Below are 68152 nucleotides of genomic sequence, written 5' to 3' on the forward strand. Positions count from 1 at the left end.
ATGAGCCACAAGCTTTGAAGTCACTCCGTAACTGTTCCCCAGCTGCCCCACAAAGCCCAAGGTCCCAGGCATCATGGCTTGTCACATGGAGGTAAGTCACCTGTCATGCTGTCCCTCCTCCCCTCCAGGGTCTCCAGCATGCAGTCTCTGAACTCTGGATGCCCGATGCTGCTGCGGGCTCTCGGAAGATGTCTGCTGCACAAATGAGTGTGGTCCTGGTGTTTCTCCCAGGGAGGTGGCCTTTCGTTAGTCCCCTTTGTCCCCCTCTGTTGACCGACTCCTCCTCACCCAGACCACACATCGTAACCTCTGTTCCTTCTCTCCGCGTCGTCCTCTCCTACCTACTTTCCTTGTGACCTTAAGGGTCATCTCTCCCCAGGAAAGGCAGAGTGATTAAGCCCTGGAGTGCTGCTCGCTGCTCCAGGGCTCAGCTTCTGCCTAAGTGTGACCATGTTAGGCAGTAATGTATATGAAGTGTGTGGTGCTTTGGAAGTGTGTGTGTGCGCACGTGGGGTATATGTGTATGTGTGTATATGTGGGGTGTGTGTGTATGAGTGTGTGTGTATGTGTGTGTAGTGTGGAGGGCATGGAGTGTGTGTCATCAATAATCACACTCTTCTCTCTGCTTCGTCCCCTTCCACTGCGTGGTCTGTACGGTGCCTGCTCTACCCACTTGGATGCAGTTGTTCCTGAAGCAGTCAGAGAGATATGCAAATCATCTCAGTGTGCCCCATATTGTGAAAAAGAAAATTACTAAAAAATTGTAATAAAATGTTCCCAAGGACATTTTCACTGCTGTTGTGCTCTTAAAAACAGAGAAAAGTGTAGTTTATCTTGTTCACCAGAGGTAGGAACATGGGGCTAAGGAGGACCGGGCAGGGAGGACCAGGCTGGGCGTGCTCCAACCTGGGATCTGGATACACTGTGATGGGACAAAATGAGAAACAGTGTAACCGCTGGCCACAGGGAGCTGGCCAGGAAGCAGTGGGATCCAGCTCGTGGGATCCAGCTCGCTGCAGTGGTCTACACAACAGCACTCTGTAGTGTGTTTAACTGCAGACTGTCTTTTTTTTTTTTTTTTTGCATGCTAAAGAATAACCAAACCTGGGACCAACACATCAGCTTGACAGGCTATCCCTCCACCTCCAAGTGCCAGGACCCCATATGGGTACTGGTTCATGTCCCATCCAGCGCCCTGCCTGTGGCCTGGGAAAGCAGTCGAGGCAGCCCAAAGCCTTGGGACCCTGCACCTGTGTGGGAGACCCAGAAAAGGCTCCTGGCTTCAGACTGGCTCAACTCTGGTCATTGTGGCCAGTTGTGGAATGTACTAGCAGATGGAAGATCTTTCTGTCTCTCCTTCTTTCTGTAAATCTGCCTTGCCAATAAAATCTTAAAGAAAAAGAATAACCAAACCCAAATCCACATAACACTGCTAGAAAACTGTGCATTTTAAATTGAATGTGTGTCTACTGACACACACTTTTATGACACACACTTCTACTTGCCAGCACACAGCCAAGCGCCTGGAACGTGACACACCTCACTGAAGGCAGCGGTCATCTGGGTGTCCCGGAGACAGAGTCTGAGTGGGGGGAGGGGGAGGGAATTAGAGCCTGAGCTATAACACGTTCACTTTTCTTCTTTAAATCAAAGAAAGTATATTCAGATATGACTTGTGTCACAAAGAAACAATTTGGCAACAATGCCACTGCTGTGTCCTCCCAATCAGCTCCTGATTGAGTGGCTGGCTGTGAATACACCAAGTGTCACCAGAGAAGGCTGATACAGCCGCCAAGGTCCTTTCCGGAACAGCGAGCTTGTCTGGGCTGGAGGGCCTGGGACGGGCAGAATAAGGTCTGCCCTTCTAGGCCACGTGTACCACCTCCCCATCAGACCCTGGCTCTCAGGCTGGCTTCCCCACCCCCTGCCGGCAGGTGGAAGTTGGGGGTTTTACAGTGGAGTCCCTTGCCCAGAGTCCTGGATGGAGGACAACAGATGGGGCCACCCAGCCCTGTGGCTCAGACCGAGGGGAACAGGTGGAGGCTCTGGGGTCAGAGTGTGAATGCTGGCAATTCATGAGCAGCCGAGGCAGCCCGGTGCCCAGCTCAGGGCAGCGACAGCTGGGCAGCATGTGGGCGGGGGAAGGGCAGCAGGGGGTGATACGCTAGAGGAAGGTGGGGCTGACCATAGGTCAGAAAGCCCTAGAGGGCAAAGGGCTGGGAGAAGGATAGGCAGAAGTGTTCCCCTCCCTGTCCTGGCTGGGTAGGAGCCAGAGCAGGGCTCCCAAGCCACCCCGACAGGCCTGGGGAACTGCAGGATGCACAAGCAGAGAGCAGGGTACCCCCTTCCTACAACCCCCTGGCCAGCTGTCCTCTACCCAGCCCTAAACCCCAAGCAGTTGGGCCCTCCCAGCAGCTGGGCCAGGGCACAGGCAGGGGAAGGAAGCAGCTGCCACTCTCCTCCCCCTGGCGCAGACAGAGTGGGAGCACAAGGAGCCAGGTGACCCCGGACACTGCGCACTGCTCTGTTCACCGCTCCTCCCGCACCGGCTCTCTTAGCTAAGTGTTAGGGAAAACACAGGGACACCTCCCTCTGCCTCCTCCTGGGGAATGACACGCCTTTCCTGGGAGCACTGCACTTCTCCCAGGGGAGCCACGGTGCACCCAGACACAGCGAAAAGGGACAGAGGTGAGGGCTGAGGCCCTGTCAGACGCTGGAGAAGTCATAACCTCAAGGCAGTACCCAGGCGGACCCGTCCGGGGCCAGCGCCTGGCTTCCGGGAAGGGCCCAAGGCGGTCAGAGGTTCCTGCAGGGGACACCGGTTCGCATGTTTGCCCGGGGTGGACAGCTCCCTTCTCTTTGGGCTGATGAGGGAGACTCCGCCTGGAGACCAGAGAAAAAGCAGTGCTGTAGGAACAACAACAAAAATCACGCTCGTTTGCTGGGCGTGGGGAGGTGCGAGTTGATCCGTGCCCGCTGCGCAGGTGTGCGGACACGCCCGGGCGGGGGCAGACGTAGGGAGGGGGGAAGCCGTGGTGCTGTCCTCTCTTCGCTGGACCAGGCGGGGCCTCGCCCAACCGGACCCGAGCGCACCCCTGGCCTCCCGGCACCTGTCGGAACGCAGCTGCGCTGCGGCAGTGGGTCCGGCCGGCAGGGGGACCCCGAGCCCCAGGCAAGGGCTGGAGCGGGCCGAGTGGCCGACGTTACCCCGTCGCGGAGCAGGTCCAGCCGAGCCTCTAGCCTGGGTTCCACCCTTAGGGAAATGAGGAAACGCTGTCCCCGCTCGCAGCGCTGTGGAAGTGACCCGCGCCCCCAACCATAGTTCGCGGTGGATCCTGTGGACCGTCAGCGCCCCGAGACGCTTCCACGGCTCCGGGTGAAGGCGCTCAGTCTTGGCCAGGCGGCGCTGGCAGTAGAAGACCTGGTAGCTCAAAGCTCTCCAGTCTTCCTATCCTCCTGGCCACACCCCCTTCACCAGGCCATGCCCCCTCTACCTGCCCTTGCCCGTTCACCTGGCCACACCCCTCCACCTGGCCAGCCAGACTCAGTGACTTTTAGGGACCTGAAGGACTCTGGCAGCTGCTGTCTGCTCTGGCCTGGAACTTAGGGCTGTGGGTGGGGCTGGCAGAGGAGCAGGGGAGTCAGGGCAGGCCCCTGCCCTGCCCCTTGACCTCAGACTCCTTTGGCAGACTCAGCACTCCCTGGACATAGGGCTCTGGGATCAGGGCCCAGGGCCCAGGTGGATGTGAAGGGTTTTGTCCTAAACTTGCATGTCCAGTTCTGTTTAAGGCCAGAGTCTCAGGGCCAGGATGACTGGTACCAAGGAAAGGGGCCGTTGACAAAGCCTGTGGGGGCAGTTCTGGGTCTGAGTGTGACAGGTAAGGACCAGTCACACGGTGACAGCACTGGGGCTGGTCAGGCTACTGCCATTGCAACCCAGTTAGTTTTCTACCTATTAGAGGGAGGCACACTCCTTCGAGAGGTCCTGACTTCAGTCTAGCTCTTCTTGCAGGTAACGAGAGCCCAGAGGGCAAAGGTGACTGTCCCATCGACTACACTCAGCCCTGTGGCAGAGCCCAGCTCCAGCCTGACCCAGCTCCAGCTGTTGAAGACATTTGGGAGTGAACCAACAGATGGAAGATCCATCTCTCCCTCTGTCACTCAGCCTTTCAAATAGGTAAGTATGAATTTCCCCTTCTTCAAGAGAAGAGATTATAATAGCTCCCCCTCCTGGCAGTGTGACCACACAGGAGTGGCTGGTAGAAAGGGCCAGGCACTGGCTCGGCTTGTCCTTCAGTTGAGCTCTAACTTCCTCGATCAAAGTAGACATGCACACAAAGTCTTGTGCATGAATGCTCAGGGTAGAGTTTTCCATCACAGCCTCACATCTCCACCAGCGCAAGGGTGGATGAGCCCTACGGCGCTCACAGCGGGTGGGAGCGGCTATTCCATCCTAAAAAGGAAGGCAGCATTGACCCAGAGCACAGGGTCGAGGGGCCTGGGAGAATTATGCCTAAGGGAAGAAAGCCAGGAGTGCGTAGCACAGGGTTCTGTTTATGCAAAATGCCCACCATGGACGAATCCATTGAGACAGGCAGTGGGGGAGTGGCTGCTGAGGGCTGGGGCAGGGGGAGGACAGGGCAATAACTCTGACACACGCAAGGCGTTTGGGGAACATGGATGGAAATATTCTAAACCTGAACAGTGGCAACGCTGTCACAGTGCTGGAAATGCTGTGTTCCAAATCATGGCAGGCTTTAAATGGGTGAACTTTCTGATATGCAAATTAAATCTCCAAAAAGCTGTTGCTTTTTTTTTTTTTTTTAGCAGAGTGTCTCAGATTTAATCTGGTGGCTGTAGCAGGTAATGTTGGGTGATTTCTGCTTCTTGGTTACTGTGAGTGTGGACTTCTGTCTCTCCCACGTCCTAACCCCTCTCTCCCTGTTGGGATGTTCAGAGGGCAGTGTGGGCCTCTTTCTGGAGGGCTGGAAAAATGGTCGATGGGTGGGAGGGAAGAGGGGAGGCACTGGGGAGCCTGGAGGCCAGCCTGACCAACCTTGGGAGGAGTCACAGCTTCTTCCAACCTCAATTTCCCCTTCTGTCCAGTGATGGGAGGGGAAGCGGAGGAGTGGAGGAGGGGCTCAGAAACGGGTGAGGGGAAGGCTGGGTGGAATGGAGTTGCCGGGACAGTCCAGCTCCTACAAGCCCATCCAGGTCTCCCACGGGGGGAAGTAGTGACAGGTGGATTGGCCAGAGTTGCTTCTTCAGCTGGCCAGGCCAGAGATGCTGAGAGACCCACTGTGGGAAGGTTGATCATTTAACTGATGTTCTGGATGGCCCCAGGTCCCCTGGGGGAGAGACCCCTTAGCTGGGGCTAAGGGCTGTGCGTGTGCTCAGGTCATTCCTGTAAAAACAACCTCTTTTTGAACCTCCTTCTGCAGCCAAGTACCCATCCTTGGTCTCTTCCCTTCTAGAAGCTTCTGAAGGCCAGTCTACAGCTGTAGCCTCTGAGCCTTTTTCCACCAGCTCCAGCACTGCCCCTGAGGCTGCTGTGAAGTCTCTATTTCCTGCCCTCCCTCCACCTCACCTGCGCCTCTAGCAGCCCACCCCCTGTCCTCCCTCCAGCCCGGCTTCCTTCTGGCTGCTTCACTCACCCTCTGCCTCAGTGGTCTCATCTCTCATTTCACAGACACATTATCAGGGAGCTAAATCAGAAGTGGAGTGGCCGGGACTCAAACTGATGCTTGTAGGGAATGCCAACATCACAGGTGGCTCAATCCACTGTGCCACAATCCAGGTCCCTCTACAATCCTTTTAAGACCCTGGCACTCCCAGTCTCAGTGGTGCTGTGTGACCTGACCTGCTCACGTGTTGGTTCCCTTTATCTGCCTCCACCCTACACCAGCTCTCTCTGAAACATCTAGTCTCTGTCCAGCATCAGCCTGAGGGTTGCTTTTTCCCAAAATGCACCCCGCCTGTGCCAACCCGCTGAATGAACTCCCATGTCTCCCACGCCTGGGGCACTGGCTGAGTCAGGGTGGGGTAGGCGTCCTGCCTCAATCTCTGGCACCTAAGCCGTGAGCTCCCAGAACAACGTCATCTTCCCAGCAGTTGAACAAGCGAGTGGGTGCACGGGGCTGCATGAGGCGTGCCTCCCCTCCAGGTAGCCTTCCAAGTGCACTGGGTCAGGAACTCCAAGTCTCACACATACCTGCGTGGGAGACTTGTGCCCCAGCTTGGTCAGGTGAAGCTGTGGCTGGAATCCCAGTGTCAGCTTCTGCCATGTGGCTTCCTGCCGCTTTCCCCTCCACTTTGTAAGGTTTTATTTGTTCATTTATTTGAAACAGAGAGATAGATAGAGAGAGAGAGAGAGAGAACTGCTTATTCACTCCCCAAATGTGCACAACAACTGGGACTCAGCCAGATTGAAACCAGGAACATGGAACTGCACCCGGTTCTCCCACATGGGTGCCAGGACCCAAGTACCTAGCCTATTGCCTGCTGCCTCCCAGGCTGTGCCTTAGCAGGAAGCTGTGCTAGAAATGCAGGCAGGATGTGAACCAGGCTGTGATATGGGACACATGTGTTGCAAGCCATGAGGAATCCTGTTGCACCACAGCACCCTCCATTTTCATTTGAAAGGCAGAATTATGGCAAAGGAGATGCAGAGAGAGACAGAAAGAGAGAGAGAGAGAGAACTCTTCTATTTACTGGGTCACTCCCCAAATGGCCACAGTAGTTAGGGTTGAGCTATGCTGAAGCTTATAGTCAGGGGCCAATGTGGTTGGCAGGGACATAGGTACTTGGGTCATCTTCCACTGCTTTCCCACGTGGATCAGCAGGGAACAAGATTGGAAGTGGAACAGCTGGCACATACAAATCAGCTCCCACCCGGGATGTTGGCATCACAGATGGTGGATTAATCTGTTATCTATGCATTACAATGCCAGACTCAGTTTTTCTTAAAAAGATAAATAACTTATTTCCTTCAGTTTTTGAAAAAATGCATTTAATTATATGTTATATTTATTTTAACAACACGGAGAGAGCCAAATTGCCCATCTGCTGATTGACTCTCCAAGTGTCAGCAACGGGCCGGGTCTGGGCCAGGTCAAAGCTGGCTGGGTACTGGGAGTCCAATCCAGGTCAGCCTGCATGAATGGCAGGGACCCAACCAGGTGTCATCACTGCTGCTTTCCAAGGTGTGCATTAGCAGGGAGCTGGAACCAGGAGCAGGGCTGGGACTGATATGGATGTGAGGGTCTCCATCACCAGGCTAAACACCTGCCCCTCATGGCTTCCCTTGAACTACCTTCAGCCTAAGCTACCTCGTCTGTGACCGGAGGCCCAGTAATACCTGTTTTGACCCTGTTAGGTGTGGATCGAGCATTCTGTGGGCTGCTCCCTGTGGGAATCCTCGGCAAGGTGGCAGCTATTGGGCTGTTATCAGTATGTAAAGATCTGTCTACTTGTGGCTGGCCCCACTCCTGTGAGCCAGGAACTCTCCAGGTTCTGAACTTAGCAGCTGGTCCTGAGGATTCCCAGTACAGGGCTGGAGGAGGGGTCAGCAGGTGGTCAGCAGGGTCGGGGCAGCTTCCAGGCTCCAGACCTGACTCAGGAGTGGGTTTGGATAAATTCCATCCCTCTTTGTGTGTCAGTTTCCCTGTGTGTACATGGAGAGGTTGAGCTGAAGCTCACATACTAAATTTTCTTTTAAACCATGGAGTTTCATAAAGTTTTACATTCAGGTAAAGTCTTACACCAGAAATGCATTAAGTGATATATATAAGCGAACACAGAGCTGCTCTGTTCAGAACAGGGGTGGCCCCAGCTCCTGCATCCCAGCCTGAGAGGCCCCAGACTCCCTGCTGAGTGTCCCCTGCAGGACAGGGGGACAGGTGGCCTGGCCGTGAAGCCACCGCTCAGGACAGAACCCCATGCATCCTCTGTCATGAAGCCAGGGTGCAAGTCCCAGTCCCATGCGCTGCTCCAGCTCTGTCAGTGCACACACTGGGAGGCAGCAGGTGACAGCCCAAGTACTGGGGTCCCCCTCATCCCCATGGGGGACCAGGACTGAGTTCCTGGCTTCTGGCTTCTGTGTGGCTCAGCCAAAGCTGTTGCAGGTCTCTTGGGAGTAAACCAGCACATGGGAGATCTCTCTCTCTCCAACAAACTAAGTAAATAAAGGAAAAAAAAAAAAAAAGCTTGGGACCTGGATCCCTAGCCTAGTGGCTAAAATCCTCGCCTTGAACGTTGTGGGATCCCATATGGGCCCCAGTTCTAATCCCAGCAGCCCTGCTTCCCATCCAGCTCCCTGCTTGTGGCCTGGAAAAGCAGTTGAGGATGGCCCAAAGCCTTGGGACCCTGCACCTGTGTGGGAGACCCGGAGAGCTCCTGGCTTCGGATCGGCACAGCACCGGCCTGTTGTGGTCACTTGGGGAGTGAATTATCAGATAGAAGATCTTCCTCTCTGTCTGTCCTCCTCTCTGTATATCTGACTTCCCAATAAAAATAAATCAATCTTTAAAAAAAAAAAAAAAGCATTGTTGAAGATGGGACCTTGGCTCTTTGCCATGCCTGCTAATGGTCAGCTTGGAGGAGGCACACGCAGGTGGCCAGGGGATGTCCTGCTCCTCGTGGGTAGTGGAGTCCTTTGCGCCTGTGGTCCCTACCTGGTGAGAGCCCTCCTTACTGGTGTGCCGCATGCTCAGGTCACTTACCTGACACACAGAAGGGGCTGTACAAACACGTGCTGAGTGGATTCATTGCACAGAGCAATGATTGCGCTTGCCGTGCCTCCACGGCTAGGAGCAACTCCTCTCTGTATGCAGGAATGTGGACTAAATGGCCTCAGGGATCCCATGTCCCTCTCACCTGTACAAGCGCCTCTGGGGGCCCTCCCAGTGGGTGCTGAGGCTCTTAGGAGGAAGGTGGAGAGTCCCTCACTGCAAACCTCAGGGCCCAGGATGAAGAGGACCCTGGAGGCAGGGCCAGACAGGCTGCTGGGGTGCAAGGGGGCCTTGGAGGAAGCGCCAGAGGCCTCTCCATTATTTAGAAAGCAGTGCTCCCTTCGTCAGCACATATACTAAAATTGGAAGGATACAGAGAAGATTAGCATGGCCCAAGTGCAAGGATGACGCACAGATTCATGAAGCATTCCATATTAAGAAAGAAAAAAAGAAAGAAAGAAAGAAAGAAAGAAAGAAAGAAAGAAAGAAAGAAAGAAAGAAAGAAAGAAAGAAAGAAAGAAAGCTGTGCTGTAACTGCTGCTCAGCTCCAGCCGTCCTGCCCCACACAGACCCCTGGGCAGTGCAGACAAAGCAAATCAGGGACCAAAGTGTCTTCGTACCTGCTGGAAACCCTAAAAGCCCCTTGACGCTCTGTTGCCCCTGCCCCTGGGGTCTGAGCCAAGCCATGACACCCCACGCTCCTGCCTTCCTTCCTAGAGCTCCAAGGACTGTACAGCCTTTCCTGTCCCGGGAGTCAAGTCCAATTCCCAGTGGGCAAAGCTCCTGGAAGAAGAGCAAGGCTGCTCGGCAGGGTACACCTCCCCCAGGAGCACCCCCAGGCTGTGAGACTGAAGGAAAGAAACAGCCAGAGGAGAAGCAGAGACGTGGGTGAAGGCTGAGCCCTGAAGGTCTTCATGCTGTTGTGGCCTGACCTTGTCCCTTGAGTCCTCTGCAGACTAGACTTTGGGTGGCTCCCGGAGAGCGGGTGACTCCTTGGGAGTCTGGGGTTTCCTGTGATTCTGGCCTGGCTGGCTGCACAGAGCAGATCCTTCTTTCCCATTCTCCTTCCCTTTCCACTCCTGGCCAGCTGGTGCTGCTGACTTGCCTTTGACAAAGCACTCCCGCCAGACACTGTCCACCCTGTGGCCAGGCAGCCCATGGCATTCTCTCAGCAGGCCATTCTGACTCCCTCACACAGACAAGGAGATGCAGGCAGTGGTGTGGGTGGAGGCTCCCGTAGCTGCAGAGTGGACAGGGTGTCCGAGGCCGGAGTCCTGGGCACCACTGCCATGAAGCCTGGGGTTTTTGGCTCCATGTAAATACCAGGTGCTCTGGCTCTGCCTGGATGACTGTCCACACAGCCCTGACCCATATTGACCCCAGACCTGCTTGTACTCTTGACTCGCTCCACTGACACATTCTCAGCCCTTCTGCCTGACCCTGGGTTGGGGGTGCTGGGAGGAGACACCAGGGAATCAGACAGTTTTCAGCAGAGAAGGCCCCACCCGCCCCTCCATCTCTGTTGGGGTCCGTGCAGTAGATGTGGGGGACATGAAGGGGTGAAGAGTGTTGTTCCATTGCAGGCAGGGCCGCAAGGACTTTCCCGCTGACCGGCAGGGAGCGCTCAGCAGATGTCACTACAACCACCTGAATGCATCGCCACCTTCTTTTGCGTGGACACCAGACTACACTGCAGAAGAATTCTAATCCATCCTGGCATTTGCTACTGCGAGGCTGGACTTTTGCTCAGCCTGAGCTTGGAGGTCAATGTCTTGCAGAAGGGCCCTTTATTATTCCTACTGTCTTGGCTGTCCCCATTGAACCTATGCTAATCAAGGGACCTGTGTTTAGGCTTTCATTCTTTCCTTGATCTTTAGGTTCCCCTTTTCTTTGTGATACAAGATTGAATTGTAGGATAAGAATTGTAGCAGGAACTTCTATGTAATACTATGGCAGAGTTGTCTTTAGAAACACCCACTTGACTGTGACGTAAAAAGTCTGAGCCAGAGTTTGACTGATTTTGTATAAATAAAGTGGACAGCTTTTGTGCGTAGTCCATTATGATCATGAAGTCCTAGTGGTCCGTCTCTTTCTTTCCTCTTTACGCCTCATCCACGCGCCCTTCTCGAGTTCCGAACTCAGCTGGAGCTGGACTCCGGCACATCTCAGCTTTCTGTCCCATCCCCAAGTGGGTGATGGACATTGCTGATGGCCACACTGAGGCCAGGAGAGAAGTGATGTGCCTGGAACCACAAGGCCAGGGAGTGGCGGTGTAGGAAGCTTTCAGCCCTTCTGAGTGTCTGACAGGTGCTTCTTGCACCACCATAGTACAAGACCCTGGCACCAGGTCAGACACCTCCTCCAGCCAGGGCTTATTCAGAGCAGCCTTTGGGAGGGACTCTGCCTAGCCAGGTCAGCTTCCAAACAGGCCTGGGCTGGGAACTGGCACCTAGGAAGGAGGGAAGCAGGGCTGGGGTGAGGTGGCTAACAAAGAGTTTTACTTGTTTTTCTCAGGATTAAGGAGCAGACAAATCACCTACAAGTGTTACACAAATGCATGCTGGCCGGGCAACAGCTTGTGGTGGGACAGCCTCTGTGTGTGTGTGTGTACGTGTGCATTTCTGCATGTGTATGTACTACATATATGTCTTTGCATGGGTGCATTGTACGTGCAAATGTGCACATATGCACAGATATGTGCATGTGTGTATTAGGGGGCTCAGGTATAAGATACCCGAGCCGAGGATGCAGCTGAGGCTGGAAAGGGGGACGCCCACCACTCATGCTGGCCCCCTGTGTGCTGACAGGGTGCCACAGGCTAGAGACTGAAGGGAAAAGGAAGAGATCAAGGCTTGGGTAGAAACGGGCTGGAGCTAAGAAAAGGGCCCTGAGTCGGGGGGTGGGTGATGGTGGTGTCGGTGCGACTGCGAAGTCTGCGTTTGTGCATTGGTGGGGGAGGGGGTAGGCAGAGGGCAGGGAAACTGCGGAGCCTTGAGGAAGTCGGTAGCAGCAGCTCGGAGCGGAAGGGGGGTGGAAAGCCCGCGCTGCCCAGTTTCCCTGGGCGCCTCCTGGCTCCCGCAGAAATGCCAAGCCTTTTCCTCCACCTCCGTGGGCGGAACACTCGGCCGCCCTCTCCCTCTTCCACCGCCCTGCTCCCCGCTGTGGTTGGACACAGATCCCCCTAGGGCCGAAGCCCTCGCCCAGCATCCTGAGGTTTAGCTAGGGGGCGGAGTCCCACGAGGCTGGGTGCCCCCCTACTGGACTCCCCCCAATCCTTTTCCAGTGCCCCCAGTCAGGGCTTTGGTAGCTTGGGGTCTGCAGGCCCCCTTGTTGAGCAAGAAGGTATTGGTCAGTGCCCCTGGACCGCCCAGAGGAGGCCCCGCAGCGGCAAGCCCCGTCGGTGGGTCCTTGCAGCCTTCAAGTTGGAAATCCCTTTCTCAGTTTGGTCTGCCTGTTCGTAATATGCAAGAGTCACAAGATACCCCACGGCTTAGGAGCTTGGCTGGGTGGGGGGCGCGGAGTAGGGGTGGGGATCTCGGTGACCTCAGGAAGTGGGTCACGGAAGGTCCTGAGTCTCCACGCCCTCACCTGCAGCTTGGAAGGGGCTGGTCGACTAAGAGGCGGGCAAGGAAGGATGGGATGACTCAGGACGGCGCCTGCAAAGGAACGCGCGCCCAAGGCTGTGAGTGCCCGGCAGTGTGCATGCATTGGGTCACTGGGGAGCGCGGGTCTCGGAAGAAGTCTGCGAGCCGGGCTCCGTGGGGCCCTGCAGAGGAACAGCTACCCCGAGGCCGCGGCCGGGGCTGGGGTCGGGGCTCCCAGCTGCGGCGCCGAAGTGCGAGGCGGGGAGTGGACACGCCGAGGCTGCGCCGCGGTGCAGTCGCGGGGCTGGATTCACACACCAGACTCTTGGAAAAGCTCACATTTTCCCAGCTTTTCGCACTCAGAATCACTTCCTTTGTTCGGAGGAGGGGGTGGGGGAGGAGACGGAGGGCGAGGAGGGAGGGGCCCGCGGGTGCCGCCGCCGCCGCCGCCGCCCCCGCCCCTCCCGGGGTGCGGAGCCCGATTGTCACTCAGCTCCCGCGCCGGGGGCGACCGAGGCGCCGGCGCCCGAATCCAGTCCCCGCCAGCCGCCACCACCTCCCTGGACGCCGGTGGTCCGGCTCTGGCTTCTCCCGGCCAGCACATAGCGGTAGGCTGCCGGAGGCGCGGGGGACTGTCAGGGCGTGGGGGCGCTGGGACAGACCAGCTCAGGTGGCCGACAGCTGCTCCGGCATTGGTGACCTTGGGTGAGTCTGTGCCTCAGCGCGCCCCGGCGCGTCCCAGCGGGATGCCAGAGAGGGCGCAACAAGGCGCTTGGAATGGCCCCCTTGGGGCAGGTGGTGGGCAGGGGTCCGAGGAGAACTGGAGCGGGTCCAGGGGACCGCTCAGAGCCGAGCGCCAGCCGTGTCTCAGGTGGGTGGGCGCAGGGCAGGTGTGCGGTGTGCGCAGCTGGTTGGGGAGCCCACTCACTGGCCTTGTCCGGGCCTCAGCTCCCCAGACTCACGCCTGCCGCTCTGGCCCCAGGTGCGAAACAGGAGCACTACCTCTTTAAAAGCGTCCGGGGCAGAGCCTCCGCCGCACCATGTGATTGCTTGAAAGGCCGGGCTGGGAGAGCTGCGGCGGGAGCCTGGAGGGCGGTGAGCTGCCTGTGCCCAGAGCCCATCCCTGCCCGGAGCAGCCCTGGAACACCGGGCTTCCAGAGCTTGCAAGTTTGGGCCCCTTGCAGAGGGCCCCTGGACCCTCTGCTGGCCAGCGGGCGGGATGGTGAGCTCCTTGCATGGTGCTCTGTGGGTATGGGGACCCTTGTGGAGTGAGTGTGAGTGTGTATGTGTGTGTGAGTGTGTGTGAGTGTGTTGTGTGTGAGAGTGTGTGTGTGCTGGGAGCTGCCTCACACCTGATAACAGCCCAGGCAGTGAGTGCTGCTATTTTAAGTTGCTGAATGGAACCTATGGGGATGAGTAGGGAGGGAAAGATTAGGAAGAGGGAGAGGAAGAGCTGGGTAACCCCACGGACCCAGGAAAGGCACTGGCAGTGCCCAGTGGGGCAGCCAGAGCGCAGTGCATGGTGTGGAGGGTTCCCCTCCTCTTCCCGGGCTGGCCCTCCACCCAGGCCTCCCTGACCACAGGTACCTGCTGCGTGCCCCCCCAGTGCCTGTCTGCTGATGTGCCCAGCCTGTGCCCAGCATGCCGCCCTCCATCTCGGCCTTCCAGGCCGCCTACATCGGCATCGAGGTGCTCATCGCCCTGGTCTCCGTGCCTGGCAATGTCCTGGTCATTTGGGCTGTGAAGGTGAACCAGGCATTGCGAGACGCCACCTTCTGCTTCATCGTGTCACTGGCCGTGGCTGACGTGGCTGTGGGAGCCCTGGTCATCCCACTGGCCATCCTCATCAACATTGGCCCTCAAACCTACTTCCACACCTGCCTCATGGTGGCCTGTCCTGTGCTCATCCTCACCCAGAGCTCCATCCTGGCCCTGCTGGCCATCGCCGTGGACCGCTACCTCCGCGTCAAGATTCCTCTCCGGTGAGTCCCTGGTGACTGCTCGAGGGACAAAAGGTGGTGAGCAAGACCTCAGGGCAGCACCCCCAGGCACTGTGGTGCCAGTCTGAGCTGAGGCTGGAGAAGCAGGCAGAGGGACCGGAGATCTGTGGGAATAGAGGCAGCTGGCCAGGCCTGCGGTAATGATGGGGGCATTCAGAGGGGCCGCCCAGCCAGGGTTACGCTGATGCTGCATGGGAGTCAGCTGAGTCTTGCCGGTCCCTGGGAAGGTATGGAAATGGAACAGAGAGCTGGGGTCTGAGTAAGCAGCCCCAGGGAGCTGGGGGAGCAGCCTCTCCAGGGAGATCCCCAGGCTGGCTTCCTGAACTGTCGTTGGCTCTCTCTTATCCAGTGTTTCTGTGCCAGCCAGACCCACCCCCGGGCACCGTCCTGCCCAAGTCAGTCAGTGGGCTGATGGCTGCTCCTCGGCTCACACTTAGGGGAATGCAGTGGCAGGAAGAAGTGGAAATGCTGGTGCTTGGTTTTAGCATTCCTGTTTGCTTGCAAAACCACGTGTGCCTGTCCTTGCCCGGCACGGCTGAGGTGCATGAGCCGCCTCCAGACAACATCGGGGCAGGTGGCCTGATGGTAGCAGAATTCAGCGTGGGTGTCCAGGCCATATGGGACTTGCCAGGCCATAATCTCATCACCAGGCAGTGCCTGGGCCACAAAGTGCCAGCGAGAATCTGGGCACACTGCCCAGGACTGGCCCTGCTGGGACACTCTTGGGAGGCATGCTGGCCCTTGCTTTAAATTCTTGTCACCAGCAGATTCGTTTTCTACTGGGGAGCTCTGGCCTTCGGCAGCATCTGCCATCCCTAGCGTGGCTTCCATATCTGGATGTAGGGCCTCTGGTCTTGCTTGGCTGTCTGCCCAGGGAAAGCACCACATCTCTCCCTTTACATGACTTCCTAAGACTTTTTTTCCACTCTGATTCCTCCCTGATTCTGGAAGGGGATTGATAGAGCAGGAGCTGACAGAGAAGGCTGGCCTCAGATGTCCTGTGCAGGAGGTTGGGAGCCAGCCGCCACCCAGTCACACACCTGCTGTCTTGAGGCCCCGTGCCCAGAAGCTAGGAGCATCCGGTTCTCAGGGGGAGGGGCACTAAAAGCTGCTGCTTGGGCCCTGTACACTTAGCTAGCCGGGGCTTTTGTGTTGCCATTAGCTCTGGGTCAGTGCCAGGCTGTGTGGAAGAAGCTGCTGGTCCCGGTGCCTTAGCAGCAGGGCTGGGCCTGGGAGCCTGGACCGTTCTGACCCAGAGTGGCCGCATTGGGAAAGTAGCTCAGATGAGCAGACCTAAGAGGGCTGCTGAGAAATCTGCATGCTGTGTGGATGCCAAGGCTGGCCAAAGGCCTGGCCCTGCTGGGACAGTGGGCATGGGCCCTGCGGGGCTGGTGCTGGCTGTACCAGGAGCTATGTTCTGTGGGCCGAGGCAGGAGCAGGCCCAGAGGCCGATTCAGGTCTCTGCGTGACTCCTGCTATAAATCTGTAACAGTGTGACTTTAGGAAAATCGCTTATTTAACTTCTTTAAACTTTAATTTCCTCACTTATGAAAGGAGGCATTATATCAAGCACTTAGTATTATGCATGGTGTATTATACACAAGCCACAAGTGTATAAATTTATGTTTGCAGATTTTTTATTGGATTTATTTATTATTTATTTGAAGGCAGAGTTACAGAGAGCATGGGAGAGAGAGAGCACGAACAAGTGCTAGTTCACTCTCCAAAAAGTTTGCAGTGACCAGAACGGGGCCTGGCCAAAGCTAGGAGCCTGGGACTCCATCTACATTTTCCCCATGGGTGGTGGCAGGGCCCCAAGTACTTGGGCCAGCTTCCGCTTTCTCAGGAACATAACAGGGAGGTGGATGAGAAGTGGAGCAGCTGGGAGTTGAACAGGTGTTCATATGGATGTTGGCTTCTCAGTGGAGAGCTTAATCCCTGCACCACAGTGCTAGCCCCCTTTATTTATTGCAATACTAGTATGTATTTGTAAGTATTTATTTATTTGAAAGGGAGAGTAACAGGGAGAGAGATTGAGAGAGAGAGGTTTTCCATCCACAGCTTCACTCCCAAACTGGCCGCAACACCTGGACAGACCAGTTGGAAGCCAAAGACCAGGACCCCTTTCTAGGTCTCTTTTACGAATGGCAGAAGCTCAAGTATGGGAGCCAGCACCCCACTGCTTCCGAGGCACATTGCAGGGAGCTGGAGCAGAAGTGGAGCAGGCTTCTACTCTGATGAGCTGGTGCTCTGAAACGAGATCCCGACTCCCAGAGCAGCAGTTTAGGGGGCTGCACCACAACAGCAGACCCTGTTGTCACAGCGAGGCCCCGTCCGCAAACCTTGCCACCCCCCACACTCATGCTCTTATATGGCAACATGAATGCATACACACAGAGCATGCTCTTATATGGCAATCACATGCATGCACACACATACACATGTGATCTTTTTTTTAAAGGCAGTTTTACAGAGAAGGAATACTATGATCTTATATGGCAATGTTGGTGCGTACATGCAGTATGCTCTTATATGGCAACACACATGTACGTGTACACACACCATGCTCTTATCTAAACATATACGTAACATGCTCTTATCATGCTGCACACTTCCAGGCTGCTCTCAGTCCCGTTGTGTTACACCTGGATATGTTTTCTAACCTTTAGGGGATCCTTGGTACCTCGAGGCCACTAGCTGGGCGGTGACTGCATTGTGTCTGTTTCAGCACATTCTTTAGGACAGCCAGCTCATGTCCTGCGTGTAGCAGACACTCCATAAATAGCTGACTTCCTAGAGTGTGCCTGGTTACTCCACAAGCTGGCCTCCCACCCGTCTAACCTCTGACCTTCTTGCTGTGGACCTGACCTTCTCGGACCCTGACCTTGGCTGCCCCTGTCAGCCCAATGTGCTCCGTGCTCTGGCTGCGCCTGCCAGGGGGCGTCCCTTGCCCCACTGACAGTCAGCTTCACTCTCCAGGCAGGGGTCCTTGCCAGCCACTTCCCAGACCACTGCAGGTGGAACTTATGCTGTGCTCCCAGCTGGGCCCCTGGAGACAGTAAGAGCCTTCTGGTCTGAGATCCCAGGCCCCAGCAGTGCTGGCAGGTGTAGCTCTGGCAGCGGGCCTTGGCGAGGCTCGTGAAGGGCATCTGGACACAGGTGTCAGCCTGCTGCTCACAAGCCACAGGACGCGGCATGGTTTGGCCAATTAACCACAAATTGTGTTTCCTTCCACTTGGCGGAAAGCAGGGAGAGAAGAGAGACTCATATGGAGTATGATCCACTTGCAATGTTGTGGAAGATTTATTTTATTTATTTGTAAGGCAGAGTAACAGGGTTGAGGGCAGTGGAGAGAGAGAGAGGTGGAGAGAACAAATCTGTTGCTCACTTGAACTCCTTAATGGCTGCAGACACTGGGGCTGGATCAGGCCAAAGCCAGGAGCCTGAACTCCATCCAGGTTTCCCACCTGGGTGGCAGGGGCCCAGCACTTGGGCCATTTTCCTCTCCTCTGCCAGGCATATTTGCAAGAGCACTGGATAGGAAGTGGAGCAGCTGGACTCAAATTGGTGCACTAGTATGGGATGCCAGTGTTGTACACGGAAACCTAACTGCTGTGTCAATGCCAGCCCAACAAAGTTTTAAGAAATTCAGATTGTTAATTCATCAGTGACCTGTGTGAGGTTATTTACATGTAGTTTGGCTGTTATGCGCATGACATACCCACAGGTGTTATTTATGTGAAGTTTATATGTTATACGCCCTTGTACCCTCTGCCCCCAGCTCAAGGGTGTCTCTGTCCCCTTCCCCAGGGCTTTCTTGGTGGCACTCTGGTGATCTGGTGCCTCTGCCGGGGGCTGGATGGGGGGATGATCTTGTAACAGGCTCCCTGCTCAAGCCTTCTGGGAAATGGTCTACAGCTGGACATGGCTAGGGGCATGGAGGGAAGTGAAGGACTGCTGTGTGTCTGAGCTTGACCCTTGCTATGTGGCTGGCCAGCCACGTACCCCCTCAGCCCTTGCCTCACCATCCAGCAAGTGAAGGGGTAGCATTGGAGGTCTCTGGGATCCCGTCCCCGCTGTGTGTAGTGTGTTGGCTCCCGAGGGTTCCGTGCTAGGCACAATGCTGTGGTTTTTGATCTGGACCTCATTTGTGGCCGTCCTCCCATAGAGGTTGTTGCTATCCCACTGCATAGACAGTTCCTTAGAGACACTGAGGTTTGAGGCTGGGCTGGGTGGGAGGGGCACTTGGCCCCCATAAGCAGCTTTTCGGGAGCCAAGGCAGCTCTGGCTCTGGGCCTGTCTACCAGATGCCTGCAGCCAGCAGCCTTGACACATCGTCCATCCTGAGATGCTGTGGGATGCAGCAGGCGTTTCCTCTGGCTGTCAGGAGTGTGATTTTTTCCTCTCCTGTAACCTTTGCCAGTGGCCTCTGTGTGCTCCACCCTGCCTCCGCCCTCCCACCTTCACCCAGTGGGCAGCGGAGCCCCTGGGAGTCCTGCCTCTGTCCACAGCTGGACGCCTGCCCACGCAGGCTGCTGAGCAGGGAGGCAGGGCAAAGGAACCTGGCAGAGGAGGGTGTGTTGGCATTCATGTGGCCAGTGCCTGCTGTGCCCTGACCGTGGCCAGTAGCTGTGGTTTCTGAATAGGTGTCTGCTTTCAGCAGAGGTAGGGGTCTCTCGACCCTCTGTGACAGGTCTGCAATGGGAGATGGGTGGAGGCAGAGGATTCCAGGCCGGTGGAGGCTGGCCCAAGGTCATGGGTGGGACATTAACTCCCTGCTTCTGCTGTGCAAGTCTGCTTACATCTGTGGGTGCCAGAACCATGTCACTTTGTGCTGAGAAAGGTTACGGCTTTACTTGAGTTAGAGACAGCCAAGGAGCCTGCTGTGCCGGGAGCAAATGCCTGGATTGGTTTCAGGGGTGCAGACTTCCCCAACTGGCGTTTGGCCAGCTTCAGGAAGTGTCTGAGTGCGCTGTGCGAATGCAGGGGGTGTGGTCAGGCTACCTTCTGGAAAGCCCCTTCCATCCAGGGGTAAGGGGAGGAGCCACAGGGGTCAAACGCTGTAGTTTGGACTTGACTTCTGAGCATCATAACTCAAGGAAAGAATTTTTAAAAAGAAAATGGAGGAAAGAGTAAAGGTGATAGGATCTCCAGGGACCCAACCATCTACAGAGGGCTCCTTAGCATCTGGAGGTTCCAGGAAATTTTCCCACGTGTGTACATACATATGGGTTTGTTATTTTTACATATTGAGAACAGCTCCCTGTGCGTGGTTTTAAACCCCTTGGACTCAGCATTATCAGCAGGTGAGCTGCTTGACCACTGGACGAGGCTCTCGCCACCACACCACCCTGGGCTGTGTTATGTTTCTGCCTTCCCCACCCTCAGCAGATATGCGGCTGATGTATGCTTCTCTTTTCCCATCAGTCTGGTCCAGTTGGTTTTCTATTTGCTGTTCCTCTCCCTGGCCTCAGCCAGCCCTAAAGGGCTGGGACTCCACATGCTTCCAAACCCCGTGCCTCTCACACCTGGTGGAGTAGGCACGCTAGAAACATGTTCTCTATACTGACCCTGTGACTCCTTGCAGATCATCTTTGATGTAGGGTGTTACTGATTTTTTTTTTTTTAAGATTGCAAGACACTTCCATCACTCACCCCGTCTGTTGGATCAGAGCTAAGGCCAGAACTCTTGTTAGATGGCATAACCTCTGTCTGCAAGGCTTATTTATTTTTTCATTTTAAAGATTTGTTTATTTATTTGAAAGTCAGAGTCACAGACAGAAAGACAGGAGAGGAAGAGAGAGTGAGGGAGATCTTGAATTTACTGGCTCATTCCCCAGATTTTGTCATGGCCAAGCACCCAAACAGAAGGCCATTTTCTGTTGCCTACCAGGCGCATTAGTAGGATTAGAAATGGAGCAGGCCGTACTCGAACCAGTGTCCATATGGGATGCTGGCATTGCAGGTGGTGGTTTAACCCCAGGCACCACAACGCCAGCCCCTATAAGGGTTTTCTGGGGAGGATAAGACGAATTCCTGTTCTTCCAGGGCATCCTTCCCCAGCCCCATGTCAGGGCCTGAAATGGTCCCCACACTCAGCTCCTGGTCCCCTAGGCCTGTGTGTCATGGATTTCTTTGCCTCTTGGTGAGCAGCATGGTGGAAGGCTAGAGTGTGGTGCTCCTGGCTTGGCCCCACCTGACAGTGAGGGAGTAGTGAGCAGTGAGGGAGGAGGCTGAAGGGCCCCTTGAACCTCAGCCTGGATTGTTCATGCCCGGAAGAGGCTCCCAGCTGTTAAGCAATCAGAAGGCTGGTGGTGGCTGTGGGCCTGGGGTGGTGAGGATGGAGACAGGTGGGTGGGTCTTGGCATTCACATCCCTTTGGGAACACTGGCTTGAAGGTGGGAGTACAGAGGATGGGCAAGGGGCTTCCCTGACCCCAAAGAAGACCCCGTACCGCATTAGGTTCCCCCATGCCCCTCCCAGCCGGTACCCTGCGAAGGTAGCCTCTCTTCCCACCTTCCTCTCAACGGGTTGATTCTGTCTGTCCTTGAACTTTACTACATGGACTCAGGTTTGGCTTCTGAAGCTCACAGTGCTCCCCGGGATTCCTCCTCACAGAGTCCCCCTCCCCCTTGTCCCATCCTCCTCCCCCTCACTGTGCATCCTGGAAATCCCGTATGTGAATGCACCATGGCTTGTTTAGATTGGCTTGCATCTTGAAGAGCCGGTGAGTTTGCTTATGGGTTAGGAGGAGTTTACCTACAGGTTGGCTGTGAGGGAAGAGGAGTTGGCATGGACCCGAGTTTTGGTCTTGGGTTGATGGGAAAGGCTGCAGGTGGTACAGGTTTGGGAAGGAATAAAAGGAGTCAGGACTTAGCCTCATTGGAGCTGGGTGGGGGTCTAAAGGGACATCCGTGTGGTGTTGGGCATGTGATTGGAGGTATGAGGCTGGAGTTGGGTAGGCAAGAAAGATAAGAACCACTGACAAGGGACTGGGTGTGGCTGTGTGAGGCACAGTGGAATCCCTGAGAGAGGAAGTGAAGATGAAGGAGAGAGCAGGGGACCTGTGACTGAGCCTGAGAAGCTGGGAACCCCGGGAGGCAGCTGGGGGGGCTGCAGGATTAGCTGGATGTGTGGAAGCAGACCCCTGGCCTGTGGACCTAGTGAGGGAGCCTGTATGTGAGACAAGGACGACCTGGACAACGGCAAGGTCAGTGACATGGTGGGGCCAAGCCCTGATGGATCAGAGCACGGAGCAGGCTGCAGGAGATGTGGGAGGCGACCTTTGCTGGGGGCTGTGTTTTAACACCAGGAGGTTGGTGTGTTTGCTACTGGCTGATGGCCCTGGAGGGAATAAAATCCTCACAGGGTGTGGGTGGGAGATGAGGCGGGGGCGGAGCCAAGCGGAAGCTTCCTGGTGCCACTCCCTTTGGACTGGAAGTTGGGGGACCTGTGGTTGCAACATCTGTAGGGTGCGGAGGCTGGTGGAAGTTCTTGTCTGATTGTTTCAGTTTTCCTGGTGAGGCAGAGCACCGGAGAGGGAGGACACGGGGGGGGGAGGGGGGGAGGGGTTACAGAGAGCAACAAGTGTGACACAGAAGTTCTTCAACAAGGGGGCTGGTGCCCACACACAGGAAGTGCAGCCTCATGGGGTGGGGTGGGGCAGGGTGGGGTGGGGAATGACTTGAAAGGCCCCCTGGAGTTTGCAGTAGATCTGGTGACACCCCTGTAGGTGTCTCAGCTGCCCTTTGCAGCTCCAGGCACCAGGGCATGGAGCAGGCAGAAGGCTGGATCCAGCGTGAAATCCAAAGTGCCGGAGTCCCCGACAGGATTAGGTGTCTCCTCTGGGTCATGAACTTGGCTGTGATCCCCGCCCTTGCTGAATGTGGAGGCCAGTGGGGAGAGACACCCGGAGACCTGCCAAGGAGCAAGTAGCTATGGTTACAGCTGGAGAATTTGAGGAAGGAAGCAGCTGCTGGTTCTTCTTTGGGGCAGGTTCTTGTTGGCGTCTCCTGAACCCTGTGCTGACACCCAGAGATTCACAAGGGAGCTTCCCACTCCTGGGGAGCTTTGGGAGGGCCTGGTAGACTTTGTGGCTCCCGGTCAAGAGTCTGGATTTCATTCCAAGTGCACGACAAAGCCTCTGAGTGGCCCGAACAGGCGATGACATAATACAAATTGCGTTTTAGGAAGGTCGAAAGCCCTTGGTAAAATATTAGCAAATGAAATCCGGTGATACAAGAAGGGTAATCTATCACCACCAAAAAGGGTCTGTCCTGTGTCTACAACACTGCTTTCCCATTAGGAAAATCAATGCGTGTAATTCATCGCATGCGCAGGAGAAGGTCACGCAGCCCGGTGCGGGCGGCATGGGTGGGAGTGGGGTGAGGCAGCACATGGAAGAACAGTTGGCCTGGGAGGGGGCAGCGCGGGTGCAGCAAGCTGGTAGAGCCTAGGTCTGTGAGCCTTGGAGCTGTCTTGGAGAGGCGTGGATGCACAAGGAGGAGTTGTGCACCTTGGGGTGCTTGACTCCACGGTGTGGGTACCTGTGCACGTCTGGAGCGGGGGAGAAGTAGGGATGGAGACGGGGTGCAGGAAAGGGAAGCATATCTGGGTCACATCAGGTGCCAGGTGGAGGTGACATGTTCCCGATGCCCGTCCCCGTGTATCAGGCCTGTGGCCCTGAATTGTCTCAGTCTCTGGCCAGGTGTCCCCAGACCTCAGCTGGCTCCTGGGCCTCTCTGCTTGGCTGACTTTTCCCAAGGCTTCCAGCTTTTTCAGGCTGGGACGGCGGTGCCAAAAGCTCCCTTGAGCTTCCAGAAGATGCCAGGGCTCGGGGCCTGTTCAGGCTGCATTCAGAGCAGAACTCAGCGGCTCCTACACTATCTAAGCAATCCCCCAGCTCCACCCCTTGTCCTGCAGTCCTTCCTGTGACCCTGTCACCACCTCCGGAACCTCAGCCTATCCTGGGGGGCCTGCTTCATGGATTGGGGCACCCCATGCATCCCGACACTCAGGTCTCTGAGCTGGCTCCCAGGCGCTGGGGTAAAAGTGCTGGTTTGGGCATCTGGGGCTAAGTCATCTTGGGTAAGATGCTGCCTGAGTGCCCGTCTCCTCTCTGGTAGGTCAGGCTTCTCTGTCCCTCCCTCCTAGGGTAGCTGGGAGCTGATGGGTTCCCCTAGGAGCTGGCATGTCGTAAGCCCTCTGCAAACGGTGTCTACTGTGGCTGTGGAAGGGCACAAAGCTCATGTTGCCCCAGATGCTGTGTGGATGCTGTGCTCCTGCTATGGCTGGTCAGGATGGGGTGGGACGAGCTGTGTGGGTGCTGTGCTCCTGCTGTGGCTGGTCAGGATGGGGTGGGATGAGCTGTGTGGGTGCTGTGCTCCTGCTGTGGCTGGTCAGGATGGGGTGGGACGAGCTGTGTGGGTGCTGTGCTCCTGCTGTGGCTGGTCAGGATGGGGTGGGATGAGCTGTGTGGGTGCTGTGCTCCCGCTGTGGCTGGTCAGGATGGGGTGGGATGAGCTGTGTGGGTGCTGTACTCCCGCTGTGGCTGGTCAGGATGGGGTGGGACGAGCTGTGTGTGCTTGAGGGCAGGGTGTGGTTCTACCTGTGCCTTGTGCCTGGCACCTAACCTGTGCCCACTGACACTTAGTAGGTGGTTTATTTGGTGTCTGTAGAGGGCAGGAATGGGTGCGTACAGGAGAGGCCAGGCCACGGTGGCTCTGGGCGCTGAGGGGGATATGCATGCTCTTGTTCATGTGTGCCCGCACACACGTGTATGGCCCTCTTGTTTCTCTAAGTCAGTAGCGATATTCTGGGCCTCCACACCTGTCATCCACCTGCTCATTCAGTGCCTTGCTTCTTCAGTCTGCTTCCTGCTTGTGTGTCTCACCCTCAACTTTCACTCCTCAGTGTGAGAGCAAGGTTTACAGGTTCAAGTCCATTTGAGGATGCAAGGATTTTCCTTAAGGGCACAGAACCACACTCCTGGGGCAGACAGGTAGGAGACCTGAATCAGCCTGGCCCAGCAGCAGCAGGTCCTGGTGCACACCCTACCTACCTGCGCCCACACCTGCACTGTCCCTGGCTTGCTGGCCAACCACTTCTTAACACGCCGAGGCCTTGGAGTGGAGATTGGCATGAGCAAGGAAGCTGGCACCCAACCACTGCTTTCACACCACATCCGCATGCACGCTCATCCCCACACGTGTGCACACACAGCTATTCCCTTCATCAGAGGGAGAGTCTAACTCCTCGTTTTTCACACTCCACTCAAATGATGTCTTCCTTGCTTTCCTGTTATTCACTCAGCTATCTGGGCTTCCTTTTTTTTTTTTTTTTTTAAGATTTATTTATTCCAAAGGCACAGTTACAGGAGGGAGAGACAGAGAGATTCATCTGCTGGTTCATGCTCCAGATGGCCACAGCAGTCAGGGTTGGGCCAGGCTGAGCCAGGAGCTTCATCTGGGTTTCCCACAGGGAGCTGTTGGGTCATCCTCCACTGCTTTTCCTGGGTGGATTAGCATGGAGCTGGAGGGGAAGTGGGGCCCGTAGTGGGCTCTGACATCTCAGGCAATGTTGTGTGCCCACCTCCCATGCTTCTTTGTGGAGCTGTGAGGTATTTGGGGGGACTCACTGAGTGTGGGGTCACAGTGGTGGCTCCAGCAGCTGGATTCACCAGGCCCTGTGTTAAGTCCTGATTTAATCCTTGCATGGGTTTATGAGCAGTGCTTCCCATTAGTCCCCATGGGAGGAAGCTGAGGTCCAGAGACTTAGCAGCTTCCCAGCAGCCACACGAGTGCGAGGGCCACCAGAACCACTGAGTAGACAATTGCCCAGAGGAACAAAAAGACTTGAGCCTTAATGCCAACACTTCCTGTTGGGTGACCTTGGGTGGACCACATGTGTGTGTATGAGGCGGGGAGCAGGGCTCAGTTTCCACATCTGGAGAATGGGCAGGTTTCTAAACCCTTCCACCAAGGGTTTGTGCGGGTGGGGAGGGAGGAAGGCTTCATTGCTCTGTGCCCATGCCCTTCTCCCGTCCCATCCTTGGCCCACGTGCCTGGCACTGAGGTGGAGGAGAGCTGATGAGAGAAAAAGAGAGAGAGAAGGGTTGGAGCGGCTGTGCTGCAGGCCTGGCTGAGGAGCAGGGGGAAGAGCTGAGCCTGTCACACCTGGGGCTTGGCAGGAGGGCCTTGATGATGGCTGTGGCCATGCTGACTGTGGAAGGTGGGCGGGAAGCAGCCACGGCTGCCGTGCAGGCGTCAACCCCAGATGATGTGCAGCTTCAGGCCTGGAGCTGGGGATCCTTTCAGGGTGCCTGTCCACTGTGGATGGGGAGGGGACGTTCGCCAGTCCCCGATCTTCCCATCAGCATGGGCCCAGGTCTGACTTGGTCTGCAGTGAAGGTTGAAAAAAAAAATGTGCAAGAGCAGTCATAGTGAGGCGAATCCAGGGCTGGGGAACCCCTCCTGCGCCAGGGAAAGCTGAGCCTGGCACTAGGGGGGACCAGGGCTGGCGTTGGGGTGCCTGACACTGGACCTAGCTGCCCTGCTGCCCACTGGGACAAGCCACCCACCCCTCCCCTTGGCCTGAACCCTTGTCATCCAGGCCAGCCCAGCTGCTCCCTGTAGCCCAGCCCAGCCCCGCCCCTTTCCTAGTCTGTGCCTTTGTCCTTGTCCTCCAAGCCTCAGTCTCCCGGATCTGTAAATGGAAACAATCAGATCCCCCTGGGAGAGGGTGGGAGGACTTAGCCTCATCCCTGTCATCCTTCCCGCTATCTGTGGGGCCAGCCGGCGCTCATACTGGTGGGGGAGGCGGCTGTGGCGGGGTTAGGAGGCATGTGAGCCCTCCCAAAGGGTAAGGGCTCACAGGGCTTTGTTGTGCCCCTGCTGTGGGTCCGGTGCCAGGCAGGTTCCTCCCTTCCTGCCTCGGCTTCTCTGGGCACACAAGAGGCTGCCTGGCACCCGAGGGTCCCTGCTGTGTAGGAGAGAAAGCCTTGGGGGAGGAACAGCAACCCTATGGCCTGTATGGAATTGGGTGACTCCTGGGTGTGTGTTTCACTGGACTTGCTCATGCAAGGCTGACCTGCATTCCAGCTTACGGTGAAACGGAATCAGAGAGCTAAAGGGCCTTGAAGATGGCTGCTCAGCCAGGAAGTAGCAAAACCAGGATCGGGATGTGTGCCTGCCAGATACAAAAAGTAGACATCTCCCCACTGTCCTCTGGGGTTTCCAGGCTGGGAGCTGTAGCACCCCTATTTCTCCTAACCCCTTCCACCTGCCATGGGAGCTTTGAGACTCAGAGGAGCAGGAAGAGATCTTGCAGGTAATTGGGGATGTCAGCACAGGCTGTGTGTTTTGGGTCTGACCTGCTGCCGGCTGCCCAGATTCTGTTGGGCGCTGACCACGCTCTTCCAGCTCCAGAGCCCGCGTGGCTGCCTCATTTGCACGGCTGCCTCCGTCACCAGAGCTGGGGAGCTAAATCTGGAGGTGTTGCTAGCATCACGGCGGCAGGAGCCATCCCACGAGGTCTGTGTAGGTGAAAGGGGGAGGCGGCCCAGCAGGCCCCATGCAGGAGCCTGGGGTACAGCCCTGTATGCGTGTGTGTTGGCAGGAGGTGGTCCAGGCAGACCCTCCTTGCCCCTCTGATCTCATACAGCGAGGCAGGCACCTGTAGGTTCCCAAGGTGCCTCTGACAGAGCTGAGCTGACCTTTTGCTCCTCTCTGTTTTCCAGTCCTGGCTCCCCGTGCTGGGTGGAGCTTGCCCACCTGATAGGGCTGTGCCTGCCTCTGTCTGGCCTGATCCAGGGCCCTGTCTTTTTTTTCCCAAACAAGGGTGGGGTGGTGGTGGGGAGGAGCTATGTTCCCCACTGAGGGCCAACCACTAGTAGGGTCAGGCTACTTGAAGTGTGGTCAGGGGCCAGCAGCCCTGGCATCTCCAGGGAGTTGTCAAAGAGAATGCCGGGTCCCACCCTGGACTTGCTAATACATCATCTGCATTTGAAAAGGACCCTAGGTGACTCAGGCCCTGTGAACGCACAGGGCATGCCTTTGCATTCTTCAGGCCCTTGTGGGGGACTGTGGGAGCAGGAAGCAGAGCCTGGCTTGTAGATCTCCAAGCTGGACCTGCTTCTTCTGCTGTGTGGGTGGGATCTGAAGTCCCATGCAATATGTTACCTATTAATCAAAATTCTTTGAAGATCCCAGGAAACAAGGCTTGATTTTAGAGGCGGCTGACCTAGTGCTGCATGGCCCTGGACAAGTCTCCCAGCCTCATGTGTGCAGGTGGATGTCCCCCAGTTCCACCCCAATCGCAGGCTGGCTCTGCAGAGAACCCAGGAGAGAAGGCACAGGCAGCCCAGTGCCAGAGGGTAACCACGGAAGCCCCGGGAGGAGGCGGGTGGGGCGACGCTCAGAGGAGACTGAAGTCCTGATCAGAGAGCCAGGCCCTGCAGTGCCCTGCTTCTCTGGCCAAGCAAAGAGCAGGCCCCAGTCTCGCAGGCTGGGTGGGGGCAGGGAGAATGCAGTGCCAGCATTGGGGATCTGAGGGACTTGACCTAAATTGAGGGTGCTCATAGCTGCCCCAAGGAGGCCAGATACTTCCTTGCTCGCCACCACCCATGAGCCCCCTGCTGCACCTGTTCCTGGGGGCTCCGTGTAAGTCCTGCTGGCTCCTGGCCTGGTTTCCCAAGGCCCCTCCCTGTTGGCCATCCGCATCCCTTTTTCCCCAGCTCCGAGCACTGTACTTTGAAGTTTTCGTGAATGGTGGCTGGAAAGAAAGGCTTTGATTTAATCAGAGGCCTCCTCCCACGCATACATCATAGAGATTCCCTTCTCCTCCTCCCACTCCAGGGTCGAGACAGACCTGACTGACGGATAGGGCTTTGCACGAATGCAAGAATCGATTGGAGGAGTTTATTGATCCACCTTCAGAGAAGCTGCCTTGCCAGCCCCTGCTCAGGATGCTGTCAATAACAATGTCCTGCTCCCCTGTCCCAGTGCAAAGGGTGGGCCCCGGCCAGCCCCAGGGGAGGACAGGAGGTCCCCCACCTGCACCTGGGCCTGGTGAGGAGAGGGGCTGGTCATACAGCAGGTGGAAGTGTGACAACACCCCAGCTGTGAGCACCTACTTAGGTGGCTCACAGGACTGGGGCTGGATGATGGAGGCAGAGAATGGAAGTTTCCGGAACTCCACAGGAGGCCCTTCTGCTGGCCTGGAGGGCTGTTGTTGAGATGCACAGGGAGCCTGGGTTGGCTTCTGCTCACCCTGGCTTGCGCCGCTCGCCACTCGTGTTCCAAACAGCGGTCTCTGCTGAGTTCTTATTGGCCATGTCTGCAACGGCTTCCTTTTGCTACTTGGTTTGCTTTTTCTTTTTCTGCATCTCTGGTTTTAATTGAGCATCCAGTGTGGTTCCATTCATGGCACCCCCCCAACCACTCCCATCATATCTGGGTGCCTGCCGTGGGCCAAGTACCACAGCAGGTGCTAAGAAGACCCCACGGAGCCAGATGTGATCTTGGGGAGCTTGCAGCCTGGGATGCCCGGAGAGGCAGATCATTTTGCTGATCTGCCTGCATGGGATCAGCCCCACCACCATGCAAGAGAGCTGGTAGCCTACTTCCTGCTGCACGTTGCTCTGGAATAGGGAGCTGCGTCTTACCAGTGTGAGCCTGGGTACCTCCCACTTGCCACCGCATCTGGGTTACTCCTACACCAGTCTGGCCTTGAGTTGGGGCAGACGTGAGGCAAGGGACTGTAGGGGTGGGCTCAGCTATTGCTGCACTTCCCTGGGTTTGGCTGCCTGGGAAGGGCAGGTGTGTGTTGGGGTCTGGCCCAGATTGTCGTGTCAATGCCCCTGCACAACCATGAGGCTGGCAGGGACACAGGTGCAGAACATCCAGGGCACTTGCTGGCCACTGGGCATCTTTTTCTTTTAAGGAACTTCTTCAGGGTATCCCCATGGATGTAGGGTCCCAAGGACTTGGGCCATTTGCTTGTACCTTCCCAGCTGCTTTAACAGAGGCCTGGACTGGACTTGAACTGGCACTCTCAATATGGGATGCTGATGGCTTAACCCGCCAGCCCTTCTGCCTGGGCTTTGATGCAGTAACCTGGACTCAAGTCAAACTCAGGGTTTTCCGGTTGTGGATGGGGATTCCAGGGTGCGGAGACTCTCCAGGCTGGAGAGCTCTCTCCCTGGCCTCCTCCTACCCCCTGCCTCCTGCTCTGGCTTTTCCAGAGCCAAGGACCAGCCGCCATGAGCCTCAGGGGGCCCTGGCAGCATAGGGTGGTGCCAATAGGAGAATATCCCTGGTCCTGAAGCACGCTGTCCTCTCAAAGCTGGGCATCCCCATGGCCCAGACCAAGGCAGGGCTGGGAGGGGCACTACCTGTGGGCCTCTAGGCTCTGGACACAAGATATTCCACCTGCCTGCTGGGCCCCAGCCACAGCAGCTGCCCACGGATTGTTATGGAGTCTGCACTGGGACTCCCCAGTGAGGCTGACTTCAGTTCCTTGGCAGGAATAGCCTCCCACTTGGTGTCCAGAGAGCCATGCCTTGTCCCAGGCCACAGACTGCAATTGTGGAAGCTGCCACATGACTGCCTGTCTTTCTGCACTTCATTCACTCATTTCCTCTCTCCATTCTCACTGCACTGGTTTCTCTGTGCTTCCCAGCCTGGGCTGTTTCCTCCTCCCTGGGGGCACAGGGCTGGAATGTGGGGTTCTTTCTACTGCCTTTTGGAGAGGGTTGTGTGCCTCTCCCTAGGCAATCCCTTTCCTCGCCTTGCTGCTCTCACTGCCCCCCCCCCCCCTCCACAAGGAGGGACTTAGGATGTGCCAGAGCTCAGCCCAGGGCAAGGGTCTCACTCAGGCCAGCTCACTCTGCTGGTGGTTGTGGATCAGGATGCTGCCCCCAAATACTCCTACAATCCACCAGGTGTTTGATCCCTGGCATCCCTAGGTGCAGCCCACTCAGGGTCTTCTCCCCACCCCTTGGTAGAGGCCGCTGTCAGCCCATGAGGTGCCAGCAGCCCTGGCAGCTGTGGCAAGCTGCATCCACTGAGCCCCAGGGCCAGGCTCTTTGCATCACTGGTCACCCCAGAGAGGCCCCCGCAGCGCTGCCAGCCGCTCACAGGTCATTAAGTCTGGACACAGCTGGGAAGGGGTTTTTTTCCGTCCCACCGGATGAGTCAGAAACAGTCTCCCGCAGTAGGTGGGGCCATTTGGCTGTGGGCCTGCCTCTCTCCATCACCCCCTTTACCCTGCAAGTTGCCAAGAACCAAATCTCACAGCAGAAAGGGGCCAGGGCTGATGTTTGGCTTCACCTTCCTCCCCCAGGACCACCTGTCCTCAAGGAATGGGAGCTGTGCCAGCCCTGCAGTGGGCTCCTAACCCCCTGGAAAAGGAATGGGGATTAGGTGAGCAGCCTTGGAAACCCTGTTTCCTGCACACCCTGCCAAGCCCCTCACCACACTCCCGCCTCCAGCACACCCCCAGCTCTCTGGGGGCCATAGGGCATACCTGGCAAGGAAAGACCTCATCCTGGGGCCCACAGGGCTATAGCAGTCCGGGTGATGTCAGGTATCCTTGTGATCTGGAAGCTTGGGTGCCCTCGCAGAGGGGGTGGAGGAAAGGAGGGGTGGGACTCTGGCCTTGGACGTGGCCCTGCACCTGCTCTTCGGGTCTGCCTGGCGGCCAGGCCTCCCCGGTTAGACTGAGCCTCTCTCTGGAAGAAGGCCTGTGTTTCCTCCTCTGCTCCTACCTGGTGAGTGGGGTCTGAAGGAGCGGGCAGGGCCAGTGGTGACTCAGAGTGGAGGACAGACATCCCAATTGAGAGAACTCAATTGTCTTCTCCCAATCAGCTGGGAGTTAATTGCCAAGGCCATTACTCTGAGAACGTAATCAGTTTACCCAGCTTTTAGACCCCTCCTGTGTCACCCGGAGGGTGGGGCTGCAGACCTGACCCCTCTCAGGAGGATGGATGGTTGTTGTTGGAGATAGTAGGGGTGACCCCCTGGGCTGGAGAGGGCAAGAGTCAGGGTAGGATTCCCAGGCCCCAGCTCTGCCACCCCCAGACTCCCCTGGGCAATGTTACTGTTAAGTGTGTGGCCTGAGAGTGCGCCCAGTGCCTCTGATTGTATCTAGTTTCCTGTTTTCCTTTGGGAGGAAGCGCCTCTCTGCAGGAAGCAGTTTATTCATCTGAGAGCCTCACTCCTCTCCTTGCCGCCTGGCCAGGGATCCAGGCTTCCAAGGCTGCAGGGGCCGAGGTCCCGGGCAAGGAGGGGACAGGCAGGGTGAAGCTGGACATGAGAGTTCCTTCTTAGGCACAGACCAGGGCAGGGATGATGTCAGGGTCCCTGGGCCCCTGGCCAGCCCTCTGTCCTATTTGCCTGTACCAGGGCCTTGGTGAGGAACAGGGAGGACTACACTCTGTTCTCAGCAGCAGGTGGGTCGTGTCATCCCCAACCCTGTCCTCAGACAGGCCACACCAGTCCTGGATTCTATCTTTGTGTCTCAAAGGCAAGGTGGCTGACTCGGGTCTCTGGGGTGGCCTTGCTCTGGGAGACAACACTGCAGGCATCTACTTACCTCCGAGGGCTTTAACGCCAAGAAAAGCCACTCAGCGGGTAGCAAGTTTCCTGGGAAATTAGCCACAACCAGAAGCCACCGGAGGCTGAAGGGCACAGGCAGGACTGGAATGCTGGCAGGCTGCGGGGCGGCACACAGCTTGGGAACCTGTGTACCTCAGCTCTGTTGATGGTGGCAGAGGTGTCTCTCCTACACCCTGTCTGCTTGGCATTTCTTGGCTCATGAAAGAAACTCTTGAGGGCTCCGGAGCCCATCACACCCTCTCCCATCTCATTTCCCTGTTGGATACATCCATCCCTGCCTGCCTAGGCTCCGTGCGGATCACTCCACAGCTCTGTGAAGTCTCCTGCTGTGGAAGTCACTGCCCAATGTGTGCAAGAGCAGCCCTTCTCCGAGGCTGTGGACAGGTTAGGCCCCGCCTGCATGCACAGGCCCAGGGATCCCCAGTGGAAGTGACCTTGGTCGTGTAGGCCTGGCACCGGGAGGAGCTGGGCATGCTCAGGACAGCTGCTGGGGGCTGGGGAGGGGGAGGCATAGGGCTGGCAGCTCTGGCCAGGGCAGCCCCTGCTGGTCCAGACTCAGTGCTGCTGGTTGTGTTGGTGGCTGACTGTGGCCTAGTGGCACTTACTTGCTGCTGCATCTCCTGCGAGGCGCTGATCCCTGCACCCTGCTGTCCCTTGCGTCTGATGCAGCAGGGGATCCTGGCAGCTCCCAGCGCCGCCGGGGACACCGGGGGACGCCGACAGCGCCAGGGCTCTGTAATTGCCTTGGGGCTGGGGCCAAGCCTGGCTAATCTGATTGTGTCTAATTGAGCAGCAGCTGTTTAGTCCTCAGCTCTGCTTCCCTAAGCTGTGCTCCTGAAAGTTTCTCCGTCAATCATTTCCGAACACACAGACTCGTATATTGGTTAGCTCGTGTTTGCGTGTAATCACTCATTCATTCTTTCACATGTGGCCGCTGCACGGTGGTATGGGGGAGTCAGGCGTCCATCCTGGGGGTGTGTCACGTGCCTGATCCTGAGGAGCCTGGCAGAAGGAGTCAGGGAGCCTGGGGGTGCTGCCGCCCCCTCCCTCAATGGTTAGCATGGTACCCGGCAGCTACTTTGCTTCCTTCCCTCCCTAGACATCCACTGCCAACTCCTGGGTCCTGTTCGTCCCCAGCCCCTCCCAGATGGCTCGCTGGGCTCCGTGGGCCTCCTCTCTTTCCTGCCGCTGATGGAGAATGTGGGTTGTCTCTCCCGGCTGCTAGCTTCCTTCAGGCAGCTTCCCCACGGTCCCTCTGCCCTCGGTGGTTGCCCTGCCGGGGCTGTTCCTGCCTACTGTCAGGAGCCCCCCCACCCCACGCCTGGGTCTCCGCTTGGTTGGCTCCTGCCCCACAGTCTCCAGGAGCAAAGGTGTTCCCTGCAAACCTCACTCCCTGTCGTAGTTCTGGATTGTCTTAAGATTTGTGTTGGGCATCTTGGCTGCCTACCTCCCACCTCCCGGACAGAGGGGGCACCTGTTTTTTTCCACGTTTCCAAGCCAAAGCTTTGGAGTCCCTGCACCTGCAAGGTTCTTGATGAACCCCTAGTTTCTGAACAAAAGAGCCAGAGCCCCAGCCAGCCAGGAGCCCCCAGAGGGACCCTCAGAGAGGCTGGACTTCCAGGGAGTAGGAGGAGCTGGAGGTCAGTCAGGGATGTTGAGGCTCCCCCCTGCACCCCAGCACAGCTCCAGCCTCCCACTGCAGCTTCTGCCACCTGTGTCTTCCTCGTCCGCTGGCTTCCAAGTGGCAGGCCTGGGCCCAGCGTGGGCTTTTGTCTCTGCGTCTTCCTGGATGAGTGACCTTAGACACGTTTCCCTGTTTCTGTGGGTCTGTTACTGGAGGCAGCAATGGCTGTAAGAAAGGGACACAGTCCCAGGGCTGTGCTGAAGCCAAGCAGGTGGAAAGCAGCTGCAAACCTGAGCTCTCATCTGCATGGCTGCCCTGTCCCCCAGTTCCCTGTTTGTCTCTGAGCCCTTCCTGCAGCAGCCCCACCACGGTGCCCTGGGATGAACCCCTGGCTGCCTTGCCGAGCCTGCTTTGGACGTGGGAGCTGCATCCACATTGCGCATGAAACGTGTCCCTGCTGCCAGCCGGACCAGCTCTTGGTGGCCCCAGGTGGAAGGGCTCAGCAGCAGCCCCTCAGCTCCTTTCCACCATCTTTGTCTCCTTCTTGGAGTCCCACCACCCCCTAGCCCAGGGGCCTGGTCCTTCCATGCTGTTATCATCAACAGGAAGATACTGCCCAGTGAACGCATTCTCAGCTGCCATTAGCTTCACCGTGGCTTTGAGGACTAACACACAGGCAGGGCAGCTGTGTCCCGAGCAGAGGTGTTGGAGGGAAGGGGGCAGAGGCAGACATGGGGCTGTGCCTGGTTCGCTCAGTTGTTTGTGTCTGGAAATGCACGGCCCCGGCTGTGGATGGCTCCCTCGGGGGCTCTACCAGCCCTTCTCTGGCTCCCCCTTCCACGTCTGTGCAAAGCTCTGGTCCTGGGGTCAGCCAGCTCTCTGGCTCCTTCCCACCATGATCCTTGGGACTAGGGAGGCCTTGGGCATCTGCCTACTGCCTGCCCAAGCCCATGTGCATGCGCGCCTGCTCAGCTTCCCTTTCCCACATGCCAGAAGAGGTGTGTGGCCCTGCCCTGTCCTTCCCATGAGAGCCCGCCCCGCCTCTGCCAAGGTCTTGGACCTGGCCATTTCCCAGCAAGGAGAAAATAGCAAGAAAAACAGATGGGAGCTGATAGCCTGTGCTGCAGGGTCTGCTGGGACGTGGTCCTGGAGGAGCCCCAGGAAAGCTTTAACCCCGGGGCTCCAGGCAGGCGGAAGTACCAGGGAAGAGGAGGGGAGGGCGCACCCTACAAGCTGCCCCCTTCCCTACCCGAGACCTACTCTCTCTTGGTAGGCCCTGATGGTCTTCAGGCTGAGCAGCAGCCCCAGGGTCCCGTGGTGCACCCCGGTCGCAAGCAGGTGTCTTCTTCCAACAGCTCCCCCCCCCCCGCCCACACACTGCCCCTATAAAGTCCCCAGGCCAGGGACCATCCACACCTGAAGTTTCACAGTTGGCCTGGGGTGCTGGAGGACTGAAGCCAGACTACATTTGGAGTCTAAAGCTCTAGGGAATTCTGCTATCTGCTACGCTGGCTCACAGGTGGCCGTGGTCACCTGAGTTATGACCTGGACAGGGCTTTGTCTGTGAAAAATGTGATGCCAACCAGAGAAGTGCTGGACAGTGGGGAGGGCAGGAAGCAGCCCTCCCCTTCCTCCCACTGCTGGAGCCCCCTTGGTCCTGGCCCGGCCCTCCACATGGTAACACCAAGGCAGTGTCCTGTAGAAGGGCCCACGTTCCTCTGGTCTCTCCCAGAACACTACCCTCCTTGTCATCTTCTTTGCTTTACTTCTTTGAAAGGCAGTGAGATGGAGAGGAAGAGAGATACAGAGAGAAAGCCATCTTCCATCCTCTGGTTCATGCCCCAAATGGCCACAATGATTGGGGCTGGGCCAAGCTAAAGCCAGGATTCCAGAACTCCATCTGGGTCTCCCACATGAGTGGCAGGGGCACAGGTACTTGGTCCATCTTCTGCTGCCTCCCAGGATGCCTTAGCAGGAAGCTGCATCAAAAGTGGAGCAGCCACGACTCAAACGGGGGCTCCTGTATGGGATGCAGGTACTGGGGCTGCAGCTCAGCCTGCCCTGCCCGGAACTCCTTTGGTGGCATTTGTGTGCTCTGCTCTGTGTGAGAGAATGAGCTTGTCAACAACAGGTTCTGAGCAAGGGATTAGAACAGCCCTGCGTCTATGTTGGCTGAGCACACAGAGGTCTCAGAGTTGTCACAGGAGCGAGTGGGTGTGGGGGAGTGGTGGGGCAGAGATAGAGTGGTATCAGCAGCTCGTGGCTCCCGGAGCATCTGCCCTTGGCCGTGTCCTTGGGTCCTCAGACAGCAAAGCAAGTCTTGTTTTCCAGAGCAGGGCAGGGGCTGGGGGTGGTGGGGACATGTTGAGCTGACTAGTGGCAGACCCGGTTCCAGAGGTCCCTGTTGGTGCTGGAGGCCGTGTCTGGCTTCTCCCACCCTGCAGATTGTCACCCTTCTGCCCACCCCACAGCTGCACAGAGCAGGAGGGCTAAGAGTGAGGCTTTGTAACCCCGCTGGGACCATTGACCAGGGTGCCAGGGACCTCATGCCCCATCACCAGGAGGAGAAAGCCACCCATTCTGCAGGCTGGGGACTGGGAAATCAGGACGCAGCTCCCCTGTCCTGCGGCTCAGGAGTGAGGCAGGACACTCTGTCCACCTCCAGACACCCCCAAGGCTGTCCTGGAAAATAACAACTGGGCACGCTCTGATGTTCTGTTTTGCAGCCGCTTCTGTGTGTAGAGCCAGGTGGCCCCAGCCCTTGGCACTCCCTCCAAGACCAGTGTGTGTGGGCAGAGGATGCGATGGTGCTAGTCGTGCTGGCCTAGAGGGAAGCAGGCAGCCCATGAGACAGAGAAGAACTCAGGCTTCTGGGAGGGGAGGGGCCAGCCCTGATGTTTCCGTCTTGTCTGTGGATGCTAATGGGGAAGCCCTGCCCCCTGGCAGCTTCTTATGGATGCATGATGGTCTGCATTGGTCTGTGTGCTTCCTGACTTTCCTGTGTGAGCAGAGAACAATGCCTACCGCACCGAGCACTTGACAAGTGTTTGCTGAGCTTGCACAAATACATGGAAGATTCTAACATGCTGCAGAGGCTTGGTGAACATCATTTTTCTCTCCTGAGAATCATTCCTGGTCAGCACAAGGGCATAGAGCTGGCTATTTCATTTTTATTATATGTTTTATTTATTTATTTGTAAGGCAGTGATGGGGAGGGGGAGAAAGACTAAGAGAGGGTACTTTTATCTGCTGGTTTACTTCCCAAAATGGCCACAATAGCCAGGGCTGGACCAAACCGAACCAGGAGCCTGGGACACCAGCCTGGTCTTCCACGTGGGTGCATGAGCTCCAAGATGTGGGCTGTCCTCCACTGCTTTCCCAGGAGCATTAGCAGGAAGCTGGTTGAGAAGTGGAATAGCCAGGACTTGAAGCAGTGCTCATATAAGTTGCTGGCTGCCTATGCTGGTTCAATGTGCTATGCCACACACAGACCCCACCAAAGGGTGGTTCTTGACATCTACCTGTTAGGGTAATGGGAGCAAAGATGGAGGTGGAGATGGGGCACTGGTATGGGCGGGGCAGATGGGATGCGGTTCAAAGAATAGGGGTGCAGGAAGGTTTGCTTGGGACACATGTGTGGCTGGCCCCAGGGGAGTAGGGGCTGCTAATCCCCTGGCTGCTTTAGGCAGGATAGAAAGGTGAGGAAGCCAGGGGCAGTGCTGTCAGCTTCTGCCAGTCCTGGACCACTCACAGGGCTGAACCAAGTCTCATTTCCTCATCTGTGAAATGGGCCAGTGCTTTCAGTGCCCAGAAGGGGCTATGGCCAGGCTGCAATGGGATGAGTGACAGAGGGTGTGCCCCGCATAATGTGAGTGACTTTCTCTTGGTTCTGAAAGTGGCTCCTGAGTTACCATTCATTTGGGGTCCATTTCCATGCAGAAGAAACGAGCCAGTGCAGCACCCTATATCTGAGGTGCTGTACACACACCCCCCCCCCACCTGCACACAATGCCTTTCCCACTCACTGGGCCCAGATGGGGAGGGGACCTTCTCTCAGGGGTCAGGTGAGGCTCCCCAGGGACCATTCCCAGGTGACTGGGGGTGGCGGTGCCTCACCCTCTGCCCTCCTCATCCGCAGGTACAAGACGGTGGTGACCCCACGGAGGGCAGCGGTGGCCATCGCCGGCTGCTGGCTCCTGTCTCTTGTGGTGGGGCTGACCCCCATGTTCGGCTGGAATAACCTGCAGGAGGTGGAGCAGGCGTGGGTGGCCAACGGCAGCGTTGGGGAGCCGGTGATCAAGTGCGAGTTTGAAAAGGTCATCAGCATGGAGTACATGGTGTACTTCAACTTCTTCGTGTGGGTGCTGCCCCCGCTGCTGCTCATGGCCCTCATCTACCTGGAGGTGTTTTACCTGATCCGCCGGCAGCTCAACAAGAAGGTGTCGGCCTCGGCTGGTGATCCGCAGAAGTACTATGGCAAGGAGCTCAAGATCGCCAAGTCACTGGCCCTCATCCTCTTCCTCTTCGCCCTCAGCTGGCTGCCGCTGCACATCCTGAACTGTATCACCCTCTTCTGTCCCACCTGCCACAAGCCCAGTGTCCTTGTCTACACCGCCATCTTCCTCACACACGGCAACTCGGCCATGAACCCCATCGTTTATGCCTTCCGCATCCACAAGTTCCGCGTCACCTTTCTTAAGATCTGGAACGACCACTTCCGCTGCCGGCCCGCGCCGCCTGCGGTCGCAGCCGCCACTGCTGCCGAGGACCTACCAGACGAGCAGGAGGGGAAGCCCAAGGACTAGGCACTGCCTGCCCTCTGCTCCCCCACCTGAGCTGTGGAGGCCCCAAAGAGAGATGGAGGCTGGGGAATGGGGTGCTTCTCCCAGGAGTACACCCCTGCACCCTAGGGTCCTGGGGACGTGGTGGGGAGGGAACCTGCAGCCTGGGCCAAGAGCAGGGTCTTGAGCACCGTCCCCTTCTTCTGGGGACTGAGCAGGGCCCTGTGGAGGCCAAGAGTACAGAGGGACTGATGGGTTTTTTCCTGAAGGGGGTCCGGTACATAGGAGGGGCGTGTCTTGGCCTTGCTTTCTCCCTTCCTCTGTGGGAGGAGGCAGCCAGAAGCAGCTAAGGGTCAGTAATCAAAGAATCTCTGTCCCTACCTCAAAGGGACTCTGCACAAGGAAGCCCAGGATTGCACCTGGCAGGGGCAGAAAGAGTGGGTCCAAAAGTTGTTTCTGACCTTAGCTTTTATTCTCCATCAGCCCTTGAACTAGGGGCAGGGTTCGCACCTCCCCATTGTCCCACCCCTCAAACCCCTCCCCCAAACACATACACACAAACACACTAGGAGTGTGGAGTGCTGGGTGCTGGCCTCACACAACCACTAGGCGGCAGCACCAAGCCCTCCTTGCTCTACTGTCCCCTGGAGGAGCCTGGCCCCAGTGGGAGTGCCATGGGGGAGTGTGGTGGTTTGTGCAACCCAGTGCTCACTGGAGCTGTCGTGGGGGGACAAGTGGCAGGCTGGAACCAGCTGGAGGAGACCATTCATGAGAAATGCTGGGGATCAGTTGTGGCTCAGTGTGGAACCTTTAGGGGTCTGGGGGAAGCCTGGCCTGAGACACCCTTTCTGGCGCACACGATTGTGGGGGGGAGGGTATCAGGCCTTCCTTCTGTCGGGGACTGGGTGGGAGGCTGCAGGACTAATAAAAGGCTAGACCCTGGTAGTGAGCATGGCGCTAACGCTGTCAGGGATGTGGGGGAGCAGTGGGATTGGGGGAGAGATGCGGAGGCTGCAGGAGCCCAGGGTTCCCTCCAGGGTGTGTCTGTTGCTATGGTTACACAGGCACCTAGGGTGAATCAGACAGCAAGAGTCTAAACACTCACACATCAGGGAAAGTCCCCGTAAGACCCAGAGCTCCCTTCACTGGCTCCCTCACAAGGATGCCGGACGGCGCCCCAGGTGACTCCACACTTCATGGTCAGAGGCCCCTGGCTGCAACCACAAGCCTTTATTTGATGCTTCTTGCCCAGTGCACAGCCCCGTGCCCACTTCAGCTCCTGCACATTTCTGGTCTTTTCCACCCTGGAAGCATGCTCCCGGGGGGCTCGCTATGCCCACCTGTAACTTCTGGGCTCCAGCCAGGGCAGGCGGAGCCAGCGGCAGCAGAGGGAAGCCACGGCTGTGAAAGTGGGAGTCTGGGGTCTTGGTGAAGTTGGATCCTCAGGCTGCAGCACCTGCTGGAGAAGGTGCTTCCTGAGCCCTGGTGCGGGGTGGAGCGTGGCTGCTGCCAGAGGTGCGGGGCGGTGAGGGGGTTGGGGAGGAGAAGGAAAGAGGGGTGCAGCAGGTGGAACGCAGCACCTTCCACTCTCCCAGGGCCTCCCTCCCTAGCCTGCCCTGCAGTACTACACGCTTCCTTATGCAACGCTGAAGAATGCCAGGGAAGGGGTAGGGGCTCCGTATCCCTACCTCTATGTAAAGTCACTCAGCATGGCCTGGCTCTGCAATGTCACCGTGCTTTTCCACACTGGTGCACTAGCTGCCCGTGCCTGCACATTTGCATCCTGAGCTGACCGTCCCCCTCCCAGCCCAGCCCCTGTTTAGAGGGAGCAGGGGTGGGGGCCCAGCCAGTCACCTGCCTTGTAGGCACGGCTTCCTCCCACCGTGGCTCTTCAGTGTGTGGCTGAGGCTGCAAGAGACCTGCAGGTTAGAGCTTGGCTAGGGGAGGAGGGGAGGAAGGGGGGAGTTACCAGGTGGGAGGATGGGGGAAGGGAACCGCAGAGGGTCATGGCTACACGCCTCTCCCCACACTCCTGGCCTTCACTCTCCTGTCCTCCTGCCTTGGATTTTCAGCTGCATCTAGTTCAAGTTCTCCTGTTCTCCTGATGCTCTCCAGCTCACCTTTGACCTCCAGCCGGCATTCCACCGAGGCCTCGCCCAGCACGTTGACCGCCTTGCAGGTGTAGACGCCAGAGTCAAAAGGGCTAGGCTTACGAATCTCCAGGGTGCAGATCCCCTGCTCGGAGATGGCTCGGTACTTGGGATCGCCCTGGATGTCCATCTTGTTCTTCATCCAAATGATCTTGGGCTGGGTGGAGTCATGGTCAGGGCAGAGCTGGGATGCCAGCCTCGGGGTGGGGTAGACAGGCCTGGGTGATGCCCCCACCCCTGCACTCCTCTAACTCCTCACCTTGGGTGACGCTCGGACACTACAGAAGAGTTGAGTGCTGTAGCCCGGTGTGGAGGTGTGGTCAGCCAGGGGCTGTGTGAATGAAGGGGCTTCTGAGAAGTCTCGCTCGACAAACCCTTTGGGTTTGGCTACAATACCTGGGTTTGGAGAGAAAATGGGGGCAGCTCTGAGGGTGTAGAAATGGGGGCACCCTAAGAAACTCCTCATCTAAGCTTGCAGGGGAATTTCAGGGAGCATGCCTTTCAGAGGCCCGGGATGGGGAATGGAGTGGGTAGGCCAGCGGCTGGCCTGGTGGCAGTCTGTGTCCTGGCACAGTCTGTGTCTGGCTGGCTTTTTTTTTACTTTTCTAAATGAAAACTTTGAATTCTGTGCAGCACAAGACGGTGTTAAAAAGAAGGTATCTGGTGGAGCCTGCAGGACATTGGGGACCAAGACCTGGGACTTAGTGCTGGATGCAGGGGTGCCTGGCACCTGCTGAGATGGACAAGAGCATCCCTCTCCTGTTTGATCGGCCAGCCAGCTGCGTTTTCTCTGGACCCAGAACTCTGTGCTTCCAGCAAACAGCCCTGAGGCTGCCTGGCCGTGTGCATCAAGATCTCCTGGGATGCAGTGGTTGTGTGGGGCTGGCAGAACCAGTGCACAGCTTCCTGCTCATTTGCATGGGTCTGCTGTGCTGCGTTTGCTGAAATCCGTCAGCTGCATCCATTACTTCGATTTCAAGCCTGTGTGTGTGTGTGTGTGTGTGTGTGTGTGTGTGTACGCGCACGCGTGCGCACGCACCCACACACCCCTGCTGTGAGGCGGGAGGGCAGCAGATATCCCTGGGAGCGGGCACCCAGGAGAAGCCACAGAGCCGTGGTGACCCTGGGGAATGCTGGCCCACCCACCTGCCTTCTGGATGTGCGCCAGCTCCTTGGTGACTGTGGCTGAGTCACTGAGGCCACACAGGTTTTCGGAGAAGACCCGGAAGGAGTAAGAGTTGCCAACGATGAGATCGGAGATGGTGCAGGTGGTGGGGTGGTAGCGTTCCAGCACCGTGAACCATTGCTGTGGGGACAGAGCAGCTGGTCACCCTTGCCTGGCTTCTCCCTCCCTGCCAATCAGCAGCCCCCTCCTCAGCGGCGCTTGCTCACTCCATGCCCCAACCTGGGGGACCTGGGTCAGCCGGGGGCCTTAGAGAATCTGCAGCCTCAGCTTCTCTTAGAAGGGCAGGCGCTCAGCCCCTGAGCAAGGCTCCATGTGTTCATTTCCATACACAGGAAACTTCCAGAGCATGAACAGAGGAGGGGGTAGCAGCTCAGAGAAGGGGCTGGTCCTGGCCGGGGCCCCGCAGGGAGTCAGAGTGGTGGTCCTTAGCATCCCCAGCAGGCGGGTCCCTCGTCTCCGACTTCACCTGCCACACGGCTCACCCCTGTCTTCTTGTCTGCCTTCTGCACCGTGTACCCAAGGAGTTCTGTGTTGCCCGTGTCCTGGGGTGGGCTCCACTCAAGAGCGGCATTACAGCCCCACACATCTAGGAGCTTGATGCTGCTGGGGGGCCCAGGTTTCTCTGCAGGACCAGAGGGCAAGGCATGGGTGTCAGCACCCGGCAGGCCTGCCTCCCGGTCCTCACAGCCTGATGTGGTTCCTGCCAGGCCCCATGGGCCATGCCCCACTCTCCCTGCCAAGCTGGGTGCTCCTGCACCCTGGCCCCCTTACCAATCACCAGGATGTCGATGGCTGCCTTGGCCTCCAGGTCTTCCAGCCGCACAGTGAGCTCATAGCGGCCCGAGTCACAGCGCTGGGCCGAGCGGATGAAGAGGATGGAGTCCTGCTCGCCGCTGCGCACATTCACGCGCTGCGTGTCCAGGGCGTGGCCATCATGGGTCCAGGAGGCCTGGGGCTTGGGCTTGCCCTGATGGAGAGCAAGCCGCAGGGTGAATGCAGGCAGGGGCCCACAGCCCCGGAAAGAGGGCAGACCTGCCTCCCCTACTACCCTCATCTTCTCAGCCTCTGACCACTGAGTCACATGCCCAGTTGAGAGTGCACGAGGCCACCCTGGTGGATCCCAGGTAGGCCCCCATGGGGGTCCTGACACTCCCCAGGCTCCCTGCAGGGACCCACCTGAAAGGGGATCTGCAGGTTGATGGCTTCTCCCACGCGGCGGATGTAGGTCTGACGGAGGTGGCGGGGGACGCGGATCTTGGGGGCCTCTGCATCAGAACGAGAGTCCAGGCTTAGCACAGCAGTGGGGCAGCTGGGGAGGACAGTTGGCTGGCAGGTGGCAGGCGGCCTTGGTATGTCCTGGCTGCCTCCCCATGGGGAAAGGCGGAGTTCTCACTGCTCCAGATCTAGAGGACCCCATCCCCATGAGGTCTTCAGGGAGCTGAGAAATGAGAGGTTGCTGGCAGGACAGGGCCACCGTGGTGTGAACTGGTAGGCATTTTGGGCACTGCCTTCTTGGTACCTTGACCTGGCTAGGCTGAGATTTGCCTGCAAATCCCCAGACTCCAGATGGGGCCGACAACCTCTCGGTCTCCCCCTGGTGGGGAGCGGGCAGTTCACCTGTTGCACTGCTGGGAAAAGGCAGCCTAGTCTTTCTCCTAGGAAACCAGCACAAGATACCTGACACCACCTCAGAACAGGACTTTCTGGGAACCCTCTTTGCCCACCCCTCCTAGGTCCTACTGGGAGGATTCTGGGGTTTTCCTTATGTACTCCTCCCACAATCTTTCCATCTTGCTGCTGGCAGGTCGTTCTTGGACTTGTCAGCCCCCTGCTAGACAACCACCTTCTCACACATCTAGCCAGGTGCACTCACTAAGCATTGCCAGTGAGGCTGCCTCAGCAGCTGCCCTTCCCCCTGGGTGGGTGCTGGAGCCAGGACTGGGGCTCCTCTGTGGCAAACAGGTGGCAGCAGTTGGCTGGTGGCATGCAGAACGCGGAGGAGACAGTGAGAAGGGACACTGTGTCTCCAAGGATTAGCTGAGCGGGCACTGGGCTCTGGAGCCTCGGGCTTGGAATGCTTCAAGGGCAGCTGCAGGGGGCCAGGAATGCTTGGCAGCCCCAGGTGGCCGGGAGGGACAGCTGTCCCGGGAGGCTCCTGGACAGGGCCCTGCCCCACCCTGTCCTGAGGGGCCTGGCTGTTCTTTACTTGCTCTGGGCCTCCTCAGCCCCTTCTCTCCAGGAAATCCCTTCTTGTCCTGCCAGAGGCACCTGCATGGAGCAAAGAGCGTGGAGCTGGCCCCCTTCAGCAGTGATGCACCCCGGGGGACATCTCTGAGGCTGAGCTCCCTGGGGTCCTTTGGTGATGGATGGGGGGACCTGTGGTGAGGTGCAGGATGCTGCAGGCCACCGCCAGGCCAGCCAGGCAGCTGTAGTTGCTGCCACCAGGGTGGAGGTTGCATCTCATCCGGAATGTGCAGGCTTTGGAACCCCAGGCCTGGCCTAGGAGGGCTAGGGGCAAGCATGGGCTCCTGGGGACCTGCTTGGTCTGGCTACCATGATCCCTGAGTCTCAAACTTGAACCCAAACTCAACCCCATTCTGTAGTCTCAACACTTTCTCCTAGAGGTCTCTCTAGACCCCTGGAGGTAGGGTTCTGTCCCCCAGCTCTGCTGAGAACTGGCTGAGGCAGAAGGTGGAGAAAGCTCCAGGCCACCTGCTTGTCCATGTCTCTTCTCACCCTGGGGCCCCATGCTGTCTCTAGAGACGCAAGATCGGACCCAGTGACTCACCGCCATTAACAGACCGAAACCTGACCAGCCCTGGCAGGGGAATGGGGGCGGGTTTGAGGCTAATACACCCTGCAAATAGAAATATTAGCCACAGGGACAGCAGCTGGCCTCCAGTGGCCAGTGGGTGCTGCCTTGTGAGGATGGAGAAGTTATGTGGCCATTCTGCATTCTGCGGCCTTTTCTTCTTCTTCCCGCCAGGGTCACGTTGTGAGCAGGGCCTTCTTGCTGCTGCAGACCCCGAGGGGAGGTGGGGACCCATGGGGCCCAGGACATTCCCCTGGTGCTGCTAAGGACTGAAGATCAGACAGGAGGGAGTACAGAAAGGTCATCGAACCTGGGTCCCAGGGACCTGGAGCTTCTGTTGGTGGCCATGGCAAAGCCCCTCCCCCAGGCTTGGCCCACTCAGCTCCAGAGGGCCCTGGCTGCCTGGGAAGCAGGACCTCCCTACAAGCAGGTGTGTGTGAGTGTGGCGAGGCGGGCTTGCCTTCCAGCAGGTGAGAGCTGGGCAGCAAGATGACGAGGGGCTTTACCGATGGTCTCCAGGATGTGGACAGGCTGTTCCAGCACGGCCGGCGGGCCAGCACCCGCCCGGCTCACGGCAGTCACGCGCAGGATGAACTTGTCCCCCAGGGCTAGGTTCCGCATCGTCTGCTGGGTCACCATCAGGGGCCGGGCATTCACAGGTACCCACTCTGAGGCTGGGCAGGAGGGCAGAGAGAGGGGGTGGGGAGGGTATGAGGCCTTGTCCGTGGGCTTTGCCTTCTTGCTGGTTGTCTGGGAACACTGACCCCCCATCTATGGGTCTGTCTCCCCCTTGCCATGCCCACCCCAACTTCTGAGTTCCCAGCAGCATCAGAGACACATCATGGCCTTATAGTAGTGGCCAGAGGTGAGAAGGACGAAGCCAGAGAGGGCTGGATACATTTGCAAAGTCACACAGCGAGGTTGGGGGGCCTCGCCATGCCTCCTCATTCTCTCATGGCCTGTCCCTCTATAAGTGGGGTCTTTTGATGCATAGCTGACTATCAGAGGTCCCTGGTGGGGCAAGAGGGGCAGGGATGGATGCCTCCCCATCTTCTGTGACTCCCTGAGCAGCCCCAGTGCCCAGCCCCTCTCCTCACCACCCAGTACTCACCTCCTTCCCGGCGGAATTCCAGCACATAACCCTGGAGCCCCAGCTTTCCCAGGCGCTCTGGGGGCTCCCAGCTCACGGTCACTGAGCTGCTGCTCACATCCTCCAAGGCCAGCCGCAGGGGGGCGCTGGGAACATCTGTGCGGGAAGTCAAGGTGAGCTCAGGAGCCCCCTCCTCTCCTTATTCCTGTCCCCCGCCCCGCCCCGCGCCACCCCTGGTCACCTTCACTGAGGGGGGCAGGTTTTGTGGCTGCAGGGGCTTCTGCAGGGGCCGCGGGGGCCTCAGGGGTAGGTTCCTGAGAGACAGGGTCCTGCAGCTGTGGGGGCTGCTCCTCCGACGCTGCTGCTGCTGCTGCTGCTGCAGACTCAGTGCTGGGCGCCTTGGCAGACTCAGCCGTTGCCTCCTCCGTGCTGGGGGCAGGGGTCTCAGAGGCGGCTTTTCCCGTCATTGCTGGGCAGGCTGGGGCTCGCACTGCTGTGAGCAGGGTCGGTGTGGAGGGCCTGGGGCTCCAGGATGCCTGGGCCACCTCGGTCTGGGTTTATATAGCTAGGGGCTGCCCCGCCCCCTGCCAACGATTCTCAGCTGTGGGGTCAGGTCAGGTGGGGGGCTGGGAGCAAGGCGTCCAGGCTAGGAATAGATCTGGGGGAGGAAGCGCACAGGCCCCTTGAGGCGCTCACTCCCTTGTCCAGCACCCTGGCTGTGCCTGGCCACCAGAGTGCCGCTGCCCGGGCAGTGGGGGAGGGCGTGTATGGGAGAGCTGGGACTTGGCTGGGGGCCGGTGCCAGGTGACAGGGCTGTGGGGAGAGTGTCCATCTGGGGACGGAGACCAGACTGAACTCTGAGTGTCTCTGGGGCCACCTGTTTCCGGGGCTTCTCACACCAGGGAGTGGGGCTCAGAGTCCCCCGACACATTTCCCTGGGGTCTGCAGGCCTCTAGGACTCTCCCCTGTGCTGTGTGAGGTTGAGGGAGTGGGGTGGGGTTCTGCAGGACACCAGGGGCTGAGGGTGTCAGGAAGAGTGGGCATCTCGGAGCTCACGGTTGAGCACATTGCCTGTGGCAGGGAAGGGTCTGTGGGTTCTGCCACAGCATGGCAGGTGCACAGGACAAGGGGCATCAGGAACCTGCCCTGCCAGAATGCACCTGCTCCAAGTTTCAGTGACCTTGGTGCAGTCAGGAGGGGCGTACTCCACGGCCCGATCACCTACTGACGGCCTCACTTCTTACTGCCACTGCCTGGGTTCATGGTCAGCCTTCTTTGGTTTCCCTTTGGTACACAGAACCCTTTGCCCTGGGGGTTGGGACAAATTGGAGGTGGATCTTGGAAAGGCACTACTGCTGGAAAACAGCTTTCAGAATCTTCTAGATTCTTTGAAGCATTGTGTGGGTGGGAGCGTTCCCAGTATAGGGCAAATGAGACATCTAGACATGGATTGAATAAAACATTAGCCCAGGTCATGCCTTGAAAAACCACAACAGTAAGAAGTTACAACCATTTTGCAGGCATGACAGTCCTGACAGGGCTGATGGGTCTGCTTGGCAGCACCCCAGCACCACCCCCAAATGCCCACTTCTGTGCCCTAGGAGGTAGGGAGGGGAATGTGTGCAGTAGGGCAACCCCGAGCTCTGGGGGACACGGCTGGCTCCAGTGGAAGCATAGAGAAATGACCGGCATCTTTGTAAACCTTAAAGTGAAATACAAGGTGAAGAGGGCTGGGCATGGGGTAATGCATGAGACTGCACGGCCCTCCTGGGCAGCAGAAGGAGCAAGCCACGCAGAAATGCTGTCCTCTCGTGGGCTGGAAGCTTGTTCAAGATGCAGTGAGCTCGCTGCACCCAGGGATGCCAGTTGTGGCCAAGTCAGACGGAAAGTCAGGTGATGATCAAAACAGAAGATGGGGTGGGGGTGGCCTACAGAGGTGGGATAGGGGTGTGTCCTCGAGGTGTACTCAGGAGAGACTTGCTGTTCTGAGTGGAGGCCGCACAGGTGTTCCCTCAGTGATGATTCATATCTGACATATTCCTTCCAAGCATATGTCTGTCAGTTTCAGAATCAACAGTCCTGTCATTTCTTTAGCAATAGATAACATGCTACCCTTTCTTGGGGCTGGCTATCCTAGCTGGGTCCAATAGTAGAGGGCCCCTCTGGTGGCGCCCATGGCCTCCGGCTGGCGATTCAGTGTCCTGCTGGACAAGGAGCAGTCCTTGGAGACCCGATCTTCATCCTTGGCCTCTGACTCTGCAGCTATAAGCAAATGTGACTAACCCTGCAGCTCCCTGAGTCAGCCCTGGAGAGCCTGCCCAGGCTGGGGGAAGGGTGGCCCCAGGGGACGCGGGCTGGCGGCCACTGCCATGGGGTGGGCTGGGCAGCGGGCAAGGATCAGGCGACACTTGGACCCACTGGCCAGCAGTGAATGCCACGTACCCTTCTGAGCGCTGGCCAAGGCCCTTGCTTCCCCTGCCTTTAAAGGGGCTGTGACCTTGGGGGTCAGGTGCATTTGCCCTGCTTCAGCTGGTTTGGATTTCAAGGCCACCGGCAGGTATTCTCTTCCCTATTTCTCAAACCAGAGTCACAAACCATCCGGCCACATCAAGATCCTTCCAAGTCACAGACAACCCGAACATCAGGGACTCCGGGCACAAGTTCCAGCCATCTATGGAGCCCCCGCTGCAGCATCCCAGCTCATCCCAACCGTCTCCGACCAGAGCCCCAGGCCAGCCTGAGCCGAGATGCCCTGAGCGCTGTGCCTCTGAGTTGAGGGAGCAGAGTGAGCAGCAGGGGAGCCCAGGACATGGGACAGCCCTTGGATTCCACCCAGCCCTGCAGCGGGAGGCTTGCCTCTAGACAGAGGTGCCTGTCACTGGGGGTTGCCCTGCAGAGACACGCCCCCAACCTCAGAGGACAGGGAGAGGGCATAAGATGACATTCAGGGTTCTTCGCTGTGCCTGGTCCTATAATGAGCTCTCACTATCACCCACCGTGATAGGAAGAGATGAAAAGCTAGATGAAGGGCCTTTGGCAAGAAGCTAAATTTCTTGCAATAAAAAACTGAATTGGGAGACCACAATGATTGCTGGAAGGCCTGCAGCTTGGCTTGGCTAAGTCCACAACAGGTGACACAGGAACTGCTAGAGTCTCCCCTTGAGGGTTACTGGGCCTGGCATAGCCGGACGTGGCAGCTTTATCTTGGACCCCCAAGGCTCAGAAAGAAGAATCCAGAGGAGTGGCAGAGCAGAGCCCCTTGGGGGGTGGGGTCCAGTGTCCTACAAAGATAGACCAGAGCTAGGACTGAGTGATAAGCTATGCTGCTTTATTGAATAGTTGTGGGATTAAGAAAGGGAAGGGAGAGAGGGGCTGCGATTATATTCCTATGAGGAGGTTGCAGGCTGGGCAGAGGGTATAAATGGTAGGGTCACTGGGTACTGGAGGACCTGGGGCTGCTTCTTCTCCTTTAATAGGCATGACCATGAGCAGGAATTCAAAAACGTACCCTTGCACCAGCATTTCCACTCATCAGCAGGTGTACCTTGCACTGTGCTGGCCCACAGTCCCCACAGCCCCATGCCCTGTGCACCCCATCTTACACACTGTGCTGCGTTCCACACTTGTTCCCAGGCTCAACTCAGGACTCCATGGTGCAGGTGGATCCTGGGCTGAGGGGAGAGTGGCCTCCGCAGCCCCCACCTTCCTATCCCTGCCCCACACAGAGTGTAGGACAAGGGGCAGGCTAAGGCGCAGCCAGGGCATCCTTGATGGCATTGGTGAGAGGGAAGCGTAGGTTCTGGCCACAGAATGAGCCGCGGAAGTCATCCAGGTCCAGCGCCCACACCATGGCCCCCGCCAACTGCCTGCTTTTCAGGTATTGCACCTGGGTAAAGGAACAGAGCAGGCAGGGCTTGGGTCCCTGGACCAGAGCAGTGTGTGTGTGTGATGGGTGATGTGTGGTGCGGCCCTCTCCAACCGGAGGAGGGAACAACAGGTGCTAAGACCCACGTACCGGTGACCCAGTCCCCACTGTTCAGGGGACTAGATTTGGGCCTCTTCCCTCTTTATCCTGGGGTTCGAGCTCTGGGAAGCCTACCTTCTGTCTGACACTCTCCAGGTCGTCGTACCCCACCCACTGGTTGCCCTTGGTGGCATAAGGGACCTGTTGGCCCAGGAGTCTGTGGACCGTGGCACCTTGGAGGAAGTCACAGATCTGAGAAGAGAACAGAGCAGGGATCATGTGGGGAGTGGCACCTGACTCAGCAGGTGGTGGGGAGAAGTCAGACCCTCCAGGTCTCCGACAGCCCCTCTCCCTGGCTTCTACTGGTTGGTGTAAAACAAGTGGGAATCCAGCATTCCTCTTTGCCACAGCCAAGGGGCTGTAAGGGGGTTCCTTACTGGCTTCCTCCCTCATATAGATTTGAGGACAAGTTCAGGGTCTCACAGAGGAACAGAGACTAGACTGAAACACAGAACCTGCCTCCTGGCCCTGGATCTTTCCCATGCTGGAAGACTCCACTTGGTGGCTGGGGCGGGCATGTGCCTGTATCTGCTGGAGATGGAGTGGCAGAGACCTCAGCGTGTCGTCTCTTTCTCAAGGGCGTGACGCCAACAGAGGATTGTTTTATTCCCAGAGGAGAAAAGTAGTATGAGGGCAGTCCCTTTCCCGGGGTGGTGTTGGTGGTGTTGGAGCTCTCATGGTCTCCTCTGGCTCCCTTACCTCATAGTAGGCGAGTATCCCCTCCTCCTTGGTGAACCGGCCGGGCAGCCCCAGTCCCAAGATGGGAACTCCAACGCCAGTCTCAGAGGAGGCCAGCGTGAAGCTCTTGCCAAAGGCAGGGATGCCCAGAAGCAGCTTATTGGCTGGGACCCCTCGTCTCATCACATAGCCCACAGTATAGTCCTGGATGGGGACAGGGCAGGGAGGAATGTGTGGGTGGGGTGGTATGGGCAAGGACCCCTGGGCTTCGACTCCGGGATGTGGGCACCCTGGCAAGTGGCAGAGCTTTGGGCACGCACAGCATTGCTGAATCTGTCAGGACTTGCATCCTCTTGACCCCGGAACAGGGGGCTGTGGTGTCCGGTGGTCCCACGCCAGGCTCCGTGGAAATCATAGGTCATGAGACTGATGAAATCCAGGTGTCTGGGGAGGAAGGGCAGAGCGGGAAATTAAAAAAGCCCTTGGCTGCACATCCAAGGCCCCAGCAGGATATGAGCTGGGGCAGGAGGCAGCTGATGCGCAAGCTGTTAAGCCAAGTCCCAGCGTTCCCAGTGAGCACCACCCTGGCTGCTGGCCCACCTACCATGGGCCACAAGGGCACTTGGGGTGAGAGTGGGTCCCTGTATCCTGGCCCAACATGCGTGTGGGAGCCGGCCTCCATCCCACCTGCTGCTCCCCTCCAGGATAAGCTGACCGATAGCAACATGGGAAGTTGCTGAGAGGAGGTGCGACAGGGGAACACAGGGACCAAAAAGCGATGGAAGCCAAAGACACGAGAGGGTGGGAGGAAGTGTCCTTCGGGGCTCGGGAGCAGTGGAGGCGGACTGCCCAGCACAAGCTTCTGCCACTGGGAAAATGGTGCAGAATGCCTTCACCACCCCCAAAGTCTGGACAAATACCAAGTCTTTGCCTCTCTAGGGTCCTAAAGAAGAGCCTAAGGTCACTGTTCCAGCTTGCAGCTTTCCCGGAATCCCTCTGGAGCCATCAGGCCACTGGGCTTCTGGCAGCCATTCTCAGGGGGCTCTGGTGTTGGTCCCTGATGAGGGGGTGGCCAGCAGGGAGGGATGTGAAGTTGTCTCATTTTGGAAACCAAGTCTTTTTGTTCTGTGTCGGTCCTGTAGGCACCGGTGTCCTGCCCCAGCCTGGCATGGGGAAACTTGACGACTGGGTGGGTGTGTGGTGTCTATACCCTTTCTAGAATGCAGCCCTGGCAACTGTCAGCAGATCAGCAGCACCCCAGAGGAAAAGGAAGGGCGGGCATTGTTATGTCCCATTCGACAGATGTGCAATTGTGGCACAAGGTAGGGAAGTGACCTATTCCTGGTCCACAAGAACAAGGCCTGGAAGAGTTAGGACTCTCAGACTCTTGGTCCCCCTTGTGTACTTGGGATACCGGGGTGGGTAAAGGGGGTGGGGAGGAGGAAGGAGAGAGGTGGCCGAGGTGTGAGGGACATTGGATACGCACCTGGATATCTGGGCGATATCATAGCCGCTGTCAAGGGCCACCTTCCCTGCGGACACCGCAGCGCTCAGCAGCAGCTCATCTGCTCCACCCTGGGCCTCCCTGGTGAACTCAGCCTTCATTTCCTGGGGGAGGTAGGTAGGAGAGTGAAAGGGACCTGGGGACAGCAGGGGAGAGGCTGTGAGCTCTGAGCCCCTGGCTGCCCTTGGGCTGTGACGAGCAGCTTATAGAGATGACAGTGTGACCTCAACTTTTTCCTAAAATCTGTTTGGACCCCAAGCCCCATGCATACCATTGGTCTGGGTGACAAGAGATAAACCTTCAATCTTTTGCCCCTCCTACTGCCTGCCACGCCCTCCCTCATCGGCCAGCACCTTGATGAGTTTGGTGAGATGACCCCTGTCTCTCCGTGAGGGATAGAGCCAGGCCAGGTCCAGCCCGTCGAAGCCGTGGGCCCGCAGAAATGGCGCCACTGACCTGATGAATTGCCTTCGATTCTTGGATTTGGAGGCAATTTTGGAAAACCTAGGGTGAAAGCACAGTGTCCCATGGTTGGGAGAGGCATCCCTGGGCCTGGGGAGCAGGGAGTCCCACCTGTCCAGCTGGAGGAGGCGTTGATTGGGACAGGCCCAGTACCCAGGGGAAGAAACCAAGCAGGGGAGACTGTGTGACTCCTGGCAAGTTCCGCCCTGTCTCTGAGTTCTTTCTGGGTTCTCGACACTACATGAGTCAGGCCCCGGACAGGAGCCTCTAAAATCCCCCCTACAGTGGACTGGGGAGGCCCAGGCCTCCTTGCTGCTGTTTCACACCCTCTAGTCCCTCTTACCTCTGAGAGCCAAAGTTCCATCCACCCACAGACAGGAGGGTCTTCAGGTTGGGGTTCCTGCAGGATGGGAAGAGGCAGGGCAAGGTGGGGTCAGCGGATCAGGTGGCCCCATGTCTTGGAGGCCAGAGGCAGGCTCCAGCTTTGGGAAGAGGCTGGCTTAGGCCTCTGGGGCCCTCCTTGTCAGTGTTCTGAGTGGTCACAGACTCGACCACTGTTTTTCCTGCACTGGGAAGCCAGTATAAGGCAAAGCAGAGCCATGAACATTTTTCATGCTCCCTGGAGAGGGGAGGAGATGCCTCCAAGTGCACCCACCTTTGGCTGCCCCTCTTGTCTAAGCTAAGCCCTCCAATTCCCCACCCAGAAGTGGGTGCAGGGTGCCCATGTCCATGCTGCCAAAAACAGGGCTGCCCAGTACACCCCTGTCCCTCCCTGTGCCCTGGCTGGCCCATGGTCCAACCTGCTCTTGAGTGCATTCAGCATGCCATAGAGCGTGGCATCATTCCACTCCCATGTGTCAATCTCATTGTTGCTTATGTTGGCAAAGCTGTAGATGATGTGGGTACAGAGGAAGCTGTTGATGACATCTGGGAAGCAGCTCCCATCCCCCTCTCGGTACTGGGACCAGTTGGTGTAATAGCAGACCAGTTTGTAGGCGGAACCTGGAGGAAGAGGAAGGGGTAGGCCTCCAGGCTGAGCCCGTTACCCCCACCCCGCCCATGGGGCTTGGGGTGAGTGGGGGGTGAGGGAAGAGTAACTCGGATCTCTGGCTTGGCATGGAGCAGCTGCAGAGGCTAAATATGGTATAGACTGATAGCTGGGCCTTGAGTGGGGGCAGGGGTAGACTGGCACATGCTGCTGAAATGGGACTTGAGGGTTCCAGTAGGAGGCCTCTTGGAGGAGGCGGCTTTGAAAGAGAGTGGTGACCCAGCCCCATGACACTTGGCCTTCCCGTTGGAGCCTTAATCTGAGAGGAACATCGGCCTTTCCTGTCCCCTCTGTGGGAGTGTCCCTGTTTCAGCCTGGAGCTGGGGGTACACGGGAGCCAGCTCCCAGCATCCTCCGCTCCTGACTCCTGCTGCTGCTGCTGGGGCTGCCTCTCCCTGCCTCTGGGTACTGGGGAGGTGCAGAAGGCATTTAGGACCTGCATGGCAGTGTGCTGCCACCGGTTGCCTGGGCACTCCACGCCACTGCTGCTGGTGAAAGCCGCCACTTCCCTGAGCCTTCTCAAGTTTGCTATTTTGAAAAGTCTCAGATGTTCAGAGAAGTGGACACATGTGACCAATACCTTCTGGTGGCCGCGGACTAGCTTACGAGATACCTCCCAGCCAGAGACCCAGAAGAGCCTGGAAAAGGGCTTGCTGCTGTGCCAGCCCCCTCCCCAACGCCCCGTGCCCTTGCCACGCATTCCAGGACTGCAGGTGAAGCTGGGGGTGGGGGTGGGGGTGGTGGCATTACTCACAACACTGCAGCAGCACCAGGATCGCCAGCCCTGCAGGGGAAACCAGAGCAAGACTGTGCCAGGGTGTCTTGCCTGTGCACCTGCCACCCCTCCCACCAGGGTCTTAGCAGTCCCCCTTCTCTCCTGGCTTGCCCTCAGCCCATCCTAAGCCCAGCAGGCAGGTGGCCTGGCTCCAGGGTGCAGTGGCTTCTAAGAACTCCCGACCCAGTTTCCACTGGCCTTGGTCAGTCCAGAGACCTGTGTGAGTCGCCCTCAGTCCCATTCTGACAGTAGCAGAGTGGGTTGTAGTGCGGCCTCTTCCTGGGGTCCCCTGTACTCTGTGCTTTTTATACCAATCCCCTCCCACTTCCCCTTACAGGAACTGCACTGTGTGTCAATGGAGGAGCCCCAGCTGGCCAGCAAGGCAAGGTCGGCTGGGAAGATTGAGAAAGCCCGGGGTTTTGAAATGTCTGGGACAGTTCTGCCAGCAAGGTGGTGGGCTGGGGACTCAACTTCCTTCTGCACCCCACTCCTGCTGCTCCTTGCCAGCACCTTCCCAATTTCCCTGGCAGCCCCTGCCTTCACATCTGCAGCCCTGGGCACAGACCCTTGTCTGGGTCAATCAGGTTACATAAATGTAACCTCAGAACAAGGCTGCTACTATCCAGCTCTGCCTGCCTTCTCTCACACTCTCTGACTGCTTCCTGCTCTCCTCCAGTCTGGCCCAGTCCAGCTTTGTGGCAATGGGAAGGAAGGAACCAAGAAGCCCAAGATGAGGGCTCCCTGGGGGTAATTAGCCCTTCCTTTGAACAGTTTCTGCTGTGATAATTTCAAAACAAAACAGATGGGAGGCAGCTATTCCCAAGAGGTTTTTGAGCCGGGTGCTGTTTCATTTCCCTGATGAAATGCCCACACAAATAGGGAGTTGGGGCCTGGTGCAGACCTAGGATGTGGTCAGGTGCAGAGAAAAGACACAGCTCCCCCTGATCCTTTCCCGGGTCGTCCCCCAGGGTCAGGTGCAGACCATCTCACAAGGCATGGAATCTCCTCCATGGATGCTTCGGACATTCAGGCCCCATGGCCAGGCTATATCTCTCCATACTTCCCAAATCTCTCATCAACCTCTACGTAGGAGCAAGCCTCTTAAGGAGGCTGGGGCTGGTGCAGCCCCTGCTTGGGACTCCATCTGGGCCCCCATTGGAGGCAGACAGGGGAGCTAGGCAGGCCACGGGCTTCCAGACACAGTGCCCTTATTAGTTACCACAGTGTTAGGCAGTGACTGACGTCAGCCACACTGCGCGGGCAGCCCTCTTTCCAGGTCGTCTGCCTCCTGCTCTTCTGGTCTGGTTCTTTCGCCTTCTCTGAAACTCTGATAACCCATTTCCTTCACTGTAAGATGGTGGGGGGTTGTCCGGGGGTGGCCGTTTGGTCTTACAGGTCAAATGCAGTGGCTTCCTTCCTGCTCATGCGGATCCTGGGAAGACAGACGATGATGGCTCAGGTGGTTGGTCGGGTCCCTACTGGCTTGAGTTCCTGGCTCCCAGCTCCAACCTGGGCATCTGGAGAGAAAGCCAGCAGATGGGAACACTGACTATCTGGCCGTCTCTTTCTGTCTCTCTGCTTTTCTAATTAATTTTGAATAATTACGGGCAGGAGTTTGGTTCAGTGATGAAGTTACTGCTTGGTCTGTTCACATCCTGCTCCCTGGGAGGACCTGGTTTGAGTCCTGGCCACTCTACTTCTGACCTGGGAGAGGCAATAGATGATGCTCCAGTGCCCAGGTTTCTGCCTCCCATGTGGGAAAAACTAAGCTGGCTTCCGGATTCCTGGTTTTAGCCTGGTCAAGTTGTGATTATAGCAGCCATTTAGGAAGTGAATGAGTGGATGGAAGATCTCTCTCTACACCCCCTTCTGTCTCACTCAAATACAGTGAATATAAATAAATAAAAATTTGAAGTATCATGCATAGAAAAAAAACACAAAGAATTCCATGGTTGCCAGAGTCATACTCTGAATTCTACAGGGTGACAGCTTTCTCCTTTGAAAGAAATTGTCTTCCTTTGTACCCGAGATGATTGACAACTCCTGTGTGCTGGAGTACAGAGGAAGAACTCCCCTCGTCTCTAGTAGTGATGTGGCACAGTGGTTTGCATGTGGAAGTGTTCATGGTGCAAGGTATTCAAGAAGCACCTTCTCTCTTCCTTTGTTACAAATCACCTCCTAGACTAGGACTGGCCCAGGCCCCTTTGTCCTGTGCCCATATTCACGATGCATGACCAACACATGCTCAAGGCCTTGCCTCCACAGCCCTGGCCAGGGGTCCCACCCTGTACTCTACTCGCCAGCATCATCTTTCCTGCTCTTAGGCTATGGCTTCCATATGTGTCCTTCACACCCATCTGCAGCTGGGGAGCTTGGTCCCCAGAGTCTGATATTGAAGCTACCAAGTGCTGGGAACTTGGTGCCAGCACAGCTGAGAGGTGGCACTGCTGTGGGTCATGATTAGACTGGAGCAGGTCACCAGGGTGAAGCCCTCATGCCTGTGCGTTGCAAGATGCCTTACCCAACCCAGCCGCACCTCTTGCCTGTGATGCCCTTGCCACTTGGGGATTCAGTTAGGAGGAACACCTCCCCACCCTCCAAAATGGTCCTGACAGCAGGATAACAGTATAAAAGAGAAAAGCCATAAGACAAATGTCTGCATCTGCCTCCCTGGGCAGCCCTCAGTAGGCTCTGCCCTGCACTGGTCACAAGGGGCCGTGCAGAGAGGTGGGTGACAGAGGCAGAACAGGTGTGCACGGAGAGGCAGTCTCTGGCCACAGAGAACCTATAACGAGCAAAGAAAGGGGATGTCAAACAACATGATGGATCCTGTGTTAGAGCTGCACGAAGGGAAGTTCAACAGGCAGCCTTGAGGTGCGGATGGTCAGGGACTACTTCCTTAAGACTCGGAGTCTCAGGAGGTGGGAAGGAAGGGAGGGGTCAGCCTAGCACAAAAGTGCATGAGCAGGGCAGACAGCTGTGACAACCAACTTAAACTTCCGCCTGTGACAGCAACTCCTCATGGGAGTGCTGATTGTAGTCCTGATAGCTCCACTTCTGATCCAGCTCCCTGCAAATGCACCTGAGAAAGCAACAGAAGATGGTCCAAGTGTTTGGCAACCTGCAGCCCACAAGGGATACCTGGATGGAGTTCTGGGTCCCTTGTTTTGGCCTGGCTCAGCTCGGCCATCTAGGGAGGGAACCAAGGGGGAGATAGAAGATCACTCTGTCACTCTGCCTGTCAAATCATTCAATCAGCTTTTAAAAACAATAAAGTCTGGCTTAGGAAACACCAAACAAAGCAAGTACTTAAGGGAGAAGAGGGATAACTTATTCTTGGTGGTAATCTACAGTGTCCTTACATGTCCCTCGTGGCCACTAAATATCTTCACTCACCTGCATAGAAAAGCCAGGGATGCAATTGTCAGGAAAGGCATATTTATAGGAAGGTATCAAGGCTGGTTTATTTATTTATTTGGAATGCAGAGAGCTTGTTATTTTCCAGATTTGAAGTGTCACCACCTTACAGTGGTGCGTGGTGAGGTCTGAGGCAGAGCAAAGGCTCAGGCTTGGCTTCCACAGTTGTTCCTTGCTGGTGGGCAAGTTCTTGCTGCTGAATTATGGGTTGGACTGTACGGTTGCTTAACAAGTGTCTGAGTCAATGCCGTCAGCTTGATAGGCTGTTTTCTTTGGCCAACATTTATTTTCAGGGGCTAACAGGGAAGTAGTGACAAATCTCTTCTGGTATGATTAACTAAATTAGAGCCACAAGATAAAGCTTGGCAGGAAACTTCTGTCTGGAGGCTTCGCAAAGCCCGTAGTCCAGGAATTACTTGGACATGAGAACGAACAAGGTGAAGTTTACCAGCACTGTTCCCTCTAAAATTCCCACACTTGCTAACATAACCCAGCTGCCAGGAGAGGCATTCCAGAAGCTGTAAGCCATGCCAGGGTTTCCCCAGGATTTCATGGGTGTTGTTGCCATGAATATACTCACTTCTTCTTGGTAGTGGGCTATCCTATGACCAAAAATCTTTGCTTGACCAAACCTAAGTCTGGCTTCTGTGTCTGCTCCTTGGCCTATCTGGGCACTGCCTTGTAAGATCCAGTTGCAGCCAGGGGTCTGCTAAGTCAGGGTAGCAAGGGGTCTCTCCCCATCTAAGTCTGACCACCCTCAGTCACGATCCTCGTCTTCCATGTCCCCAGGTGATGTCTCCGGTTTGCCTTCAGTAGGGTTGGTTTTCAGAATGTCTTCTGCAATTTCTTCTTGGTAATTTCCCAAGCCCTGATCCTGAACCTGCTTCTGAGCTATAAATTACACTTGTCCATGCTGTATTTGGAGTTGAGCCCAAATGTCTGCCACCTTGTTAGACCCCAGTGCCACCATCCCTATGCCTCTCCGGATGGCCTCAAGTTTAGCTCAGCACTCTTCAACAAGTGTCACAGGATTTTTTAAAATCATGTACCTAATTAAAAGCAAGGCTTGGCATAACCATGTGCAGGGATACTCTGATAAAGAATTACTTACTGAATTTCTGTAAGTATCCACATGATCCTAATCATTCGTCCCATCTAGAAGTTAGGTTAATTGATTTAGTTGCATTTTGCTCCCTGAAATTTTTTTTCCAAGATTTATTTGTTTATTTGAAAGGCAGAGTGTGAGAGAGAGAGAGAGAAATAGAGAGAGAGAGAGAACAGAGACAAAGCGAGGAGATCCTCCATCTGCTGATTTCATTTTCCAAATGGCTGCAACAGCCACGGCTGGACCAGGCTGAAACCAGGTGCCAGGAACTCCAGTCTGGTCACATGCATGAGTGTCAAGAGCTCAGATACTCAGGACAACCTCCTCTGCTTTCCCACGTGTTTTAGCAGGGAACTGGATCAGAAGTGAAGCAGCTGGGACTTGAACTTGAGCCTATATTGGATGCCAGCATCACAGGCAATAGCTTAACCTTGCTGCACCACATGGCCGCCCTTAACCCAGTGAGTGGTTCAAGTCCTGGCTATTCTGCTTCCCATTGAGCTCCCCTCTAATGTACATCCATGAAGGAAGATGGTTGTGGACATCTGGGGGAGTGAACCAGTGGCTGAAATGTCTGCCTTTCAAGCAAATAAATAAACATTTACAATTTTCAAAGAAGAAAGAATGCTTCAACATGTTACAAATATACAAATAAATAATGAACTCAAAAACAAAAGCAAAATGTCACATCCCATTAATTTTTAAGTAATTTTTATTTATTTCAAAGGCAGAGATCAGGAAGGAGGCAGAGAGAAATTTCCCATCTAGTGGTTCATTTATCCACAAAGTCCTGACAAGTGGGCCTGGGTCAGGCTGAAGCCAGCAGCCAGAAACTTCATCTGCATCTCCTGCATGGGCTGCAGGCACCCAGTTTCTTGAGCCATCACCTGCTACCTCCTAGGGTGTGCCTTAGCAGAAAGCTGGAACCAGAATGCAGATATGGGGTGAGGTGTCCCAAGTGGTCAAAAGCCACTATACCAAACACCCACTTGTTATTAATTTTTTAGAATACATGGTAATGTGGATATATTGAGTTACATTAAATATCTTATTGCAATGTTTAAAAAGAGTGACTCATTCTAGTTTGTATAGGTGTGATCTATTAAAGTGAGGATGAAAGATAGTTTAAACAGCAAAGCTCTCTCTTAGTTAATGGAAATAAAATATGAACCACAATGGAGCCAGTTCACCTTACCCATTTAGTCTTTGGTAATCTCTGTATGTTTTGTTCATCTGGGAATAGGTAACCTGTTTCACACAGGTGTACAGGTGTGGTCTGTCCTTCTTGCTGAACTTGGCCCTTGTAGCAGGAATGCAGCCCTGAGCAACCCAGGGAGCATGCCTGCATTCCAGTTGCAGTTTACCAGGAAACCGTGGCTGTGAGTTGGAGTTGCCTGACAGCCACAGTCTGCTAAGCATGGTTCTGGACTAGACCACAGCCCCCAGAGTCTGTCTCAGTTGCCCGGTTCACTCCACCAGGGTGAGCCTCGGCTCTGTATGATGTCTTCTGGCTATGTCTCCCAGAAGGGTGAGCGCCTGGTGGTTGGTTGTAGCAGGGACCTGTATCTAGCAGAGGTAAGGAATGAGGAAAAGGCATCTGAGCCTAAGCTGATGGAGAGAGTAGAGGCCCATCTGCAGCTGATTCCGTCCCATATGATATGACCGTAAGCAGAGGCTTACTTAATAACAAACAAAAGCATTCACCATGCAAACACACTATTCAAATACGTAAGCCTTTGTTCATAAACACCAAGATTTTTCATTTGGAGGTGAAATATGGTGTGATCATTTTCAATAGAATCACTGGAACATTGAGCTTAATACATTTTATTTATTTTATTTATAAATAACCTATCTAAAGTGAAAACAGTAACAAATAGGACGACTCTTAGAACTTTGTTGAGCTTTGTTATCCAATTATTTGGATAACATCAGAGGTAATTAATTTTTAATATTTTCCTTTTATAAAGTAAAATAATATTATTACTCATGATCATTAAAAATATTCATAGTGAACCAGGCTTGGACAGTCCATATCACCCACTGGCGAATCTGAACACCAGAATGGAGTGTGGGTTGAATTATGTTTGGTTATAACACAAGCCAGTTCACATTACAGCTTGGACTGGAGGCCAGCTGGGCTGGGCTAGGCTGTAGCCCCCACCAATGTGAGTTGGAACTGGGGGTGGTCTGGGCCAGGAAACAGCACCCACTGGCAAATGCCAAGGTGAGGCAGGCCATTCCAGATTGGGCCGCAGTGCCCAACCAGCACTCCTGAGACCCAGTGGGGAGGGCAGCGAAACCAGTAGGAGGAATGTGGAGGGCTCTCCTGCTGGACTACCACTCCCACTGGAGAACGTGAGTTGGGATGGGGCCAGACCAGACCGGGCAGGGCTATAACACCCATTGACCTTATGTGAGCTAGATCAGGGAAAAGTCAGGCTGGCCTGACTGTTCCTACTGGTGCATGCAGAAGTCAGAGTGAGTGAGGGTTGGTTGGGCTTTGCCACAGCATCAGCTGGCAGATGCTGGCATTGGGGGCTAATTCTGTCAAGTTAAAATGCAGAACTGCCTGGAAAGTGCATGATCTGGGAGTGGGAGTGGACCCAGTAAGGAAACAGTGGGCACCTCTCTCTTGGGTTACCACTCCCACAGGAGAACATAAAAATCAGGACTGGGGCAGGTGTGGCTAGACAGAACGGCATCCATCAGCATGTGTGTGAGCTGGATAGTGGGGCTGGCTGGGTTGAACTAGGCTTCAATGCCCGTTGACATGTGTGAGATCTGAATTGGATGTGGGACAGACTGGACCAGTATGCTGCTCATACTGGCAGGCACAGGAACCAGGACAGGGGGTGGGCCTGGTGAGGGTTATTGTGGGCTGCTCCAACTAGGCTGCAGCTCCCACTGGTCTACATGAAGGCTGAGAGTGTGATAGGCAGGATCGGGCTGGGCTGCAACACCCATTGGTTTGTGTAGAAGACAGGGTTGAAAGCAGAACTGACCCAATAATTACAACCACCAGCATGTGCACAAGCTGATTGTGGTGACAGACTGTGCTGGACCCTGTGTCAGCAAGCATACACAAGAATCAAGTCTGAGATCACCTCAGACGAAGTTTCTTTGGGGATCCCTCCATCTGAACTGCTCATCTCAGAACCCTTATCATGAAGAGAAATGCAGGTTCCATGGTCTGACCATGGAGTGCATGTGTCAGAGCTGGGCCTCCTCAGTGGCTCAGACAGAGCAGTGGATAGCACATCCAGGTGCCATGGAAGATATGGCAGTGTGTTGGAGTCTGCTGAGGACACCCAGTACCACAAGAGAGGATGGAGGACAGAACAAATTGATCAACCATCCTGGCCACATGTTGGCAGTGGAAATCTGGGCAAATGGAGACGCTAAGGTGGACTGTCAATCAGTGAATTCTGGAGATGTTACATGGAGCTTGGAGTGGTACTATTTGGGACTGTCGAGCTATCGAAACCTCATGAGTAGGATCTTGAGAGCATACCTCACATCAGGGACCCTGGGGTGGCGTTGGGTGGCCGTCGTCCATGCCAGAGTACAGAGGCATTTGGGAGGCTGGGTGTGGCTTCTCCCCTTGTCTCCTCTCTTCTCCCAGCTACAGGAAGGAAAAAAAAATGTGGAAATACCTTCCTGTAGCCCTTGACCTTAATCACCTTAATCAACTATGTAAAAATAATAAAAATAATTATAAAAATTCATATTTTGCTATAAAAGACATTATAAAAACCTTACCATTTTACATATGGAATATGATTTGGGGAAATGGAATATGGGGAAAGGAAAATTCTAATTTTCAGAGGTTATAACTATTTAAAGGCAAAAATAATAACAATATATTTTTCTAAAAAAACCTCACAGAAGTAAGTAAGGATAATTATTAGAAACACTGGACATTTTGATAAGATGTAGAAATAGACCAAAAGTCTGGGGAAGTGACAAAATATGTTGATGGTGCTAAGAGGCTCTGGTTGGGTAGAGTTAGACTGACTCTGCAAGCAGAATTCTGCTTTGTGCCACATATATCACCCCAGTGAGAGTTTGCAGTAGGGAACTCAGAATCAAAAAGAATGTGTTAATACTGAGCCGACTTTATTAAAACAATTTAACATATGTCGTTCTTCTTTCAGATTCGTTATTTGTGGTTATTTTAAACCCATGAAAACAGCATTTACTTCCTCTCAAATCCTCTAGACTTACAGTACAACTTCAAGTTTGCCTTTTTTTTTTTTTTTTGAACTATCAGAGTCATATGGACACAGAGGGAGGGACGGAGAGCTATCTTCCATCCACGAAGTCATGCCCTAGATGACCTCAGTGGCCGAGCCAAAGCCAGGAGCCAGGGGCCTCCTCCGTTTTGCAAGAGAGTGCAGGGCCCAAGCACTCGGGTCATCCTCCAGTGCTCTCCCAGGCCCCGGTCGGGGGAGCTGAACTGAAAGTGGGGCAGCCCAAGTTTATCTTTTAGCTGTAGTATCATTTATGTCTTGGCATATCAAAAACATTTTTAGTTTAAGAAAGATTTACTCTGTCCCTCCTCCCAACAAAACATCACCATTGTGATTGGACACTTTGCACCATTCTTTAAAAACATTAGTTGTGCATGAACAAAACAAGAGACTGTGTGAAGCTCTTCAACTCACTGCCAGTGGCCAGGCTGTGCTGTGCTCATTAACAACGGGCCCCCAAACACGTTTAATGGAAATTATTTTATTTATTTTCATTTTATTTGAAAGAGAGATAGCCAGGCAGGTCGCTCTCTTCCTCTGGATCACTCCTCCAAATGCTTACAGCAGACAGGGCTGGGCCAGACTAAAGCCACCACTGGGACTCGGGTCCTGGTCTCGCACATTGGGGGCAGAGGCCGGGTCCTGGGCCAGTACCTGCTGCCCGGGGCATGCGTGGATAGGAAGCTGAATCCGAAGCCCAGCAGCCTGACCTCTAAGCGGGATGTGGGCAACCCGGGCAGTGACCTGCTCACTGCTCCACACACCTGTCCATAAGTATTTTAAAATGATGTCACCTCAGGATTCAGAGATAATTCATTTTTCATACCAAATTCAGTGAAGGTCTTAAAGTTGACTAACGATCTGCAAATTGCACTTTAAGTTGGTACATTAAGTCTGTGTGATTTTTAGCATTGGAAAAAGTAATCTGTTTTTACAAAGACATCAGTTATTATCATTAATCTATCTTAAGCTTTCATAATCTCAAACAAATTAATGCTTGCTTATCTGACAAGGAAAAACATTGGAGAAATTTATGCAATTCACTATGATTGAGCTTTTCATGTGAAAATACAGCTGCTCTGTATAAATTAGAATATTGTGTTTATATTATTTTTAAATGGTGGTAAAATCAGAGAAAAACATAAAACTGCCTTGGAGCCAAATTATTAAATTAGCTTAATTTTTCCAAATAATCATCTTAATTAGAGAGCATTATGTAATTTTTTCTCATAATTACGTTCTAAAAACCCTGAAGTTGTTCAACAGTCACATTTTGCCTCTTAATTTATAACCTGGTAACAAAACCATTAAGAAAACTTACAATCAAAGACCTTTTTTTCCTGCTTTAGTCTGGATTACAGTTTTAATTTAAAAATCCACAGCAAAAGATTTTAAGCATGAAAGTGGACAAATCTGCTGGCATTAACTCACAGCAGTCAAACCATCTGTGATATCAACAGCCCATGTGGGCACCAGTTCGAGTCCCAGCTGCTCCAGTTCCAATCCAGCTCTCCGCTAACAGGAAAGTGAGAGACGATGGCCCAAGTGCTTAGGTTACTGGGAGACCCCGAACAAGCTCCTGGCTCCTGACTTCTGCTTGGCCTAACTTGGCCATTGTGGCCATCTGGGGAGGGAGCCAGCGGACAGATGACTTCCTGCCTCTCCTTCTCTCAATGTAACTCTTTTCAAATAAATAAATCTTTAAAAAGGAATGTGGATGACTGTTTCAGTAACCTTTGGATTCTCTGCATGTATGCAATGACAAATGACAATATTGATTTAAAAGGATGACGTTTAGAAACAGGAGTATATTCTATTAGATTTTGAAAGATTTTATAATCTGGGAAACAAATTCCCTAGAGAAGTATGCAAGAGATATCAATTTGTTTGCTCAAAATCTTCTCGCATTTATTAGGCAGGTGTCCTCACTTCTATGGAGTTGGGGAAATGGAATCTGAGGCCAAAACACGCACACCAGCATCGGAAGCGCCAACCGGAGACCAGTGCACAGCAAGCTAAGGTGCCACTGGCAGCACCAGCATTCATTATCAGAGCCCCAGTTCAAGCCCCTGTAACTCTGCTTCTGACCTAGCTCCCTGCTAACGCACCTGATAAAGCAGCAGAAGATGCCCCAAGGACTTGGGCACCTATGTGGGAGACGCTGCTGGAGTCCCGGGCTTCTGGCTTCAGCCTGGCCCAGCCCTGGCTGTCGTGGTCATTTGGAGAGTGGACTGGAGGATGGAAGATCCTTCCGCTCCCTCGTTCTCCAGCTGTCTCTGTCACTTTGCCTCTCAAACAAACGCATACATATTTTTTAAAAGATAAAAAAGAAAGACGATCAGTTAAGACATAATTAAGCACCATTAGGTCTTTGTGGGGGATGCAACATTATTGAAATCAGTCATTTGGGGATTTTTCTTCTGAGTTTAGCAGAGCAATCTGCTCTGTAAATGTCTCTTTACCTTACAATATTTTCACTCCCTCCCCTCATCTTTTTACTTTTTAAAAAGATTTCCTTGTATTTATTTGAATGTCAGAGTTACACAGAGGTGGGGGAGGGATGGAGAGAGGCAGGCAGAGAGCATCTTCCATCCATTAGTTCACTCTCCAGCCTAGGCTGGGCTGGGCTGAAGCCAGGAGCCAGAAGCTTCTCCCAAGCCTCGCACATGATGGTCCAGGTGCAGGGGCCCAAGCACCTGGACCATCTTCCACTGTGTTCCCAGGTGCACAGATGCATTGGCAGGGAGCTGGGTCGAAGTGGAACAGCTGGGACATGAACCGTTGCTCATATAGGATGCTGGTGTCACAGCAGCCACAATGCCTCCTCACCTTAGATTTTAAAAAATCTAAAAATGTTACTTTTGAATCACTGGACTATTTTAAAAATTTATTTCTATTGGAAAGTCAGATTTACAGAGAGGAGGAGAAACAGAAAGATCTTTCGTCCAATGATTCACACCCCAAGTGGCCACATGGCCGGAGCTGAGCCTATCAGAAGCCAGGAGCTAGTAGCTTCTTCCAGGTCTCCCATGCACGTGCAGGGTCCCAAGGCTTTGGGCTGTCCTCAACTGCTTTTCCAGACCACAAGCAGGGAGCTGGATGGGAAGCAAGGCCACCGGGACACAAACCAGTGCCCATATGGGAAACCGGCACGCGCAAGGCAAGGACTTTAGCTACTAGGCTACCGCACCAGGCACTGAATCACTGAATTATTAAGAGACATTAAAGAGAGGCCAATTTGTTCCCTTTCATTTTGGTGTAGGGATTTCACTTTGAAGTTATCACAGGCTATGGGACCATCATGGCTTTAAACTCCAGAGCTCTGGGATGAGGAAAGGAGCTCTCAGCTGAAACCCCCATGAGCTTGAACTGCCAGGAAGATGCAGCCCCCGAGAAGTCGGAGAGGCCAGCAGCTTTTTCAACCTGTGATCTCACAGACGAGGAATAAGCAAAAGCCTCTGACCAGCATAGGTCCCAAAGAACATAGGCCTCCAGGCCGAGCAGTAGCTGGAGACCCTGCCTGCTGATCTTGGAGAGAAAGCCCTTCATGACCAGACCATAGCACCAAGTTCGTGCCCAATCTCGTGGCTCCCAGCATGAGAGCGACTGGTGGGAACCAGGGCCAGGTTTGGCAAAGTCGGGTGTAGCCCCCAAGATTCACCAGACAACCCCCGCCCCCCGCCAGAGGAGTCAGGTGAGAGTGAGGGGCTGGGATTCCAGGCACGTCCCTTGGTTGTGTCGGGAGGAGCCAAGCGGCCACAGCTGTGGCAAATTCCTAGAGGGCTGTACATGTGGGAAAGGAAGGCCGCACTCACCTACCGATAGTGGCAAGGAGTTGGCTTTGGAAGGAGAGAGACCTTCCACACACAGAGGAAGCTGTCCACCCTGGGCCACAAGACCACACACCTGCATGAATGCCGAGTCTTCAAGATGGAGAGGGCCAGCCATCTCCCACAGCTGCTGCTGGCTCCTGGACCTCGGCACAGCAAGCTCAGGGCTCAGCTGGCTTCCAGGTAGTCCGCATTTCTGGGAAGCACTCACAGCTGATGACGCCAGGGACCAGAACCCGTCAGGATGCCCTGTGCTATCGTCCTATCAGAATACCCAGTCACCACAGCAAAAGCAAGGTAAAGCATTAATAAGGCATGACACGGGCCTAAAAGCTGAAACTGACAGAAGCTGGTGGTCTCTCAGAGGACCATGACAGCCACGTTGGATCAAGAGGGGAGCGAGCCGGACCCCCTGAGGTCAGTGTCCACTGGGGGGTCCATTGATGGGTTTTTCCCACCTAAGCCTCATGTTGACACCAGACCCTCAGGGTCATGTTGGTAGTGTTCAGGGATAGAGCATTTGGTATCAGATGAAGCCCTGTGGCTTTAGAAGAGACTCAAGTTGGCAAGCTTGCTCTGTCATACCACAACCTGCTAGAAGGTTGTTACCAGACAGGTCCCTCGACTCTGCATGTGCTAGGCTCTGGAACTATGAGATGAATAAGCCTTCATTTGGCTTAGATTCCCCCAGGGTGGGCCTTGGGCATGGCTGTTAAGGAAGGGGTCCAGGTGTCTGCTTCCAGACCTTGTGAGGCAGCTGTGATGGTTCAGCAATCGGGTTGCTGCCACCCACACAGGAAGGATCGAGCCCCTTGCTCCGGGATTCAACCTGCTCAGTTCCGATCGTTACAGACATTTGAAGAGCTGTCCATCTCTTTCCATCACACAAATAGGTAGTTGATAGGTCCAGAAAAATAAGCTATCCAGCAATAGCAACAAGGCAAGATGATGATCCTGGGCCTGCTGGCACACATGGGCCTTGGACTGGGGAGAGGAAATGGGGTCAGGCTGCCCAGCAGCCGAGGTCAGCGGTCTCCTCTTCCAAGCACAGCTGGGATAGTGATGCACCTGTGCTGCTTCCTTTTGAGGCCCCCTGACCTTGGCCCATTTGTTAAAGCAGCAATGGTGCTCCAGCTGGTCTGAGTGATCTCTCATGTCAGGGCGTGGAGGGCTTGCCCTGCCCTCCCCACCTTCACAGGCCCCTCCTATTCCTCCAACTCCCCACGTAAGTCATTCCTCTTCCTCCTTCCTTTTGGGCTGGGCCATGCCAAAGCCAGGAGCCTGGAAATACAACTGCATCTCCTACGCAGGTGGTAGAGACCCGAGGACATGAGCAGGTGATGACCCGCTGCCCCTCAGGGTGCACATCAGCGGGAGCTGGGCAGGAGGCAGTACCACGAATCTACACCATGTAGAGTGTGGACTTCCAGAGCGTTGGCTTAGGCTGCTGTGCCACAACCCCTGCCCCAAGGTCATTTTTGGATC

At 55.7% G+C, this 68152-nt stretch overlaps 3 protein-coding genes and 1 non-coding gene across 7 annotated transcripts; 2 read left to right on the forward strand and 2 right to left on the reverse strand.

Annotated features, from left to right (window-relative positions):
* Window positions 1–9061: 9061 nt before the first annotated feature.
* On the forward strand, window positions 9062–9168 carry LOC121160129. Its single transcript, XR_005884490.1, has one exon. It is a non-coding gene; the product is annotated as a U6 spliceosomal RNA (small nuclear RNA).
* A 4786-nt stretch (window positions 9169–13954) lies between these two features.
* Window positions 13955–38357, forward strand: ADORA1 (adenosine A1 receptor). The gene is made up of 2 exons (XM_040985790.1): window positions 13955–14295; window positions 37691–38357. Exons 1-2 carry the CDS (start codon window positions 13955–13957, stop codon window positions 38355–38357), a joined length of 1008 nt encoding a protein of 335 aa, XP_040841724.1.
* Window positions 38358–39558: 1201 nt separating this feature from the next.
* Window positions 39559–46311, reverse strand: MYBPH (myosin binding protein H). 3 transcript variants are annotated; one of them, XM_040985475.1, is made up of 11 exons: window positions 45813–46311; window positions 45593–45727; window positions 44988–45155; window positions 42846–42934; window positions 42441–42636; window positions 42152–42291; window positions 41630–41789; window positions 40743–40879; window positions 40454–40640; window positions 40188–40241; window positions 39559–39789 (listed from the first exon to the last, which is right to left on the reverse strand). In XM_040985475.1, exons 1-10 carry the CDS (start codon window positions 46036–46038, stop codon window positions 40225–40227), a joined length of 1455 nt encoding a protein of 484 aa, XP_040841409.1. In that variant the 5' UTR covers window positions 46039–46311; the 3' UTR covers window positions 39559–39789; window positions 40188–40224. The 3 variants fall into 3 exon arrangements, with proteins under 3 accessions (XP_040841409.1, XP_040841410.1, XP_040841408.1); XM_040985476.1 differs by having other exon boundaries at window positions 39559–39792; XM_040985474.1 differs by having other exon boundaries at window positions 39559–40241.
* A 2567-nt stretch (window positions 46312–48878) lies between these two features.
* On the reverse strand, window positions 48879–54337 carry CHI3L1 (chitinase 3 like 1). Of its 2 annotated transcripts, none has more exons than XM_040985478.1 (10): window positions 54279–54337; window positions 54042–54071; window positions 53040–53241; window positions 52583–52639; window positions 52131–52281; window positions 51760–51881; window positions 50594–50717; window positions 50295–50477; window positions 49671–49787; window positions 48879–49457 (listed from the first exon to the last, which is right to left on the reverse strand). In XM_040985478.1, the coding sequence occupies exons 1-10, from the start codon at window positions 54301–54303 to the stop codon at window positions 49317–49319; spliced, it is 1152 nt and encodes a 383-aa protein (XP_040841412.1). In that variant the 5' UTR covers window positions 54304–54337; the 3' UTR covers window positions 48879–49316. The 2 variants fall into 2 exon arrangements, with proteins under 2 accessions (XP_040841412.1, XP_040841411.1); XM_040985477.1 differs by having other exon boundaries at window positions 54261–54335.
* Window positions 54338–68152: the final 13815 nt, after the last annotated feature.

This window comes from Ochotona curzoniae, unplaced genomic scaffold (assembly GCF_017591425.1).
Source record: "Ochotona curzoniae isolate NIBS_2020 unplaced genomic scaffold, NIBS_Ocur_1.0 contig_430, whole genome shotgun sequence".
Taxonomy (NCBI): domain Eukaryota; kingdom Metazoa; phylum Chordata; class Mammalia; order Lagomorpha; family Ochotonidae; genus Ochotona; species Ochotona curzoniae.

Coding starts and splice junctions, on each gene's coding strand:
- ADORA1 (XM_040985790.1), top strand. CDS start 13,955: ATGCCGCCCTCCATCTCGGCCTTCCAGGCCGCCTACATCGGCATCGAG. Junction 14,296..37,690: donor CGCGTCAAGATTCCTCTCCG/GTGAGTCCCTGG, acceptor CCTCATCCGCAG/GTACAAGACGGTGGTGACCC.
- MYBPH (XM_040985475.1), bottom strand. CDS start 46,038: ATGACGGGAAAAGCCGCCTCTGAGACCCCTGCCCCCAGCACGGAGGAG. Junction 45,156..45,592: donor GGAATTCCGCCGGGAAGGAG/GTGAGTACTGGG, acceptor CCTCCTGCCCAG/CCTCAGAGTGGGTACCTGTG. Junction 42,935..44,987: donor CCACATCCTGGAGACCATCG/GTAAAGCCCCTC, acceptor GTTCTGATGCAG/AGGCCCCCAAGATCCGCGTC.
- CHI3L1 (XM_040985477.1), bottom strand. CDS start 54,303: ATGGGACTGAGGGCGACTCACACAGGTCTCTGGACTGACCAAG. Junction 53,242..54,041: donor CCTGGTGCTGCTGCAGTGTT/GTGAGTAATGCC, acceptor CTCTTCCTCCAG/GTTCCGCCTACAAACTGGTC. Junction 52,282..52,582: donor TGGAACTTTGGCTCTCAGAG/GTAAGAGGGACT, acceptor CTTTCACCCTAG/GTTTTCCAAAATTGCCTCCA.